The 71442-nt window shown below is 49.4% G+C and overlaps 2 long non-coding RNA genes across 5 annotated transcripts; one reads left to right on the plus strand and one right to left on the minus strand.

Moving 5' to 3' along the window:
• Positions 1-4034: 4034 nt before the first annotated feature.
• Positions 4035-29804, minus strand: LOC101719741 (uncharacterized). Of its 4 annotated transcripts, none has more exons than XR_001183945.3 (5): positions 29668-29804; positions 29185-29354; positions 28702-28843; positions 12011-12066; positions 4035-5761 (listed from the first exon to the last, which is right to left on the minus strand). It is a non-coding gene; the product is annotated as an uncharacterized LOC101719741 (long non-coding RNA). The 4 variants fall into 4 exon arrangements; XR_002397336.2 differs by having other exon boundaries at positions 4036-5761; positions 29265-29354; XR_015448958.1 differs by lacking the exon at positions 12011-12066.
• Positions 29805-69145: 39341 nt separating this feature from the next.
• LOC101719501 (uncharacterized) lies at positions 69146-71062 on the plus strand. Its single transcript, XR_205565.4, has 4 exons — positions 69146-70487; positions 70568-70698; positions 70773-70883; positions 70959-71062. It is a non-coding gene; the product is annotated as an uncharacterized LOC101719501 (long non-coding RNA).
• The last annotated feature ends 380 nt before the right edge of the window (positions 71063-71442 follow it).

Raw genomic sequence — 71442 nt, forward strand, 5'->3', positions numbered from 1 at the left:
CCACCAGAACTTTCTCATCTCCCAAACTGTAACTCTGTTCCAATTAAATATTGACTCCTATTCTCTCCAGCCCCCTGGTGCCACCATCCTACTTTCCAACTCTATGGACCTGACCACTCCAGGGACTCCTATGAGTAGAAATGTTGCAAGATTTGTTTTTAAGTGACTAGATCATTTACTGAGCATGGTATCCACCCATATTGTAAGAACTCTTCCTTTTTATGGCTGAGTAATATTCCATTGAATGGATAGACTACATTTGAGTTACCCATTCATCACTTGGTGGACGTGTAGATTCTTCTTACTTGGGGGCTATAGCAGCCAGCATACTGTGGATATCCAGGATGACTGTCAATGCGCTTACAAGTGTCTGTTCCTCTTAGACATATACCTGGGAGTGGAACAGCTGGGTCAAATGGTCACTCCAGGTTTTTTGGTAATTTGGTTTTATTGCCAGTACTGGGGATCAAACCCAGGGCCTCACACATGCTAAGTACTCTACCCCTGAGCCACATTTCCTGGACGAACCCTGATTGCCATCACCCCAGCTGGCCTAAGATTAGAGTCCCAGGGCACCATGCCCCTGACTGTCATCTGTGGCTGGGCACAGGAGTGTAGGGATCACAATCTGACCACCCTGGGATAGGCAGAGGCTCTGTGATCCTCCAGACCTCCCCAGGGCTGGGGCCTGAAGCTCCAGGGCTCCTCTTGGGAAAGCAAATGGCCCAGCACTGGATGCCCCCAAGAGACTCACAGAGCCTGACAGTCTGCGGTGTCATGACTGTTACCACAGCTGGTACAGAGTGCCAGTCACTACGGCCCAGTGCTGCCCTCACCATGGGGATAGGGCTGGCTGTCCACCCCTTCCTTCTGGCTTCCTGGGGCCACTTCTCTGTGACCAGGTCTGCTGAGGTTGCCTCCCAGAAGACCCTGCTGCCCTCGTATGTTTCCTGGGTGTTGAGCCAGCTCAGATGGTTGTACACAGTTCTGGTGTTCTGATGGTGGAGACACTGGAGGGCACACTGATCCCAGGCCCAGGACCACAGGTCACTTCCCACTGTGGGTGGTGCAAATAAAAAGGTAACCTAGGACCGCGGCCATCTGAGCTCTCTGGGAGCCAAGGATCCTCTCCTGGCTTCCTCTGCTGCCCGTCCTGGGTAGCCAGCTTAGACTCCTGTGAGCAGATTAGCTAAAGACATACTGACACCTCATGGAAAAATACTTAGAAAGAAAATCCAAACTTTCTGAGGCATTTCTGCTTTGGGAGAGAAACTTACCACCAGTACATGTGGGACCTGGAGTCTTTGCTTTCTGGGAGGTGCCTGCAAGGGAGGGGTTGCCAATGGCCTAGAAGTCAAAGGGTACTCAGCAGTCAATCAACAAATGGTGCTCAGGGAAGCCCTTTTGGGGGGTGAGGGTAGGATGGGGCCAACAAAGGCACAGCTGTGGGCTGCCGCTGAATCAGGACAACTTATAGAGGACTGAGGACATTGCTGACCCCAGTGCTGTGGACAGTATTTCTTCCGGTCCCAGGTACCCCCTGAAGGCACCACCAGGCATCCTCAACTGATGTCTGCTTGACCCACGCCAGCCACAGGGAGCTCACGACTTCTGCCCTTCCAACACAGTCCTGTGCAGGGGGCTCTGCTTGTCCACAGAGCTGCTTCAGTATGCTGTGGCTGTGCCTACTCTGCCTCAGCCCCTCCCACCTAAAGATGAGAGCCCAAAGCCCAGGTCTGTTTCACTGATAACTGGCCACCCCTAAGTGCCTGGGCTGCTGAACCCCTCATCAGTACAACAGGTGAGTGGAGACTCAGGGTGGCCCCTCCAGCTAATCCCACCCTCCCTGCACCCTAGGGAATAGCAGGGTCCCTGAGAGAGGGTCCTACAGTTGACCCAGACCAGAGCCCCTGTCTTTTCCTGCTCCTTCCTGTCTCTCCCTTGAGCCGATGGTGGGGACAACTGGGTACACAGAGGGAAGGGCCTGTTGCTTTGTCCCTCCCCGAAGTCCCTTTTCTCGGTGCATTGCATGCAGGAGCCAGGTCTGGTGGTTGCTCATGAATGTCACAGAGGACACCAAGCCACAGGCAGAATGGCCAGGGGCCATTTTGAAGTTTCCAAGACCAGCTTCTCCATCTGACCTGCCCCTCATCAGAGGACTCAGCCCCCAGCCGGATCTGCCCAGCACCCTCTCTACCCAGCCTCAGGGGACATCAGGTGGACACCTGCCCTGCTGCATGGGTATAGGGCCATTTAGATGGACAGTCCCAACACAAGCCAGAGCCACATGTGAGGTACAAGCATGGGGGCCCAAGAGGCTGCCCAACCTGGAGGCTGGCTGGGGCCCACAATCAAGGAAGCAGCTCCCAAAGGAAACACACACAACACACAAATACACAACTACCACAGGCGCTTCCCAGAGCTGGTTTTAGACAATATTTGCTCTGAACCCAACCCTGAGGCTGCAGCTGGCTTCCCCCTGCTGTCACTCATGCATCAGGTGGGTGGGACGCATGCTGTGTGCCCCTTCCTTCCCCCACTGAGCAGAGTTCTGCTCTGGACCTTCATGTGTAGACCCCACAGTGGATGAGACCCTGTGCCCAGAGCCCTGCATGGCAGGAAGGGACAGGGCCCACACGACCCCAGAGCTGGGGTTACCTAATGCCTAAAAGTTGCTGGCTCTATTCTAGAAGACTCCATCCCCTCTCAGCACCTGTTGTCCCTCCCTATGAGCACCCTGAGGAAGGGAGCCAGGTTGGGGTGCAGAGTTCTCTTGCCCCACACAGATCTGAACAGGAGCACATTGGTCATGGTGGCTGATTCACTTTGTCCTGCCTAAGCTCTACAGCCTCAGTCCCTGAGCATTCTGAACTCAGCAGCTGCATCAGGCCTGAGGCACAGGGGACTCGATCTTCTCAAGGGTTGGGGAACCTAGAGAATTTGGCCAGCTTGGTAACCTGATCTTTCTGGCCTCCCCTCTTCTGCACCTCACCGTGAGCTCCTACACCCTGGCAGGGCCTGGTCCAGGCAACACTCACAGAAGGCAGGGAGCCATAGCACTGAGCCTGTGTGCCCAGGAAGCAGCATCTCCTACCACAGCTAGGCCTGCCAACCTGTCCAGATGCTTGGGTGTCCAGGCCCATGACTCCTGCACATGCAGCTGTGGGACTCAGTGGACCAGAGGGATTGCAGGCTCAGGCCCTCATGGGGCTCCAGGGCCCAAAGGTCTCACCCCAGTCCATTCATTCATTCATTCATTCACTGAGTAACCCTCTAACTCTATCCTGTCTGGGGGCAAGGAAGGAACAGTGACCCCTGGGACCCAGCCACAGGCTCAAGCCTCCTCAGGACAGGCCCACACAGAGAGAAGGCAAGTCTGTGGCTAAAAGTAAATTGCAGTGAATCAAAGGGACAGTTAGGGCCATACCAAGCAGCCTGGCCTGGACCTGGAAGAGGTGAATGGGCCGTGGCTTCTGTAAGCTCCACCCTCAGGCTTGGTCTCTGCTGACCAACGTGTATCCTGGCCCAGCCACTGCCTACATCTGGCCTCTCCTAGAGACAGCAGTCCCCATCAGAGCACAGAGGTGCTTGGTGTGTCCAGGTCCTGTTGTGGTCTGGGCAGGTGTTGGTCAAGTGTGGGTGTCTGGGCTGACCTCTAGCTCTAAGGCTGCCAAGCTCTCAGGAAGCCCCTCCCCCCAGCGTCAGTTTCCTCACTTGCCTTGGGGACAGTGCCACCACCTGTCTTCTGTCGAGGCTTCCCAGAAGCTTTGAAGGTGAGAACAGGGCCCTGGAAAGCCGAGTGTATGAGTGCAGATGCGAGTCTGAGTTTGAGTGAGTGTTTTAGTGAGGGCATGAGTGTTTAATGCGTACGTGAGTGTTTGATTGTGTGTTAGTGACTATGTATGTTTGTATTTGTGCAAGTGTGGGTATATTTATTGTAGGGAACAGGGGAAGGGGATGTTACCAGAACCTCTGCAGTGAGTCCTGGTCTCTTGCAAGCCACGGCAGCACACGGCGAATTACAGGAAGGATAGAAAAATGAGACTGAGAAGAAGCTGAGCTTTGGGTCTGATCAGGGCTGCTCTTGGCAGCAAAGACAAAAGCCCCCAGCTTACCGCACCTTTTATTCAGTACCTCGTAACAAATGACTTGCAGAGACTTCAGTAGTTCACATTGGGATAAACAAGGTGTAACGGAAGGCTTGCAGAGAGTTCAGTATATCTCGGGTAAACAAGATGTTAACAGTCCAAGAACAACGAGGAACTGAGCAGATGTTTGTTCTCCCAGGATGTTTCTTGTCCTGGAGAATCACAGCATCACTGGATCACTGAAGTCTCAGTTGTGACCGGAGGCCAAACTGGAGTTATTCTGTAGCTTGGCTGTAGGCAAGAGAACTAGGCTAACCAAATGATTTTTCCCTAGAATTATGTAGCATTGCTCCCAACAGTATATGTGTAGTGTGTGTGTTTGAGTGAGTGTGGGGGGTTGTGGGACACTAACCTATTCAATCTCAGTGCCTTTCTTGCTCACCTTCAGGGCTTGTGCCCTGCTCCCCACTTTCCTGGGGCACCATGGCTCAGCCTCCTCTCCTGAACTGCAGACTCCCCTTCACATTTGCTCAGCAAGTCCCTAAGTGAGCCCATAGTCTGCAGACCTTGTTACACTGGCCTCCTCCTAGCTCCCACCCAGGGGTTTGTTAGGGTGACTGGAGTTGGGGGTTCCTTCCAGGGGTGGTGAAGTATTCCCTCAGGGTCCCAGAGATTGGGCCCATCAGACAAATTATAAAGGATCAGACTGCTTCCAAGTAACTGCTCTGCATTCCAGAACAAAGTTCAAAAGAGATTTAATTTATAGAATAAAAGATGTCTGATACCCGTGAGGTAAAATTCATAATTTCTAGCAACCAATCAAAGATTTCAAAGAAGCAGGAAAATGAGATTTAATGAGGAAAATCAATTTAAATTGGTAGAGACTGAAACCTTTGCTAAAATTATCATACAATGACATTAAAACAACTTTATAATTCTGTTTCATGCCTACCAAAGGTCAGATACAGCAACAAAAGAAGTGGCAAAACTCCAGGTTCTATAGACATTAAAAGGATAATATAATATATAATAATAAAAGGTAAATATTATGAACAACTTTATGGTGTGTAATTTAACAATTTAACTGAAATGAATACATATTAACAATGAGCAAACAGAAGTTAAAATAAAAACATTTACAATGGCACCCAAACCATGAAAAACTGGGAAAAAATCTGACAGAAGATATAAAAGATGTATTTACTGAAAATCATAAAAATTACAGAAAGGAATTAAAGAAGACAAATCAATGTAGAGTTATACTTTTTTCATGATTTAGAAGATTTGGTGATGTTTAGATGTCAATTTTCCTCAAATTTATCTATGCATTCAATGTAATTCTAATCTAAATTGCAAGGATGTTTATTGTAGAAACCAACAGGTTGACCCTAACATTCATACAGAAATGCTAAAGACCTGAAAAAGCCAAATAACTCTGAAAAAGAATTAAAAATCAGGGGCCAGGGATTTAGCTCAGTGGTACCGCGCCTGCCTCAAAAGTGCAAGATCCTGAGTTCGATCCCCGTTACCAAAAAAAAAAAAAAAGAATTAAAAATCAGAAGACTAAAACTACTTGATATGGATACATAGATCAATGGAACAGAATAGTGAGTCTAGAAATAAATTTAAATATAAATGTACAACTTATTTTTGGCGATGGTAGAGAGGCAATGCTGTAAAAAAAAAAAAGAAAGATACTTTTCAACAAGTAGTGCTGGGGTGATTAGAGGCCATATACAAAAAACTAATCCTCATGCCATATCTTATACCATATTAAAAAAAGTAATCCTTCATCTTCTCATATTAATGCCATTCCCTTCTTTCCTTTCTCCTACCCCTCCCACTTCCCCTTCCCCTTTGCCCCTTTTCTTCCTATTTCACATTATCTATTATACCTTTTAGGCCTTATTTACACTTTCAGTTTCTCACACTAGAGAAACTATTTGGTATTTACACATGTGTGCCCTATTTATTTCACTTAAGAGTATAGCCTCAATGTGCATCCATTTAGCTATAAATGTCTCTAGTTTCTCATTCTTTATGGCTGAGTAGTGCTCCATTTTATTTTTAAAAAACACATTTTTCTTTATCCAGTCTCCAGTTGATGGACAATTGGGCTGCTTTCAAGCTTTGGAGGGGTTGAAGGGGGCCAGGGGAATGGGGAAAAAATAAGAACCAAGAGAAATTATGTAAAGGTGCACATTTCCAATGATGAATGTCATTAAATTGTATACCTAAAATGTACCAATAAAATTAATTTTAAAAAAGTAATCCTCAGCCCATACCTCACAGCATACACAAAAACATAATCCTTGAGCTGTACTTCACACTATATGTAAAAAGAAATCCTCATGTGATAACTCACACCCCATACAAAAAATAATCCTCAAGCTATACTTCACACCATGTACAAAAAATAACTCAAAATGGATCACAGAACTAAATGTGAAATCTAAAATCTGTAAAATTTCTGGGAGAAAACATTAGGAGAGAATTTTTGTGACTTTGGGTTAGGCAAATATTTCATAGATACAGTACCCAATGTATTTCAGAAGGAATAGGAAGATGTCTAGTTAAGCCTGTCAGGTATGACGGGGTCAAAGAGATAACACAGAAAGGGAAGTGAATTCTACTGTATTTTAAAATTGCTTGTTGGAGTCCTACAGAAAGTATGTTAATACCAAACCATCGTCAAAAGAAAGGAAAGCCCTAATGGCCATGTATTTAATAATGTAGTCTACTCTAGATATTAGGGGGAAGTTACAAAATCTTGAGATAAGACCCTAAATCCCACTGTTGACCTTGGCAGAGGAGGCTTTCAAAATCTATAATAACCAGGGCCAGGCAGAAGAGACAAAGAAGGACAAGAAGTTAGAGAAAAAGACACAGCTTTTGGCTACTTTAATTCAATCACTGGCTCAGTGTAACTCCCAAGGTCTTCAACATTTCACTCAGCAAAGATTGGACAGAAAACAATGTGCGTATAGTCAAAAAGAGGGTCATTGGAAAGGAGGATGTCCCAACCATCTTAGAAAGGATTGAAGCCCAGAATCAGAGGTACTGTCTTGAAAGGGAAAGTTGACACCTGGACAGAGGAAGTCCAAGTGTCTTCCAGGCTTCACTACAATCAGAAGACATCACCATTACCCTGGAGGAGGCTTGGGTAACCATTCACATGGCAAAAGAAAAATATAAATTTTCATTTGAACACTAGGACATTTGTTAAGAAAATTCTCCTGAGAGTTGGCTTGTTTGTTTAGCTTACGCAATACACAGGTCATCAAGTTTTGTAGCCCTTACTTTGAGCCCCTGTTACCTAAATTCTAGCATGCATATCAGTTGAAGGGGCATATGGAAGCACTTCAAGGCCTTTCTGGGAATGGTTGGCTTCAGCTGCATCTGGGTGACTGGGTTTGTCTGAAATACGGAAGTCTTATTGTTACCCTTTGAAATTCTGTGCATGTAGAGTAATAATAAAAGTCCTTAGTCACAGACTAAGAAATGCTCTCTGACTGGTACCCTATTTCTCCAAGTCTAGGAGCAGTGGTTACAACTGCCCCTCTGGTAGGCAAATGTACTACATTGTCCCATTGACTCCTCAGTAGGATCAAGCTGTCTTAAAAGCAAAAGGACATCAGTGGACCAGAGGCCAACTGCTGCAAAATCAAGTATTTCTGTTAGAAGGTATGAACAGTTCCGGATTGCTTTCCTGGGTTGAAGATTCCATATAGAGGAAAATTGGGCTTTGTTTTGAGGAGAAAACTATAGGATGGCATGAAACACTTTTACTTGTTGAAGGAAGTGTGATTTTGTCTAGACTCCACTTTTGTGGGAAGCATTTCAGGGCATTGACTTAGGGAAGGAAATGAGTGGGACGAAAAGAAAGATGAATATGAAGGGAGAACATTTTTGGATAAGAGAGAATTTTGAATGGTTAGATTTTGCCAGAAGGTTAAAGTGAGTTGCAGAAGTTTTGCAGGGGGGTGAGTATGAAAGGGAATTTTTATGTGTAGCGAAGTTGGTTATAGTTTGCACTTAAAAGAGAAGCCAAGCAGTGAAGCCTAGAAGGTTTTTGGCTAAGGTAGTGGATCAGCCTACAGAGCAGCATTCCATAATGCTCTGATTGAGAGAATAAGGCTCAGATTCAGGGGTATCAGAGTGTTCCTATAACCCAGTTTGTCAGATATTCTAAAATTTTATTTCTAAATTTCATCTCTTGATAGAGTTATGGATCATCTCTCCTTGCCATCGTTATGTCAACTAACTGACACAGTATCATTTTTATTTAAATTGCATGACACCTTTGTGCTCATTGAGTAGGCCCAGGGATGGTCTATAGGCTGCTAGGTTGGAATAACTTTTCTGCTATTGGTAAACTCTCTCAAGGGCACAAGGGAAGCCAACCATGTTGATCCACTCCTAAAGGGAGCCTGTGTTAGACGAATCTATAATCTCTCTCCATTCACATTGGACATTTGTCACTTGTCTATGGACTTATGAAGGCTTTCTGCAGCCTGGCTATATTTCATTCCGGTCTTTGGATAGTTACTATATGTTCGTGTTGGGGGCGGCTCTGGACACTTAGCCCTGAGGCAGTAGTGTTGGATCTGTGAGGTGTGTTCTCCTCCAGGGTGTACAATCATCTCCTGTGTTTAGTTTTCTACCATACTCTTGGTGAGATGTCAGCAAAGAGGGCAGCACTTTGGAAGAGAATGGTGCTACTTCTGGGGGACCTTTGGTATCTCACTGCAGGAAGTGCTGAACTCTGGAGGATGCACATGCAAAGTAGGAATGGGCGGCAGGGCTGATCCTCAGTTGTCCAAAGGCCAAGATTGTTTGCAGTTTCACAGAGCTCAACTTCTGTCTTTAAGCAAAGTAGTACTTGCTTCCAGACACACACTGGGTGTGAATGCATGCTGTGGGCAAGCAGAGCTTCCTCTCAGACCCAGTGAGAATTGCCAACTCCTCAATTGGTGGGTGGAAGTTATTACTCTGTTTTGCGTAACATCCTTATATGTGTATAGATCTGAGCCTCTGGCACTCTCTTGCCATCTGTGCCATCTTTTACTTCCAACCTTGACGGCTACTTTTCATTTGGATGAGATAAGTATGACAGGACAAGTTGACTTCTCATTTTGTCAAGAAAGGTAATTGGTTGATATAAGGCTTATGGGTTGACACTCCCACTTTAAGCCCAAGGGCTTAATGTTTGGTAATTAATTGGCACAAATGCAAGACAGTTTTTTGATAGCAGAAGTGCCAGAAATTCTATCTCTCAGCCAAGAGTGAACTCTCAAGTGGGACAATAGGGAAAACTGCCAGACCTTCTCTGACTCATCAGGCCCAGTACTGGTGTGGGTGGAAGCCAAATTTCCTTTACCACAAGGTGCTGGGAGTGACTTAAGTGTTTTCTCATGCAAGAAGACTTTGGCAAACTAGTTGGCCTACCACAGGGAGACTAGACTATGCCCGAGTGAGAAGGCAATGGCTGCAAGCTGAGATGTGGGATCTTCCCAGAAGGGATCTGGCTGGGCTTTCTTCTCTGAAAAAGGAAAGAAGATCCTGGTGATGTGACTGATGAGTTATGCTTTCACATCACTGTCATCCTCAAGCATTGGTGGGATTAAGGGGGCCCATGATTATGGGCTCAGTTCCTTTTATCTTGCAACGACAGAAAGTGTAGCCCTGGTCATCTGGCTCCTGCCATGTTGTCAGGTAAGAGGTGCATATCAAGTGCCAACAGGGTTCAATCCCAACATCTTTGTCATTCTCTGCACAAATTTTACAGAGCTAAAAAATGGAGCCTATTTCACAATATAATTCATATAGTTCCTGTGTTTTTTAAAATGTGATCATGTATTGTAGGTTCACATAGTGCAGAATTATAACTTGTCCCATCAGAATAAGGATAAGATCCTCCCCTGCTGCCATTGATCAGGACTTGAAATTAAAGTTGCTGCTCTCAGTGAGAGATGGCACCTAGCAACAAATATTATACACTGCTCTATATGTCCAACTATTAATCTGCTGGTCATAGTTATTCACTTGTGAACTCCAGGTTGTCTCCAAAGGCCATTTCAACTCTGACTCCTAAAGTCCTACAGGTCTAGAGGAGGGAGTCATATACTTTTTCCTATGCTGCCTAGAGGAGGACCAGCCATAGCCCATATCCCCACAGTTACCAAGAATAGGCATTCAGTTTTTCCAGCTGCTTCTGGGGCATCTACCACTGTCTATTGAAAGATAGAAATAGAAAGACAATCTATAGCCTGAGAGAAAATATTGGCAAATATAGCAAGGAGCTAATAGAACTCCTATGGGGAGTTCTACAACTACAAGGAACTCCTACAACTTAACCAAAAGAAAGCTCCATTTAAAAATAGGTAAAGGACTTAAATACACATTTCCCCAGAAAAGATACACAGATGGCAAACAAGCATATGAAAAGGTTCTCAACACCAGTTGTCATTAGGGAAATGCACATCAGCACTGCAAGGAAATACCACTTCACATCCATGAGGATGGCTCCTACCATAAAAACACAAAGTAACAAAGATGTAGAGAGACCAAAACCATTGTGCACTATTAAGGGAATGTGTAATAGTGCAGATGTTGTGGAAAACAGTATAACATTCCCTTAAAAATTAAAGATAGAGTTACCATATGACCTAGAAGAATTGAAAGCAAGATCTCAAACCGGTATTTGCACACCTGTGTCCATAATAGCACCATTCACATCAGCCAAAAAGTAGAAGGAAACAAATGTCCATGGAGAAATGAATGGATGAATAAACCATGGTTCATCCAGATGATGGAACATTACTCCATCATAAAAATGAAGAACTCTGACATATGCCCCAGCATGGATGGACCTTGAAGACTTTATACTCAGTGAAATAATCCAAGAACAAAAGACAATTCTTACATGATTTCACTCATATGAGGTACCTAGAGTTGTCAGGTCCATAGAGACATACATAAAGTAGGACAGAGGTTCCAGAGGGTGGGGGTGGAATGGGGAGTTGGTGTCTAATGAGGATGGAGTTTCAGTCTGAAAGGATGAAAGAGTCCTGGAGCTGGGTGGTGTGGTGATTTTTTCACAACTGTATGAATGTTTTTAATGCCGCTGATTTGTGTGCTTAAAATGGTTAGTATGATAGACCTTGTCATGGAAATTTTACCGCAATTAAACAAAAACATAGTCAGGAGCAATCCAGACATGTAGTCCAGCATACTGATCCAGTTGTCCCTTAGCTGAATATGATGGCCTCATGCTAAGCAGGCAGGTAAGTAAGAGGCAGTTAGCATGCTAGAATCCTCAAGACATGCTCAGAATCCTGCAAGGATTCAGGCACTTGACTTGAGAAAAGTTTTAGGGGCCCAGTAGTGAGGGATATATTTGGATATGCAAATAAAAAAGCAATGGCTGCATCTCACTCCCCCTCCAAGAAAGAAAATGACAAAGAGCTTGGTGGGCCCTGATATAGAAATAGGCCCCTAACAGAAGACAAGTAAGGATTCCTTCAGACAGCCCGGTGTGGCTTCCATCTGGGCCTGTTGGGTTCCAATGCCCGTGGGACCAGTAAGCAAGAAGAGACAGTGTCTTGTTGGAACAACTGACCCTGGTCATCAGGCGGAGGCAGGGATGCTGCTTTCTAATGTGACCTGGGAGGGACATGTTCAGAATACAGGCGACCTTTTTAGTCCCCCTTGGTACTGACCACCTAGGTATAACCATGAACTGAAAAGTTCAGGAGCCTTAGCATGCTGTGGGGCCCAAGCCACGCAGGTGAGGAATAAGGGCATGTGGGATGGTGCTGGAAGAGGCAGTTGTTGCTCCCAGCCCAAGTTGTACTCTAGTGATGAGGGCTGTGGTTTGTCCCTCAAGCCCCGTCTTGTGCCCTGCTGAGGTGAAGCTGTACCTGAGCTGGTTCCAGCCAAGGACTGAGTCAGGTGGTGCCACAAGGATCCATCATGTCTGCGAAAGAAATATTTCTCTAGTACACAGCCCTTGCTCCTGTGGCTTTGCTTTTGTGGGTATGGAGGTGTGAGGGCTACCTCTTCCAAGCGTGCTTCTATTTTCTCTCATGGATGTTACTCTCCAGTTAACCTTGCACTTGCCTGACTCCACCTCAGCGTCACCTTCTAAAAACCCAGCTTACAACAACAGCTCAAGTTTTGGCTTTTGAAACCCTCCACCCAACTGAGAAATGAGAATTCCTAGTGAGACTTCATTCATCAAATACTGACTAAATAAAAATGAGATGTGGAAAGAAGCCATGCAGATATCTGGGGAAAGAGAGTCCCAGGGATGTTGGGAATGATAGTGCAAAGGCCCTGAGGTAGGAAGTGGTTTAAAAAGGAGACAATGGCCATGATCCTAAGTATGGTTGATCATTCAAGTAAAAGGGGGGCCTGAACTGTGTGGCACCTTGAATATTGTAGCCTGGGGGGGTTGCTTCTGAGCTTGATATAAGCGGTTACTCTGATGTGGAAGTGATGGGCCTTGCTGGAGTGTGTTCAAAGGAGGGTGAGCAGAGGGAAGTCCAGACAGTGAATGAGGACAGTCACTTGGGGCTGTCCATTGGTTTGCTTGTTTGAGGATGGCAGAAATTCCAGCTTTTGGAAGGATTTCAAATGAGAAAATGTTGCACAGCTTGGACTTATTCTCTAATGGATGGATGCCCTTTGGAGGAGCATGGAGATTTTATCCCCAGCATTGAAAGGCAAAATTATCATGGCTAACATATTGGTGGTAAAGGTACGTGTGGGAGAGAGGTGTGCACTGGGACAATAGGAAAGCCAGATTTTTAGTGGAAAAGTAGGGTAGAAAAGAGACATTGGAATACAAAGAGAAATGAAAAAAAACAGTATCCAGTAGAGAAGGGTGCAAGGGTGCATAATGGAGTATAAGTATGAAATATGGGATATGCGTATGAAGAATGGAGTATGGAGACTTGAATATAGAATATGGAGTACGGAGAACAGATTGTGAAGTATGAATAATGAAGGATAGAATATAGAACATGAAGAATGGAATATAGAGTACAGAATATGGAGAATGGAGTTTGAGGAAAGGAGTATGGTATATGAAAAATAAATAATGGAGAATGGAATATAGAATAATGGGAGCAGTATGGAGCATTGGCATAAACATAGTATGGAAGGTGAAAAATACAGTAGACCAAGTGGGCCATGGAATATATAGACTGGAGTATAGAGTAAGGAGAATGAAGTATGGTATATAGAGTATGGAGATAAAGTATGGAGCACAGAGTGTATTTGTATAATGGATAATTAAAATTGAAGTGGAGGATGAGGTATGGGAAGAATATATATAATATAGGCCAGGGATTTAGCTCAGTGGTTCCAGCTCCTGCCTCACAAGCACAAGGTCCCAAGTTCAATCCCCAGTACCCCCCCCAAAAAGAACATATATATGAAGAATGGAGTATAAAGAATAAAATATACAACATGGGGTAAAAGGAGAATGTAGAATTAAATATTTTAGTATATGTGCTGCCGAGCACAGTGTAGAATTAAATATAGAACAGGGGGAAAGGGGTGAGAAATTGAATATTGTCTGAAGTATGGATTATGAAAAATAAAGTATGGGGTATGGAGAGAGAGGATGAAGTTTGGAGAAAAGAGCATAGAATATGGGCAAGAAAGTGTAGAGTACAGAGGATAGATGACAGAGAATAGTACATAAAATATGTAGATTAGAGTATGGATATAATGAATAGAGAATACAGTGTAGAGAACAGAATGTAGAGAATGGTATATGGACTATGAAGAGAATGGACAATGGTATATGAACTATGAAGAATGCAATATGGAGAATTTAGGATTATGGCAGAATATGGAGAATGGCATATGAAGTATAGAGAGTAAGTATGAAGTATGGAAAATGAAGAATAGTTCATGAAGAATAGAAATTAGAATATGGACAATAGAGCACAGTGCATGCAAAGTCAAGCTAGAGATTGGAGTATGGAGAATGCAGTATAGAATATGGACACAAGGATATTGAGAATGGCAAGTGGAAAATTGAAAAAGGAATATAGAATAAGGAGAATAGTGTGTGGAGCAGAGATAATAAGGGATAGAGAAAGAAGTGTGGAGAATGGAGTATGGGATATAAAGTACAGAAAATGAAGTACAGCTTATAAAGACTGGGGTACTGTAGTCACAACTATTCAAAAGGGTGAGGCAGGAGGATTTTGAGTTCAAGGCTAGCCTCAGCAATATGGTGAGGCCTTGTTTTTTTAAAAATAGGGTATAGAATATGGAGTTAAATGAAGACTTGTGAAGAAAATGGAATATAGGAAATATGTAGAACAGAGTATAAAAAATGGACTCAAATATGGAAAATGGAGATTAACTACATTTAATAGAGTATAGAATAAATAGAAGCTAGTAGAATGTAATATGAAGAAATAAATATGAAGAATGTAGAATGGGCTGTAAAGAATGGGGAGTGACTAATGCAATACAGAACATGAAGAATGGAGCGAAGAACGGAAGAAGAAAATGGAGCATGGTGTATGGAGTATGGACAATACAACATATCAGATGAAGTAAGAAGAATGGAGAATGAAGTGTGTAGAGGGGAGAATGGATAATATAGTACACAACATGGACAAACAAGTATGGAATATATAGTTGAATGAAAAATGGAGAAAGATGGAATATGAAAATAAAGTATGCAAATGGAGAATAGAGTATGGAGAACAGAGAAGGGAACATAGAAAATGAAATATGGAATATGTAAATTGAAGAATAGAGTATAGTGAAAGGAGAATGTGGAATATGAATGGAGTGTGGGGAATGTTGTATGGTGAATGGTTATGAAGAATGAAGTTGAGTATGGGTTGTAGTATGAGTTGTAGTATGAAATGAGTATGGGTTGAGTATGTTGTTATATCGAGACTGGACAACAGATATGGAGAATGGACAATGGCATGGAGAATGGACTATGGTATAAGAAGAATGGACAATGGAGTGTGGAGAATTAAAAATGGAACATGCAAGCTGCCATTCCACCACTCCCAGGGCAGAGGAGGTGAGCCGCGGGCACCAGCAGTACCCCACACACACCCCCGTTGAAATGAGAAGACACATAAACAAGCCTCAAAAACAGACTTCCAGATCACCTACAGCAACCCCAAAGAGCAACAAGACAGAACAATCTGATACTCAACCACCTGGACTCCCTGAACTGGCAACAAAAGAGGATCTGGAAAAAATGAAATCAGAAATAATTTCTCAGGTAACACCAGAGATTGTGCCCATAGTGCAAGACCTGATTAATAAAGTTAGAGAGGACACAGGTAAAAATAAATAGAGGAGCTGAGGAACATGATGGAATCCCAACATAGGGAAAAAATGGAATCCATAAAATAGATACAAACAGATTTCCAGGAGATTAAGAACTCCATTGAAAGTCTACACAGCAGAATGAACCAATGTGAGGACAGAATTTCAGATATAGAAGATAAGATTGCAATTAGTGACCAGGAAAAGAAAAATTGCTTTAAAATTGTAAGGGAACACGAGAAATCGATCCAGTAGCTGCTAGACGATGCAAAGAATAACGTAAGACTGATTGGAGTCAATGAAGAAAGAGGAGATAGTGCAGATGACATAAAAAAACTGGTCACAGAAGTGATGGCAGAAAACTTCCCAAGCAGGGGAAAAGAACTTGACATACACATAAGTGAGGCATATAGGACTCCAACTAGCCTTGATCAAAAAAGTCTACACATAGGCATATAATTGTTAGGATTCCAGAAACCCAACAGAAGAACAAAGCAGTGAGAGAAAAGAAACAAATCACATACAAAGGAAAGCCCATCAGCATCACAGCAGACTTCTCAACACAAACCCTCAAGGCAAGAAGAGCTTGGAGTGACATATTTCAAGCTCTAAAGGAAAATAGCCTCCAACCCAGACTGATGTGCCCTGCAAAACTATCTTTCAAAATTGATGGAGAAATAAGATGCTTTCATGATAAAGAGCACTTAGGAACTTCATGAATACCAAACAAGCACTCCAAAAAATTTTAGACAATATCCTAGGAAAAGACAATGAGGATCACAACCCCAGGAAGCCCAGCAGAATGAATTCATTGGGCGTAACAAATTAAACGCAATGGGGGAGAATCCAACAAAAAGAAAAAGTCATGACAAGGCTTTTAAAACTTTTAACTTCATCTCCCTAATGAGTGTATAACTCAATCTTGTTATTGTACTGATTAGTATTTTTCTGATTCTAGAGTTGCACACCTTTTCTTGTGCTGTACTGGCTATTTATCATCTTCTTGTGTCTACTTTTTAATTGGGTTGTCTATTAATGAGCTGAAAGAGTTCTTTATATATTCTGGTCATAGGTTATATGCATTGTAAATATGGTCTGTTCAAGGACTACTTTTCATTTTAATGATGTCATCTAAAGTTCTAAATTTTTATGGAATCTCATCTATCAAATTTTTTCATTTATACATCATGTTTTTTGTATCCTAAGAAGTTCTTGCCTACTCTAAATTCATAAACATTTTCCCTTATAATTTCTTCTTAAAGTTTTATAGTTTTAGTCTTTCATATTTAGGTTCATAGATCCTTTCAAGTTATTTTTATGTGTGGAAATAAAGGGTTGAGGTTAATTTTTTATATATGGAAAAAAATGGAACATGCAAATGGAAAATGAAATTTGGGAAGTAGATTATGGAGAAAGGAAAATGGAGAATGTAGTGTACAATATTGACAAAGAGTATGAAGTTTAGAGTATGGAGAATGGTATATGAATAATGAACAAAGGATGTTGGAAATGAATAAAAGGATACAGTTTGGAGTATGGAGTATGCAGAATGAAGAATGGTAATGAGAATGGAGTAAGAAGATTAGCTCTGTAAACTATAGTATAGAAAATGGAGTATTGAGAATGGAAAATGGATGTGGACAACACAGTTTGATGAATGGAGAATGCAGTGTAGACTAGGGGCAAAAGCAATCGGGCATGATGGTACACTCTTTTAACCTCAGCTTTTTGGGATCCTGAGGCAGGAGGATTGCAGGTTTGAGGCCAGCCTGGGTAACTCAGTGAGATCTCATCTCAAACAAAATAAAAAGAGTAGAGGATATAACTCAGTGCTAGAGCACCTACCTAACATGTGCCAGGCCCTGAGTTTAATCCCCAGTACTAAAAAATATCTCCCTCTTTTATATAGTGTGGAGTATTTACAATAGAGAATGGAGTATAGAACTGCAGATTGAAATATGCAGTACCGATAATAAAGAATGGGGAAAGAAGTATGGAAAATTGACTATGGAGATAGAAAAATAGAGAATGGTAAATGGTATATAAAGTATGAAATATAGAGTACAGGGAATGGAGAATAGTGTCTAGACAATTGAGTATATGTTACAGAGATTAGGTATGGAAAATCAAGTTGGAGAAGGGGGAAGAAGCAAGAATACAGATAATAGAATATGGAATATTTAAGAATATAGGATAAAAATATAATGTTGAACATGAAAAACAGAGAATGAAGTATGGGTAACAGAATATAAAGCATGGAGACTGTAGGATGGAGACTATGACATGACAAATAGAGTATGGAGAATGGAGTGTAGAAAATGGATAATAAGGAATGGAGTGTGGAGGAAGGATGGAGCATTTTATATAGAATATGAAGCATGGAGAAGGAAGAAAGAATAATGAAATTGGTGAATGGATAACAGAATATGAAGTCTAGAATCTGAGTCTGGAGAATTGAATATGGTGAAGAGAGTAAGGAGAATAGAGAATGGAGTGGGGAGAATGGAGTACAGAATATGGAGAAAGGACTGTGGAATATGGAACATAAATAATGGGTTATATAGGGCAGGGGATTTAGCTCAGTGGTTCTGCTGCCTGCCTCTCAAGCGCAAGGACCCGAGTTCAATCCCCAGTACAAAAAAAAAAAAAAAAGGAAGAATGGGTTATATAATATGTACATAGGAATATGGAAAATAAAGACTGGAATACAGTGAATGATTAAAGAAAATTGAAAATGGCACATGAAGAATGAAGTATGGAGATCAGAGGACAATGAAGAATAGAGTATAGAAAAAGGAGATTGGAGAACAGAGAATGGAAAATAGAGAATGGAGGATAGACATGGAATATAGAGAACTGACTATAGAGAATGAAGATAGAATGTAGACAATGGAGTGTAGAATATAAAGAACAGCAAAGGAAATAAGAAAAATGGCCTATGGAGAACAAAGTGTGGAGAGTAGAGTATAGAATACAGAGAATGGAGTGTAGAATATAGAGAAGTGAGAATGAAGAATAGAGATTGGAGAATGGAAAACATAGAATGAAGAATGAAAATGGAGTATGGAGAATAATTAGGTAGAATGGAGATTGGAATATAGACAATGGAATGCAGAATATAGAGCATGCAGAACGTACAAAAGAGTACAGAGATTGAATAATGAAGTAGAGAATGAAGTTTAAATAATAGAGTGGATAATGGAATATAGAGAATAGAGTTTTGAGTATAGTGTTTGGAGACTCTACCATGGGGTATTATAATGGAAAATTGAGTAACATAGAGAGTGTAGAGTCTAAAGAATAAAAAATAGAATATAAAGAATGGAATATGGAGGGCCGGGGATTTAGCTCAGTGGTTCCACAGCCTGCCTCGCAAGCGCAAGGTCCTGAGTTCAATCCCCAATACCACAAATAAAAAAATAATAAAGAATGGGATATGGAAAACAGAGAATAACAACAGAGCATAGAGTATGAAGTATGGAGTATGGAAAACAAAATAACAATGGAGTATGGGAAAAGAGAATGGTTATGTAGAATGTACAATGTAGAATGAAGCATGGAGAATAAAGATATGAAATGATCTGTAGACTAGGGAAAATGGAGGATAGAGAATAAAAAGTGGAGAATAGAAAATGAAGAATATAGTGTAAAATATGGACAATGGTGCACGTAGTATGAAGAAAGGTGACTAAAAATGTACAAAGAGGTATGAAGTGTGGAGAACAGCAAATAAAAACAAAGTATAGAAAATGAAGAACAGGGTATGTATTATGAACAATAATTAATGGAGAACAAAATATGGAAATAGGAAAATGAAGAATGGTATATGAATAAGAATAAGAATATGAGAAATGGTATACAGATTGTGACAATAGCAATGGATTATGGTGTGTGTGTGTCTGTGTCTGTCTGCATCTGTGTGTGAGGGCCTTTATACTGAGCTACATCCCCAGTCATTTTTTAATTTTTAATTTTTATTTTTGAGACAGGGTCATGCTAAGTTGCTAAGTTTCCTGAGTTGGGCTTGAACTTATGATCTTTCTGCCTCAGTATCCAAGAGTACTGTGATTACAGGCATGTGCCACCGTGCCTGACTGAAATGTGGGGTTTGAAAAAGGAGAATGAAGGGCCAGAGATTTAGCTCAGTGGTGCCACCTGCCTCACAAGCACAATGTCCCGAGTTTGATCCCCAGTACCAAAAAAAAGGAGAATGAAAATTAAATATCAAGAATAGGATATAAAATATGGAAAACAGCATGCATATGGAGCATATAATATGGAACATGGACAGTGAAGTTTGGAATGGTGTATGGAATATACAGAGTAGAGGCAGAAAATGCAGTAGAAAGAATGTATATTGGAGTATAAGATATGGAGTATGAATAAGGAAGTAAGAAGAATGAAGAATGGATTGTGGAGAATGAAATATGAATGATCTATAAAGGTGTATGGAGTGTAGCTTATGAACCAAAAAAGTGTGGAGTGTGAAGAGCAGAGAATGAAAAATGTAGTCTGCATAGAATGCCAAAGACAATAGAGAATAGAAAATGAAGTATAGAATATCAAGAATGAAGTACAATATATGTCAAACTGTAGAATACATAATGATGAATAAAGCATGGATAAAGGAGTACAGATTGTTGAGTATGGTGAAAGGAGATTGATGAGTGAATAATAGAATATGGAGAATGTTGTGTAGAATGAAGTATGGGTTATGAAGTAAGGAGTTGAGTACAGAGAAACAATAGTGGAGTGTGGAGAATGGAATATAGAGACAATAGAATGAAGTGTGGAGGATGTAAATGACTTATGGAAAATAAAGAATGGGATGAACAATGTATGCCATGTGTGATATGTAGCCTATAGAAAGGAGGAGGATGGAGGAAAGGGAGGAAGGGGAGAGGAAGGGAAATAAAAATAATTAAGCTGTGTTATGTACATGCACCAACTCCCTAAAATGAACATAATCGCTATGTACTGCAAACATGTACAAATAAAATTATTTTTAAAATTAAAGAGAGAAAGGAGGATGGAGTAGGGACAAGGCAGTATAGAGTACAGAGTAAGGCATATAGGACTTGGAGGATGGAAAATGTAATATAGAGAATGAGAATGGAGTATGAAGAATGGTTATATAGAGTGTGGGAAATGGAAAGTTAAGAAGACAGTATGGTCTGGGGATTTAGCTCAGTGGTTCTGGGGCTTGCCTTGCAAGCACAAGGTCCTGAGTTCAATAATCGGAACCAAAAAAAACAAAACAAGAAGAAGATAGTATGGAGTTCAATGAATGGAGTGTGGAGAACAGCATATGGAGGATCAAGGATGGAAAATGAAATGTGGATCTGGAGACTGTAGTAGTATTATAGAGAATAGAGAATGGAGAATTTGTGATACACAGAATGGAGTATAAAATATAAAGAGTGGTGTGTGGCATATGTAGTACTGTGGAACAGAGAATGATGAACTGAGTATGGATAATGAAGTTTCTCTTTTATGGGCAACGTAAGTGAAGTAGGTGAAAGGATAATTAAGAACATAGAAAAAATGGAGAATGTTGTGGAGAATAAAGTACTATATATAAAGTCAGATGCATGGAAAACAGAGTGTGGAAAAGCAACAATGGAGAATAATGTACAAAGAGTGGAGAATAGAAAATAGAGACAAGAGAATGGAAGATAGAAATGGTGTATAGAGAATAAACGAAGTAGTAAAGAGAATAAAGAATGACATACAGAAGCCAGATGTAGTGATGCATGCCTCAGGAGGCTGAGACAGGAGAATTGTGAATTTGAGACCAGGCTGGATTACACAGCAAGTTTGAGGAGAGCCTTGCTTACATAGTGAGACCCTGTCTTTAAAAATGCAAATAAAAGTAATATAGGGAATAAAGTATATATATGATGAATGAATTATGGTGAATCAAGAATAGCATATGAGGGCTGGGGATTTAGCTCAGTGGTTTCACCGCCTGCTGCACAAGTGCAAGGACCCAAGTTCTATCCCCGGTACCAAAAAAAAAAAAAAAAGAAAGAAAGAATAGCATATGAGGGGGTCGGGGATTTAGCTCAGTGGTTTCGCCACCTGCTGTGCAAGCACAAGGACCCAAGTTCAATCCCCAGTACCGAAAAAAAAAAAAGGAATAGCATATGAGGAACAGAATATAAGGATGGAGTGAACAATGGAGTATAGTATATGGAGTATCAAGTATACAGAAGGGAGTTTGGAGTAGGGATAATGCAAAGTGGAGTACATAGTAAGGTGTATGGAATACGGAAAATGAAAAGGTTAACAAAGAGAATGAGAATGGAATTTGGAGAGTAATATACAGAATGATGAATGGAGCATGGGAATGGAAAATTGAAAGTATAGAGTATGGTGAACAGAGTGTGAAGAACAGAGTATGGAGAAGGGTGAATGGAGAATGAAATAGAGAGTATAATTTATGGAGTATGGTATTTGGAGAAAAACAAAATATGCATATGCAAAGTGGAGCATGGAGGATGGACAATGGACAGTAGAATATAGAGGTTAGAATACGGAGTGTGGAAATAAAGAATGGAGAAAAGAGTGTGGATAATAGAGAATCAAATGTGGAGAAGAGACTATGCAGATAGGACAGTGGAGAATGACATAAGAAGTATAGTGTAGGGCCGGGGATTTAGCTCAGTGGTTTCACCACTGGCTGTGCAAGCGCAAGGACCTGAGTTCGATCCCTGGTACAAAAAAAAGAAGTATAGTGTAAAAATAATGGAGTATAAATAATGGAGATAGAGAGCATGGAACTGGGGAATAGAGAGTGGAGAAAGGAAATGCAATATGGAGAAGAGTGTATAGAATATGGATAACAGACTGTGGAAGATGGAGATTGTAGTATGGAGCAAAGAGCATGAGTGGAGAATATAGAGAAGAGAAATAGACAATAGAAAATAGAGTAGAAGGCAGTGTACCAGTACAAAATATGGAGGAAGGAGAATGAAGAATGGAATACAGAGAATGTATACTGGGTATTTAGTAGAGTTAATGGAAAACGAATTATAGTGAAAGGAGTGAGGAGAATGGAGAATAAAAACAAAAAATGGACTGTGGGAAATGAGTATGGTATAGAGAATTCACTATATAGTATCTAGAATAGATACAGAGTATGAAGAATATAGAATGGAGAATGGAGTATAGTTCACAGAAATGAAACATAGAGTATAGGGAAAGGATACTAAACTAGAAAATGAATATAATGTATGGAGTGTAGAGAATGAAGTACAGAATATGGATAGTTGAGCATGGAGAATAGTGTATGGAGAATGGGAAGTGTGGAAAGGAGAAAGAAGTGTAGAGTGGTATGTGGAATATTGTATACGGAGAGTGAAATAATGAGTATAAAACATAGAGAATAGACAATGGTGTGTGGAAAATGGAAAAGAGTCTGAAGAATAAGAAATAGATTGCAGAGACTGGAGGTGTAGATCAGCGGTAGAGTGCTTGTCTGACACATGCAAGGCCCTGGGTTCAACTTTTAGCAATGTGAAGAAAAGGAAAAAAGAATGGAGTAGAGGATGGGATATTGAGAATGGAGCGTAGCTATGTGAATGGAGTGTGGAGAATGAAAATTGAGTGTAGAATAGAGTATGGTGCACAAAGTGTAGAAAATAGAAAATGGAGATAGATAATTCAATATGGAGTACAAAAATGTAGATTCAGAATAAAATGTGAGCTATGTCAAATTGGAAATGCTTATGTAGACTGTAATATGGAGTATGGGGAATAGAGAAGGGAGAAGGGAGAATGAAAAATGGACCGTAGAATATGAAGAATGAAGAATAACATAGAGAATGGAGTATGGAAATGTCATACAAAATATGGAGAATAAAATTCAGAAGGAAAGAATGAAGAATGTAGTTTGGAGAATATAGTGTATAGGTTATGGACAAAGGAGTATAAAATGGAAAAAATGATATAATGATATTAAAGAATGATATATAGAAAATGGAGCACAGACAGTAGATGATGGAGTACTGAGCATGGAAAATGGAGCAAGAGTGCAGAAATGGAGTACAGTAAATGGAGTATGGAGTTAGGAAAATAATATGTGAAGTATAGGATACGTAGAATGAAGTATGGAGAATAGATCACTGCGTGAATATTATGAAGGATGGAGAATGGAGTACGATTTGAGTAAGAAGAATGGAAAATAGAGTTAGGATATTGAAAATAAAGCATAGGATATGGTAAATGATGTATGTAATATATAGTATGGTATGGTATGTGAAGTATGGAGGATGGAAATGGAATATGGAATATAGACAATGAAGTATGAGAAAGGAATACTGGAAATGGGATATAAAGAGTAGTGCACAGAGAATGGAGAATGGCACCTAGAGAATGTTTTACAAATATGGCAAATGTAAAATATAGTATGGAGGAGGATAAATGCATAATGAAATATAGAATATGGAGTGTGGGTTATACAGTATGGAATTTTGAGTCTTTAGAATGAGGAGAGAACAGGGTATCAAGTATAGAGTATGGAGAATATAGAATGGAATTTGATAAACAGAGTAAGAAGAATAGAGAATAATAAATGAAGAATGGAGTGTGAAATGAAGTGTATGACATATGGGAAATTGTTTATGGAATAGGGAGTGGAACGGAGTATGGAAAATGATGTATGTAATATGAAAATGTTTATGTAGAATGAAGTAAGGAATTGGAGTGTGGCGTATAGAAAGTGTAGAGAATGGAGTATGTAGAATGAGTAATGAAGTATGAGATATAGAATATGGTGAGTGTAGTAAGAAGAATAAAATTAAAGAATGGATCATGGTGTAAGGAGCCTATGGAATGGAGAATAGAGTGTAGAGTACAAAATGTGGAGAAGGAGTGGAGAATATGAGAATGGAGTAAGAACAATAGAGAGTAAAGAATGGAGAATTAATTGAAGTATGGAGAGTGTAGTATCTTGTGTATAATACAGATTATGGAATATGGATTATGGAATGGAAAATGGTTAATGAGAATAAAAACCAGGTAGCAGAGAATGGAGTATAAAGGAAAAAGAATGCAGCATGAAGTGTAGGGTCTGAGAAATGTAATACAGAGAAAACAGTATGAAGTAAGTAGAATGGAGAATGGAGCATAGAATATGGAAATGGGGTATGAAGTACTAAGGATACGGGGTAATGAATAGTTCTATGGTTATGAAGTTGGAAAATAGAGAATATGGAACAGAATATAAACAATGGACTATGGAGTATGAAGAATTGTTAGGGAAAATAGACATTGCAGAATCGATTATAGACTATAGATATAGACAGTGGTATGGAGTGTGGAAAATGGAGAATAATGTATGGTGTATGAAGAATGGTGTATGGAGTGTGGATTATGGAGCATGGCTTAAGAAGTGGAAATGGCACTGGGTGTGGTAGCACACACTTGTAATTCCATCACTTGGGAGGCTGAGGCAGGAGGATTGCCACAAATTCAAGACCAGCTTGGGCTACATAGTGAGTTCGAGGCCAGACTGAACTACACAGTAAGACCCTGTCTCAAAAATTAAACAAAAAAAGTGAAAATGGCAAGCAGGATGTGGTGGTACACACCTGTAATCCCAGCACTCAAAAGGCTAAGGCAGGAGGATTGTTGTGACTTTTAGGTCAGCTTGGGCTACATAGTGAGTTCAGGACTAGCCTAAACTCCATAATGAGACCCATTTCAAAGGAAAAAAATGGAAATAGCAAGCCAGGCATGATGGGTTACACATATAATCCCAGCACTTGGGAGGCTGAAGCAGAGGATTACTGCCAGTTTGAGGCCATTCTGGGCTACATGGTGAGTTCAAGGCCAGCCTGAACTACATAGCAAGACCTTGTCTCAAAAAAAAAAAAATGCCCAAAGATGGGCTGGGGATTTAGCTCAGTGGTTCTGCCACCTGCCTCAAAAGCGCAAGGGCCAGAGTTTGATTCCCGGTACAAAAAAAAAAAATGCCCAAAGAAATGAAAATGGCATCTAGAGTGTAGGATAGAGAATATAGAGACTAGGCTACTCAATATTCCATATGGGTTATGGGAAATAGAATCTGGACAACGGTGAATGAGGTTGGGGTATGCAGAACAAAGAAGCTATAATGTAGTATGGATATTGAAGCATGAAGAACAGAGAATAGAGTACAGAATCTGGAGAAAGTTGACTAGAGTATGGAGATGGATCATGTTGCATGGTGAATGAAGAATATAATATAAAACATGGATAATGGAATGTGCAGTATAAAGAATGGACTACACGATGTGAATAAGAGGATGTGGAGAATAGATGATGGAGTACAGAAACTGTGGAAATGGAGAATGGTATGTGGAGAATACTGTATGGAAAATAGAGAAAGTAGAATAGAGGATGAGAATGGAATACAGAATATGGAGAAAGAATTCGAGTATGGAGTGTGGAGGATAGAAAATAGAGACTGGAATAGGAAACATGGGGAATGGCATGCAGAGATTGAGATGAACAATAGAGACGGAGGATAGAAAATAGAGTAGAATACGAACTATGAAGGGGAGAGTATGGAGAATGAAGAATGCATTACAGAATATGGCATAAGAGATTTGGAGATTTGCATACAAAAATAGAGAATCAAAATGGTTATGTAAAATGTAGAATGGAATGTGGAGGATGTTGAATATGACATATGGTTAATGGAGTGTAAAGAATAGAAAGTGAATTAAAATAGAGAATGGAGCATTGAATATGAAGAAGAGAGTATGAAGAATGACAAATGAAGAATGAGGAGTGGATAATAGAATTTTTAAAAACAATGTATGCAAAATGGAAAATGGAGAGTGGAGAGTAGAATATGGAGATTGGAGTATGGTGTATGGATAATTAAGAATGGAGAAAAGAGTATGGAGAATAAAACATGGAAATAGGATAATGGAGGATGGCATATGGAGATAGGATAAGGAGTATGGATTATAGATATTTAGGTATGAAGTATAGAATTTAAAAAATAGGGCCAGGGATTTACCTCAGAGTTTCTGCCACCTGCCTCACAAGCACAAGGTCCCAAGTTTGATCCCTGGTACCAAAAAAAAAAGAATTTAAAAATAGAGAATGTAGATAGGAAATGGAATATAGAAATAGAGTATGGGGAATGGAGTATTAAATTTAGGAGACAGAGTGAAATGTGAAAACCTGAGAATGGAATATGGGTAATGGAGTGTAGTTAATGTAAGTTGGAGAAGGGAGAATCCAGGTTGAAGTATGGAGCTTGGATTTTATAGTGGAGGATGGAGCATGGTGTCTGTAGTATGGAGAATGGAAAACAGAGACTAGTGATTTAAATAAGGATTATAAGAATGGAAAATACAGATGAAAGTGGAGCATATAATATGAAGAATGATATATGAAATAATACATACAGTGTATAGATATGAATATCAAGCATGAAGAATGAAGAGTACAGAATGTGGACAATGGAGTATGGAGAATAGAAAGGAATATCAGTAATAGAGTATGGAAAATAGTGAATGGTATGTGGCATGGATTATGGAATTCAGACAAAGATTTATGGAACATGAGGAATATGTGTGGAGAATGTAGTATGGAGAAATTAGGATAGAGAATGAAATACAGAATATGATGTATCTTTTTTTTTTCCTGGTACTGGGGATGGAACTAAGGACCTTGAGCTTGCAAGGCAGGCACGATGCCACTGAGCTAAATCCCTGGCCCCAGAATATGATGTAACAATAATGGGGTATGACATTTGGAAAATATTCTCTATTTGGAAAATAGAGAATAGAATATATAGAATAGATAATGGAGTGTGAGATATGGAAAATAGGGAATATATAATGGAACAAGATGAATGGAGAGAATACAAGGAAGAATAAAAGTGGACAAAAGACTATGGAGTCTTGGAGTCTGTGATTGGAGAAAAGAGTATAAAGTGTATTCTGAGTATATGGAGCATGAGGGATGGAGTACGGTGTTCAGAATGGAGAATACTGTATGGTGAATAGTATAAGAAGTTTGGAAAGGGCTGAGGATTTAGCTCAGTGGTTTTGTCGCCTGCTACGCAAGCACAAAGACCCAAGTTCAATCCCCGGTACCAAAAAAACCAAACAAACAAATAAACAAAAAAAAGAAGATTGGAAAATAGAGAATGGAGAATGGGATGTAAAGAATGGAACAAGGGGCCGGGGATTTAGCTCAGTGGTTCCGCCACCTGCCTCACAAGCGCAAGGATCCCCGATACAAAAAAAAAAAAACAAAAATGGAATAAGGATGGCAAAGAATAAAGTATGTAAAATGGAGTATGAAGAATGAAATATGGAGAACAGAGTATGGAAAAAGTAGAATGTAGAATGGAAGGTAAAACATGGTGAATAAAGTATAGAGTATTGTAACTGGAGTGTAGAATGGAGCAGGGTATATAACAATGAAGCATGGAAAATGGAAAAAGTAAAGAGAAAGTATTGAGAACGAAGGCTGAAGTATGAAGAATTAAAAAATGAACTGTGGTGAAGAGCATAAGGAAAATGGAGAGTGAAGAATGAAGTATGGATTGCGAAGGGTGGAGAATGGTGTGTAGATAATGAAAAGAGTGGAATATGGAAGATGGGGGAGCATACATAAATGGCACATGGATAAGGGATTGTAGTGTATTGAAAATTGACAATGGATAGTGGTATATAGAGTATGGGTCATGGTGTATAGATTATAGAGCATGGTAAATAGAATATGGAAAAGAAAGAATGGGAATAATGTGTAGAGAATGAAGATAGAGAATGCAGGGAAGAATAGAGTGTATAGATACTGGAGCGTGGAGAATGGAGGACAATGAGCCAGCGAGAGTGGAAAATGGAGCATGGTGAATGCAGAATGAAGAGTGGAGAGGGAGAACAAAAATGGCATATGGATGGAGGCTAGAGAACGAAGAGTGAAGGAGGGAGGATAGAGAATGGAGAATGGAAGGTGAAGGATGGAGAGTGGAGAGTGGAGGATGGAGGTGGAAAGTGAAGGGTGGAAAGTGGAGGGTGGAGGGTGGAGGATAGAGTGGAAGGTGGCAGATGGAGGATGGAGAATGGAGGGTAGAGAATGGAGAATCCAGAGTAGGGAGTGGGCACAGATCCGGCACAGCTGCTCCACTTTCATTCCTGAGGAGGTTTGTTATGGGCCAGGCACTGTGTCAGGGCCTTCCTTTGGGCCATATATTTGGCAGGTGCTCTGGGGACATATGCAGTGCAAGCCGGGCTCACAGGTAATGGTAAGATCTTTGCCAAGTCATGCTGTGGGATTTCCTTACCTCTGGCCTTGGGGTCCATGCTATGTTCCTTGCTTGTATTTCTGAGCATGTCCGGAGTAAGCTGGATGCTCTCACAGGCTTTTTACCTTTGTGGTTGAGCACCTACTGTGTGTCACTCATTCTCCTCCAGATGTGCATGTATCTGAGGGCCATGAGCAAAAGAAGGCCTCAGTTTCCCCATCTGTTCATCAGGAGACAGCTGTGTCTCTAGGGTATTGGGCAACTCAGGAAAGCCCCCAGCAGAAGGGCTGTGCATGTCTGGGAGCTCCTCAGGGGTTGGGATACGAGGGTCCCCAGGCCCAGGTGCACAACTCAGAGCCTTCCCCCCTCTCTAGCAGCCTTTACAGAAAACACAAGGGCATAAAGGGGCTTCTGGGCTGCCCCCCCCCACAGCAGGACCCCGCAGGGAGGCCTGGGAACAATGTGCTGCCCTGGAGTGGCCTCCCAGATGGTCCTCCCAGGACAAGGGGTCCCAGGCCTTACTTATCCACAGCCTCTCCACCTTGAGGTATGGGTGTAAGAGCCTTCTGGCCCGACTCCTGGTCACAGACATCTTCCCCCACCTGGCATCTGCTCCTCCTGGCCTTGCCTTCACCTTGGACCTCCTTGTATCTGCCTTCCAGAGCCTCTGGGTATTTTCCATAAGCCAAATTCTGTTGGAAGAGGATGAAGATTTGCTGATTTAAGAAGAATTTCAAGTGGCTCACATTAGCAAGCAAAGGCGGACCCTCACAGGGGTCACAGGCCTCACAGGCCCCTCCTGCAATGCCTCAAACACCCACAAGACTGAGCCTCTTCATCTGGTTCCAACCTGGGTCATCTCCCCCCCGCAATCTCACCCCAGCCACCATGCTGGCTCAGGCCCGTCCCTGGTCTAGCAAGCCAAGCCCCACAGAAACCCACCTGCCTCTTGTCCCACCCCACCCACCACCACCAGGCCTGGGGTAGCAGACTGGGTTGACTGACGCGAGCAGGTGGCAGCAGTGGCCTCCTCTCCTCAGCAGCCCTGGCAAGGGGCTCAGGCTATCCCTCCAGCTGCCTGAGGCAGCACGTCCCTGGGAGGGGGAGCTGCTGTGAGCCATGGCACCAAGGCAAAGGTGAAGGCCACAGGGAGGGGCATTGCACAAGCCGGGAAGCAAAGGTTAGAGAAAAGCAAATTCGATAAGGCAGCTTTTGATTACAAAAAGGTTCCCTTCCCAGTACCCAGGCCTCGGGGCCAACAGGGAAGCTGGTCAAGTTTGTTCACCTATGTCTGTCCATCAGAGACCCCTCCTGTCCCCCCACCTACACTCGGCCCCTGCCTGATCTTGGTGCCATTCTCCTCCCAACTCCACCAGAGTTCTCTGCCCTAGCCACACTCTGCTCAGGAAAGATGCAGAATGGAAAAGATTAGGTCCCTCCAGGCTTCCTGGCTGCCCTGAGCTGCACTGGAACAATACTCAAGCCATTCCCCTCTCACAGCAAACCACCAGGCTGGGGAGCCCAGGACTTCCTAGTCAAAGTAGACCTTCTCCCTCTACCACAGGATCCTGCCTCAATTCCACCCAGTGCTGGGATCATGAATGGCACCTCCAGCAAGCCAGGAGCTGAGAGCACATGGAGAAACTGAGGCCTGGGAGGGCATCAGGGAACAAAGAGAACTTCACTGTCTCAAAAACATAACCTGGAGGAGGTGGCTCCAGTGATCCAGAGACCTGGGTGTGGGCCCTGACCTGGCCACCACCACTTGCATTCTCTGCCTCAGTTTCTCTCCACTGTGTTGTCCCCATGGGTGGCAGAGGCTGAGAAGCCAGAGTCTATTGCGTCTCTTAGGTCACAACTCTGCCACATCTGCTTCAGGGCAGACCTTTTGAGAAGGCCAGGAAGCTCTTGCCGTGGGCTGGTGGAGAACCTGAGGTCTGGGACTGGTGATGTGGGGTCAAGCCCAAGGCTGACCCTGTCTGATCCCCCAAGTCCCTCCTTGTCCCTGGTCTTGCTCCTACCTTTGCGAGGCAAATTTCCATGGCCCTTCGGAATGTCACCTCAGCCTGGTCAGTGCTGTAGGAAGGTATTAGAGAGTGTCCTGCAATAGGACGCACAAAAGTCAGCAGTGAGTGACAAGCCCAGCAGGGGTGGGGGAGCTGGCACCCCAGGTAGGCCAGACCTCGGGGGCTTCTTTGGTGGAACTGGGGATGGGAGGTAGATGCTTCCACTTTTCAACATAGTTTTTGGCTGGGTTGCCCTTGCTCAGCAATCTTCGGTGGCTCCCCAGTACTGGGAGGGGAGGGTTAAACTTTGTGTCTGCCACAGACCCAAGAGGGCTTCTCCAGCTACCCCTATCAGTTACCCTCAGCCTCTTCTAAAGAGTCCCTAGGTGGGTACCCCTACTGACCCCTACACTGCTCCTACACGCCCCTACCCCATCTACCTCCTAAACATCCCTAGGTCCCCCTACCCAGGACCCTGGACTACACCCTGCCTGTCCCTGCCCCATTTACCCCTCAGTTCTGCCACTGAGTCTTACCAGCACCCCCCACACTGCCCAGCTGCACACACCAACCTTCACCACCCCCACCCCACCCCCACTGCCACCACCACAGCCCCCGGGCCAGGCCTCCAGCTAGCTCTGTGGCCCTCAACAGCAATGGTGTACTCCCGGTCACAGCCTCTCCCAGGCTCCTGGGCAGTGGCCCCTTCTTTCCCAGGCTTTCCCAGGGCCCCTAGCTCCCTTTCACTGCCTGGAACACTGAGCCCCAACTGCAGTGCCCCATCCTCCACACCACCAGGCAGCTTCCCCCAAATGCAGACTGACCAGGGCTTCTTATCTAGGGTGGGCCCAAGATCATCATCTCCGAAGCCTGGCTCTGGGAAGGTGGAGAGAACCCAAGGGCAGACGAAAGTGGTCAGAGGCAAGAGGGACTGCAGAGTTCGGGGTGCTCATCGGCAAGCCTGGCAAGGCAGGCTGACTAGTCTCTGGGAGGATGGGGGAGCCTCACTAAGCTAGCTCAGCCTCCGAGGCTCCAGCAGTTGAGTTCCTCACCACTGGGCTGATAATGTTGTTGTCTCCTGCGCCCCCGTGAGGTTAGTGGGTAGCATGACACCCATTTGGCCACTGAGGTGGGGTTTCTGGGGGATACAGGCAGGAAGTGACCCCAGCCCCCCTCCCTGCTGCCCCCAAAGTTGGGTTCTTCCTTCTCCTCAGGTCCTCCAGCAGCCTGAGAGGAAGGCACATCATTCCAGGTCCAGTTCAGCCTCCCCGGGCCACAGTGAAAGAGCTACTACCCCCACCTCTGCTTCCTTTCCTTGTCTGACCAAGTCTCTATCTTGCCAATAAAGGCTCCCTGACCTTGGGCCCACCCAGATTCCGGCCGGTCCAAAGGGAGCTCTGAATCTGGCCTCACACTGAGCTCTCAGTTCCAGCCTGGGCCCCAGGGCCTCAGGGTCCCATGGCCCTGCCTGCCGCTCTCACCTTTGCTGAAGGTTTTGGGAACACAGGGTGTTACACTGAGCCCATGTCCACTTCAGTATGAGAGCCCCTAAAGCCAGAGCCATGGGAAGGAGGGTCTCCCAGAAGACTAGCCACTGAGGCCCCCTAAGAAACTGCTAGAAAAAGGAGCCCCTAGCCCCCTGTAGCATGGCGGGCCCAGGGACTCCCCTGATCTCCTGACCTCTATAGCAGGGACATCCAGTGTCCTCATCTGCTGGCAGTGCCACCTACCTCACTGGTTGCAGGGCTGTGTGCTCCAGAAAAGCCACAGGCCCCAGGCTCCAAGGGCTTAGGGGATGCTCCCTGCCCACCGATAGGCCAGGCAATCACTCTGAGAAGCCCAAAGCCAGAGCCTTATCAGATAGCAAGGTGCAGTCTGAGGCAGAAAGAGAACCAGGGCTGGGTGGACATGGGGATCCTGGGCAAGTCAGGTTGCTGGTCACAGGTGCCTGCTACCATGAGCTCCCCCTGGCAAGTCAGCATGGGGACACAGGAGCTCCCAATGGGTAGTGGCAGGGACCCTGGGGGCTGTGCCATGCTCCCCGCCGCCCCCCCTTCTGGTTGAAGTTGTCCAATCTTCTTCCCATTATGGAAGAGGAGAGGGCTAAATTGCTTTTACCGAAGCCCTTTCTGTGGAAGATGACTGTAGGTTCAAGTCATGGTGAGCCTCCAGGCTGAGCTGAGGAGGAGTGGGTACACCCCAGAGACCCTTGAGAAGCTGGGGATTGGAAGCCATCTCCTTGTCACTTAGGAGTAGCTCTGTCTCCTTCCCCACCCCCAGGCTAGAGCACCAGATGGGCCCCCATGGACTTATGTCCTCAGATCTGATGGGGCTAGAGCCAGGGCAGAGGCAGGGGCATGCAGCGAGCCCAGCTGGGACAGCAAACAGGCCTTTAGGGTCTCTCCTTTCCCTTGCCTGCCCACTGCAGGGGGCTGGCCGGGGCCAGGGCCAGGGGAGACTTCCTCGATTTATCTCTGCAGCCGGCAGCCAGCCCCACGCCTGGAATCTGGGGTTAGGCTGAGGTTTGCCCACCCTGCTGTGAGCAGCTTGTAGCTGGACAGAGGGCCCAGGCTGAGCTAGCCGGCAGGGCACTGAGGGCGTGCAGGGTGGGGATGGGGGGCTGGGAGAGGATGCTGGAAGTGCCTCACTGGGCCTTAGTGAGTCTGGGGACCCTGCTAAGGCAATGGCCAAGTTCTTCCTGCAGCCAGGCTGAGGGCTAGGGCAGGTGCCTGGCAGTGCCTGCTGCAGAGAGTGACTGAGGGATGCTCAGCCTGGGAGGAGGATGCAGGCAGAAGGCAGAGGCTTAGCAAGGAGCAGCGCCATGAGCAGCCAGGTAGGAAGCAAGAGCCAAAGGGCTTGTAGGAGTTTCCAGGAAGAAGGAAGGGAGGCCTGGGGGCCTGTGAGTCTCACCTACCTTCATGATGGGCAGTGAACAGAGGCAGCTCAGCTCCAGGACTGCACCGAGGAACAAGAGCCCCCAGCACTCAGTGGACAGAGGGAGTCCGGGGTCACAGGTGGCTCGAGTTGCACTGGCCGGGCTGCATCTGTGGTGCCTTTTCTTAACATGACTGGCTTCCTCCCATGGCTACCTAGGGAGAACCAGGCTATGCTGATCAGGCAGGGTCCTTGCTGGTCTTCATGCAGTCTTTAGGGTCCTACAAGGTGTTCCAGCCCTATGCTGCCCATTTATCACTGCCCCACAGAGGCTGCGTGGGCCAGCAGCCTCCTTCCTAAGGAGGCCCAAGTCTCTGTCCAGACTCCTGTCTTTGCAGAACTGGAACCCAACAGAGCTGACTAGACTCCTGTCCTGAAAAGTGAAAGAGAGTTCTGGATCCCAGCAGTGAGGGTCACATGTTAGCACCTGGCCTTGGGCAGAGAATGTGTCACAGGCCCGGGTACCTGGCTTTCTGGAGTTGGTGGCCAAAAAGATATGATAGCTCATCCAATTGACCAGGACTTGCAGGCCAGGCCACAGCCAAGTGGCAACAAGTCATAGATGGTCCCAGGAAGAAGGACCCTGGAAGGCCATCCACGCCAATGCCTTCGCTGGGGATCTGGGTCCCTCCACCACCCCAAGGCCTGGCACTTGAGCTGCAAGTCAGAATGGCTAGTCATACACACAGCACCACCTGCTCCAGCTGAAGGCCAGTGGACCCAGCTTTTGTGCTTTCTGAGGTGAATGGACCTCACCTGCCCTAGCCTTACTGCCCTGGCCACTGAGCCATGCCGAGTGAACCCAGTTATGCCTGAAGCGGCACGATCTGTTTTAGAGACTTGCCTTCCCCGAGGAAACACAGCTGGGTGCTCCGCTCTTCCTGATGTCCCCATTCAGTCAGGACAGTGCATGTGTGGCAAAGTCGGACCCCTGTCTCCACCCTGGGCTGTGAGCAGGGCAGATGTTACTCGGTGATCACCCTTATTGCTCTGCATGACCCTTCCTTGCCTTTGCCCCTGCAAGGCTTTTGGACCTTGATGCCCCATATCTCACATGCCCACTCCAGGGGCCTCCCTGCCCATCTGGCTACCATGGATCTCTGAGCTGCCTCCTCTCAATATATTTACAGTGGAAAGTCCTCTCTCCTCTCTCAGCTCCTTCCCAGAGACCCTGATAGCCCCTAGGAAGTATACCTGCTCCACTGCTACTCCAACAGCCCCACATAGCTCCTGGCCCTACAGGGTCCTCCCTTGGACAGCCCCATAGGGCACAGGACCATGAGAAAGGGGACACTGGGCTTGTCTGCAAAGGCCTCTCCAGATCTGGGGTCAAGATGTCTGTCCCTGAGAAGGTAGCTGCCCAGGGACCTGGGCCCAGTTCCCCGTGATAGGAGAAATGGGAGGGACTAGGCTCAGGGCTGAGTCAGTTGGAAGCAGAAGTATGCTGCAGCTGAACATGGTGCCCAGGTTGTGGAGCCCCTAAATGGCCCCAGGGCCCCAGGTATCCTGGGCAGGGAGTCTGGAGCCAAGTGGGGACTTGGGCAAGCATGGCTGATGCTCACATGGTTGATGTTTACAGGAGGCAGAGAGAAAGGGTGAACCCTTGTCCCCTTCCCAACAGGAGAAGAGCACCTATGTGGAGGGCATAGGCTGCTTAATGGAAGCAGGACTGGTATAGGGCTACAGTGGGGCCATGACAAGAAGCTGATGAAGCCCCGAGGCAGAAGGCATCCGCATTCTGAGCTGTCATCAAGGGCAACAAGACCCTCTCTTCCTCTCTTCTACCCTGTGGAGCCTCCCAGGGGTCGGCACACAGGGATATGGACTCTCTGAGGCCAGCTGGCCCAATACTGCACCTTCCTCCAATTGTCCTAGTCTCATGGACTGCTGGCCTAAGGTCAGGTCTCTGTTCTCATGGTAGACAGGTGGCCTCAGCCATCTCCTTTCCCCTCCCAGGGGTCTGTGCAGCCCTCTGCAGGCCTGGGCCCAGGGCCCTAACCTCCTCCCCTGCAGCTGCCCCTGGGTCTCTATGCTACAAGTGACTTCAAGGCATGGAGCGGGACTCCTGTGGGTGAGCACCACTTGCCTGCATCCCCATGGAGCATCCAAGTCCCCACCAAGGCTCCTTGGTCCCCAGTGCTTCTTCCTAGCTTCCCTCTGGTCTAGACCACAGGGCCCTGGTCTACCCCTTCCCTAGGAATCTTTCAAGAGCCAGTAGTGTGCCAGCTCCATGGAGTTGAGTGTTTGCTAAGCCCCTCACACTGAGGCAGTTTGCTAGCTGCTCTCCAACAGCAGCGCTTCCAAAGGTGGCACTGGGCCCTGCATGGGTACAGCAGAAAGGCTGCAGTAGCTGGTGACCAAGATGCTAAACTGTCCACATGGGAAGGAATGTCCTGGAAACTACAAGTTGGAGAAAGGGGGCAGTAGGCAGGGAGGGATGGAGGCTCTGGGTAGCAAAGAGAGAGGAGAACCCACAGTAGCCCTTAAACTCTACATACCCCTTGCCTGATGGGGTCCCAGGCTAGGGGTACAGGATATAGACTGATAGAGGGGACATGAGCAGGGCTCCTTCTTGGCCTTCTGAGGCCCCTTGAAATGTCCAGGCCCAGCTCTGCACACCCTTTGCCACTGGGTCCACTGCCCTGCCCTCTGTGCAGCCTTACCCAAGCTGCAGGTGCTGAGGGAGCTCCAGGGAGCCATGTCTGAGCCAGGCTGGAGTGGGGGACTCTGCTCAGACCAACTCATGGTTTCCACCAGCCCCACAGGCTGATGAGGCCCTAGTGGGTAAACACGTGGGAGGGGGAGCATAGTGGCTCGGCCTCCCACCCCCCCAGTCTCTTTTTCCTCTTTCCCTAATCCCAGGCTGGGCTGTTCCAACCTTATAACCCACTCAGACTGGGTGGCTCCATGGTAGAGAGGGGAAGGAGCCTCTGCAGAGGTGGAGTTTGGGGTGCCCTGTGCCTAGAACTAGAGTTTGAAGTCCCAGAAAACTCTTTTCTAAGGTCCAAGACTGCTGAGTTTGGTGCAGAGCTGCTGAAGGCTGGTCATGCATGAACCCGCCTGGAAGAGGCCTCTGGGCCTCTCCTTCTAGGCTTCCCTTCCTGCAAAAGATTTTGAGGGATTTCTTAGAAAGAGCAATTAGAGAGAGCCATAGGCCCTGTGAGGTCCAAGAACTCCACGGCAGGCCCAGCCTGCTTCCTTCCAGGCCCTGCAGCGCCAAAGGGTCCCCAGGAGCCAAAGATGCAGGCGGCCAGCCTACCCAAACTGCAGCAGCTGCCCAGGTCCCATGAGCCTCCTTCCTCTTGGTTTGCAAGGGCCCTGCAGGTGGGAAAAATACAAACTAAGAAGCTCCAGTTGACCAACAGACCTGGGCAAAAGGGGGCTTCAGGGCTCACCTGTGCCACCAGCAGCCTGCCTCCCATGGTTTCAGGTGTCCACGTGCCCATGAGACTCAGGTTCTGCCACCCAGTGTTGGTCAGAAGTTGGTCCTCCTTGGGCCAGGGATTTAGCTCAGTGGTTCTGCCGCCTGCCTCGCAAGTGGAAGGACCTGAGTTCGATCCCCAGTAACAAAAACAAAAACAAACAAAAAAAAGAAGTTGGTCCTCCTTGAGATGAGCCTCCAGGGACTGTAGGCTGTAGCTGTGGGAACAAAGGTATGGCAGGGGTGGGGGAGTGGCTTGTGCTAGTGGCAGATACCCACAAAGGACATATCCCAAAGCCAGAGGGATGGAGATGCCTCATTTTAAATGCTCTGGGGGCAGTGCAGATAGCTCCAGCCTCCCCTCTGCTCAGAGAGGCCAGTGGGCTGAGTGGGGAGGCCCTGTGAAGTTGTGGGGGCTGAAGGCCCCTCTGCCCACAGCTTCCCCAGAGCAGATTCTCTGGGTTGGGGATGGGCAGTGGCTATGGGAGGCCTAGCAGCCCCAGTCTGCCCTGTACCTTACGTTTGAGCACCAGGCTGGGAAAGGGACATGTCCCTACATGACACAGCAGGGCCCACAGCAGGTCTGGACAGACTCTTCTTGTACTTCACTTCATGGCCCCCCAGAACCCTCACTCCCTGCAGACTTCGTGGACACTGAGAACTAAGCCAGCAGAGCTTCTTTTTTTAACAGAACATGAACACAGGGGTCTTAACCCTCTGAGTTCAGACCCCTGGGGCCATGGGAACCCAGGCTCCCCAAAGCTGAGCTTTCCCCAGCCTGGCAGGGCCTTCTGGACACCCTTCCTGTCCCCAGTGCCAGCTCTGCATGTACAAACCCCACCCCAACAACCCCCCTAAATCACCACCCTGTCCACCCACAAAGCAGCCCTGTTCAAAGGCCCCTACTGGGCCTCAGGGTCAACAAGACTGAATTCAGAGGACTGAGACCCTGGCAAAGCCTCCTGGCTCCGAGGGAAGCCATTTATCACCCTGAGGCTCTGGCCCACCCGACCACTCTGCCTCTGTGGCCGGCAGGGCCCACAACCCCCACCACCAAGCAGTCCCTGGGCCAGGGCTCCCTTCCCTGTCCACTGCCTGCACTTTCTGCTGGTTCGGGCTTCTTGGCCCCAGAAGGATCCCCAGACCCTTGCCCAAACCAACGACCCCCAAACCACCCAACATACATCCCCAGCTGTACACAAAGTTCCAAGGACAAGATGTCAAAGGCAAGGAGTCTGTACAAACACAGTAGATGGAGCACATGGGAGACAAGTCTTGTGCAGAAGGCCCCTTGTGAGCCCCCGGCCTCCTGTGCATTTCAAATGAGGTCTTATTAAGATAATTTGCAGGAAAACACCTCAGACACTAATCCCATGGGTTCCATTTAGGGCACAGTGGCTACACAGGAGTTGGTTTAGAAGCCGCCAGGCCAGATGCTCAGCCTGGGTACCTTTGGCAGGGCAGCCACTTCCTGGCAGGGGAAGTCTGGACAGCAGGTACCCTGGACCCCCAAGGCTGGAACAAGCTGGGGTTGCCTGTGGCTGTGGCCTCCATGTAGGGTGCTGGACTGGACCCCTCTCTAACAGCCCCCTCGCTACCTGACTAGTCTTGGAGCTCCCAGACTACTGAGAGCAGGTTGGCTGCTGCAGCCATGAAGCTGTGACCACTTCCCCTTTCCTGGCCAAAAGACCCTAGGACCTGCCACGAACTCAGCAATCTGCCCCTCAAAGGGCCACTGTGTTCCTTCCAGCACCCATGATTCTGTATCATTTGCTCCCCACTGGGTGAGACATCTCCCTGCAGTGGGCCTAGTGTAACAGGAAAAGTAGGAGGGGATCACCACAGCATGGAGGGGCCCCTGGAAGGATTTGGAAAATCTAGGAGAGTAAAATCCCAAACGTCAATGTCACCTTGAAGAGGAGAGTGGGGAACTGAGAGTACTGGCAGCCCCAGGACCTTGCTCACCCACCAGTTACACAAACACCCTCTTGGGGGCATAGCCGGCACCAAGATCGTGCAGCCAGGTGTGTGGCCTGTGCTGTCTCTGCACTTGGCCAGTAGCTATGGTGGCAGGACTGAGTCTGGAGTCCACATATAGAGTTCACTCGTGTAAGCCCTGCCTGAGACCCCGGCCTGTCCCTCCTCTGTCAACAGAAATTTGAGGCCTTCCAGAGTGAAGGAGAGATGACAAGAGCAGAAATAATGAGTGGAGGACAGGTTTATTGTCATTGCTCTCTAGGAGCCTGGGAACAGCTGTGTGCATACAGCCTATAGGCATATGTGGTAGAGGCTGATCATCTCACCATCTCTAAAACACTCTGTAGCTCCATCTTATCCTGTGCTGGTGGTCCTGGCAACCCACCAGTTGACAAGTGAGGAGGGATTTCATTTGTCTTCCAAGATCTGGTGAGCTAGGCTCTAAGGCCAGGCCTACATGATGGAGGCTCCAGGGCTAGGCAGGCCAAGGCACACAAGTGGCCACCAGAAGTTCTGGGCACTCTGAGAGCTCACATGGTGATAGGCCCTCCAGCCCTGGGTCAAGAAGGAAGTGCCAGGATAGAATGAAGTTCCCCTGACACTTCTGCCTGCCCCCAGGGTATATGCACTGGAGGAGAGGCCAGCTCCCAGAACAAGGTTAAGGCCTTGATCAGACCAGCAAGAGGTGGGGGGGACTCGAAACTGCCCGAGGGCCGAAAACTTGTGAGCTTGTGAGCAGAAGGAGAGCAGGACAGGCCTGGGCTGACCTCTCTGCTCCCCTCCTCCTGCCCTTTTTGGGGTCTTGGGCGCCTAGCAGGCGCCTATTAGGCAGGGTGTCTACATTCCCTTCCTCATTGGGAAGAGGATAAGAAAACTCATACCAGAGCTGGAAATAGCCCTGTCCTGTAGCCCATGTGCCTGTGCAAATGGCTGCACTGATTGACCTCCCCTGGGGGCACAGGTGGCCCTGTAGTGGACAGGCCCAAACAAGGCCAACCTCCTCCCCACTACTCCCATTTGCTCTGCAGCAGGGACCCAAGAGTGGCACAGAGGTTGACAGTGGTACCTGCAGTGGGCCCAGGCCAAGGGCACGGCAGCTGGGGGTGCCATTTGCCACCATCAAGATCAGTGGAATTGGGAGGGAACAGCTGGGCAGGAAGGGACAATGAGGACATCACCTTCATGAGGACAGAACTGGGTAAGGAAGGAGTCCAGTGCAGAAAGTAATGATGACTAGGGCCCCTGTTTCTCACCCACCAACCCCTCTTGGCCCAAACCATGGAGAATGTGGTGGTCTCCATGGCTGAGCAGTTGGCAGGTCCTGGGGGACAAGCTAAGTACTTGCTGCAACCCACTCAGCCCCACACTGTTTCTAGGCACAGTGCGTGTGGTGAACCCCATGGAGGATCCTTCTCCTCACAGTGCTGCACACTGGGATCCAGGGAAGGTGCAGGCTGCGAGTATTGCCAAAGGGGGGCCCAAGGAGACAGAGGGAGGGCCAAGAGAGCAAGGAAACATGAGCCAACCAGCTGCTCTGTCACTTTACTGTCAGCTCTCAGCTCATGCCCTTCCTGGGGACTCTAGCGCCTAGCTGCCCAGCTGTCTCTGGTGCCCAAACTCCCTACCTCCAGAGACAGCAGTGAGCTCTGAGGCTGGAAATAGCTATGCCCAGAGGAGGCCCTCGGGGATACCCAGGCAGTAGAGGTCTGGCCAACCCTTCCCTGGAGAGGCTGGGAGGGACACCCCAGAATAATCCTTGTGTGGATTGAGCCCCCTCCAGGCCTCCCTGCCATGACCCCCTCAGCTGGGGGTCAGTGGGCCTTGCCTGGTGGAAAGCAAAGCGGGTGGGCTGGGGGACAGAGCCCAGGGAGTAGGGTGGTGAGGAGCAGCTGCCGTGGATGGAAAGAACGCACTGCCAGCGGGTGGCCTGGCAAGCCGAGGCCGGGGCCGTGTTTTGCGCATGATGTTTCTCTCTTGGAGGCCCTTGGACTCTTGCAAGCACTCTCACTTGCTGAAGTTTCTCACTTTCAATTGCTTCCCGCTTCCCATGTTTGCTTTGCCTGGTCCATCCAGCTAGGGGCCAAGGAGCTGGCTCTGTGCGACTTGGCTTCTCCCGAAAGACGCTTCCTGGAACACTTGGCAGTGTGTGCCCTAGGCCTGGGCTCCTGAGCAAGCGCCTCTGTCTCCAGGCCCCACTCCCACAGGGTGGCCACTTGAGGGCCCTCAACTGTGGTGCTGAGCGCAGCAGGGGTGGGATATACACCTGCTCAGCTGCCCGCCTGCTCAGAGCCCTGGTCAGGGAGTCCAGGAAAAACAGAAACAAAGGTACACCATGGCAAAGTGACCTCCATGTCCCAGTCCTGCTGGAATCTGCGGCTCAAGGGGAGGGCACTCCCCCAGCAAGCATGCCCCTAGAACCAGGGTGTCCTCTCTTCTCGAGCCCTGCTCAAGAACTCTCCCCTAGGACATAGGCGCCCACCTTCAGCACACCTAGCCACCGGGAACAGTCCCCCACTGGCCGCCCTTCCCAGCCTGAGCCTGCCCCAGACCAGAGTTCAGCCCCCTCCCCATTCTCTCCCCACTGCTGCCTCTCCCCCCACACTGTCCCCCAGGGGAGCACATCATGGGCACTAGGCAGGGACTGAGGATCCAGGAAGACCCTCACCACCCACACATACGGAGCAAACCTGGGGCCTCAGCTGGGTGGCCTAATAAAGAGAGGTCGACACCACAGGTGGTTACTGTTTGTGCCTAGTAGGGGGACCTGACAGCTGGGTGCTGGGATCAGACACAGGAGCATCAGCCCATCTTCTCAGCCTGGCCACCCTGTCAGAGAGGGCAGGTCACTGTCATCTAGGGTTTTTCCTCGGTGGCATTCTCCTGGGGACAAGAAGGTGGTCTGAGAAGCCATGAGTCAAGGCATTGGAGTGGGAAGGAAAGAGGGTAAAGAGGTTTTCCTGGGGTCTCTCAGATGTCCCCCTATGTGATGTGGTCATCTACACCCCTGGAGTTTGCAAGAGCTAGATGATATGGTAGAGGTTGAAAAGACAGGATTGGGGCTGCCCTCAGATATCACTGGCCACCTAGGCCCAGGAGGCCAGGCAGGTGTGAATGAAGAAGTCTGAGGTGCTGGGAAAAGAAGCTAACTAGGAGCCCGGCATTGTCTGCCCTGCTCAGGGCCTGCTGGCACTCAGCACTTGTCCATCTGGAGGTCAAAGGTTTCTGCTCACACAACCTTCCTATTGCCCTCCTGAGCCTGCCCTGGGTCCCCAGAGTGGACAGGATGCTCACCCACTCCTCATGGCAAAGTGTTGTCTGCATAGAGTGGGGCTGATGGGTACCACTGCCAGACAGTCAGCCCTATGTCCCCACTGCACAGAAGCAGGCAGGGTGCCAAGGCTTAGCCCTCACCAGGGACCACCAGCCTCAGACCTGTGCCTGCTGCCCCAAGAGGGGAAGGCCAGGGAGATGAGGGTCCTGGGGTCCCTGATACTAATGGAAATGCCAGGACCATGGGCACCTTGTGAAGTATGGACCAGGTTGAAGGAGGGAGGGCACAGGAAGGGGTCTATGGCCTAGATGCAGGAAACCCTGAGGAGGAAGTAGGTGGCAGAGAATGGTAGCCCCAGGCCTTGAGAGCTGGCCTGCAGTTGTGGGAAGGAGTCTGAGCTGAGCATCTTGCAAGGATGTCCCTGCCAGCCTAGCTACAGGCCATCAGCCAACAGGTCCTCTCCACTAGGCTGCCTATCTATCTCCCTACCTATGGACAGGGAATGTGAAGGCCTAGCACACAGCTTCACAGGCTGCCCTCACCTGGGGAGAAGTTTTAGGGTACAGCTCCAGTACATGACCCCAACCGGAGGTCACAGGCCCAGCTGCCCAGTGCCTCAGGAGACAGTCTGGGGCTCTGAACCTAGGAGAGGTCCCTGTCTGGAAGGTACATAAGGAAAGATGGAGCCTGGAAATGTTTTTTCCTTTGAAAAAAGAAAATATGTTTTAAAGAGGAAAAGATCGATGATGCTCTTCTTTCTTTCCCACACTTGGTTTGGGGCCAAAAAAGTAGTTTGAGAAGAAATTCTCCTATCCTCCATTAAATGTAAATAAATATGATCTCCTTGTACAAATCACACGAGGACTTTCAGATGGCAACACTCAGGAATCCTCCTACCTTGGGCAGGTGAGAAAGAAACGCCTCGACCTTCCAGGCAAACAGCTAGGCATGTGTTGGGGGTGGGTAGGCACACACTTCTTTAAGGCCCAAGTGTCAGGAGGTGTCTGAGACAAGGCTGAAGGAAGTAGCACATCCAGGGGGCCAAGGCCCCAAGGAGCCCAGGGGAAGGATGGCAATGGGGAACAGGACCAAGGAGAGGGGAATCAGCCTGCCTCAGGTCCTATGTCTTCCCTGCCCTTTCTGGGAGACCCTCAGCACCCAAAAGTCTGCACCTAGAAGATGTACTGGAGACACTCAGAGTCCCTCTACAGCCCCAGACCAACTGGGTGCCCCAGCTGTGTCTTGGGCTTAGCCCTGGCCCTCGGCGAGCTCCCGACAGGGTGCTTTGGTTCTGCACAAGCAGGCAAGGGCCTCTACCACCCAGATCTTGGCAGTATCCCAGACTCTAGCAGCAGAGGGGCCCAAGAGACCTAGGTTGCTCTTCCTGAGCTTAGAAGGTGGCAGGTGGGCACAGATGTCACAGGAGGGTGCCCACCGAGGGCCTGTTCTGCCACCAGGGCTCTCTGTCATTTTCCCCAGAGGGCCAGGAACCCCAGCATGGACATGAACCCCACCTACAGGACGAAGGCTGACTGCTCCCCCCAGGCAGCTGCCCTTGAGCAGTGGACAGGAATCAAAGTCCAGGGTTCACTGTCTCCTCAGTCCCTCTCTATTTATGTCTACACACACCCCTGAGAGCTACTTGGATATACAGGGGTCCTAGCACAGGCAGAGAGAGCCCCTCACTTGATGCTCCCACCTGGAGAGCTGAGCAGTGGGCACACAGCCTCCCTGGTCCCACAGAATTAGTGGGAGAGGTACACTAAGGCCAGACACCAGCTCCCAGGTGAACTCCTTCTGGAGCTGACACCCAAGGGTCCCCTCTACCTGCTGTCCCAACCTGGGCAGGAGTGATAACGTGCACGACTCTAGGCCCCATGCTATGCTGGAAGGTATGGTCCCTGAGTGGGCCTTTCACATAGCGGAATGGCAGCATCTGTGCAAAGCCCAGGATACTCCCAGCTTCAGTGGTTGCTGGAAGGGGAGAAGGCAGATGGAGAGGGGCAGTAGGAGGCAATGCTGTAGGAGCCATGGATGGCTCCTTGGAGGTAAGGACACGGTACTGGCCCAGATGCCAGAGCAGGCAGGCCCACCAACCTCGTGGGCTTGGCCAACACTCCATTTGCCTCTAGGACCCCTAGGCACCCCCACTACTGCATGGACTGCCCACCATATGGCTAATCTGGACACTGGCTGTCCTGTGGGTGTGAACCAGGTTTACCTGGTAGGGTGGCCAGATTCACCAGGAAAAACAAAGAACTCTTGGAAAATTTGAATTTCAGATGAAGAACCCCTAATTACTCAGCATAAGTATGTGCCCAGTGGTGATCTACAATTGCATGACAGAGCTCCCATTAAACTTTGGTGTTTTTCTGTGATTCAGCAGTAACTGAGCATCTTGCCTTTTACCTGGTGACTAGACATGGAGGAAAACCAGCACCTGTTTGGACCACTTCTTGGCTATACCCCTGAAGGGGCTGCTCTGATCTATTTATATCAACTTCAAATTGACCTAACCACACTTCAGAGACTCAGGAGCTGGGGTCCTGCTGGAAACAGAAGATCTGGACCATCCATCCCATCACTGGAAGAAGCTCTGTTGGGCACTGGTTTGAGTAGAAACTTCTTTCTGGTACCCAGATGGCCCTGGCTGGCCAGTGGGTAGTGTTTCTCACAAATCCAGCTCTTGACCAGGAGCTCCCTGTTCTGGAGCCTGATGTCCAAGCCCACCCTGCCATCCACAGTACCTCATAAACCATCGGGCTCTCTCAGGGACACATGTGATAAAAGCCCCTAGCCCCGTGAAGCCTGGTACTGGCTAGTTTCCCTTGGCCCTGGTCTTGTCCTGCTTGTCATACCAGTTTGGATGGATGGCTACAGCTAGGCCTATGTTGTCCCACAACCTCTAGGGCCAGGGTGTTCTTGCCCCTTGCCCTCTTCCAGGGCCCATTCCATAGAGAGGCAGCTCTCCCAGGCTGGCTGCTGAGCCCTGCCAGCCTCAGGATCACAGACCTGAAAGCTTCATCCTAGCCAGGCAGGGCTCAAAATAGGGCAGTCTGATGCAGAGGGGGGTCACCAGGGATTTCTGGGACAGCTAGCCACCACCTGTGAGTCCCTGCCTGGCACTGCTCCCTCAGGTTCTCTTTCAACATGCATGTCAGGGGAGGAAAGCTCCTGAGGGTCAGCTTGCACCTCCTACTGGGAACTGGTCCCCTTCAGCAATGACCTTGCAGAGCTGTGAGTGAGGGTCTGCAGTGTGGGGCCCTGGGCTGCTGCCCTCTCCCATCATAAGGACTGGACACTAAGAGTGCTGCAGTGTGCAGGGGCTGCCTACTATGTGCAGAGCCCAGAGCCAGGGCAGCTGGAGGCGGGGCTGCTGTAATAGCCCAGGTGTCAGGTGATGAAAGCTGGGTGTAGGGGCAGCAGCAGGAAGGGGAGTAAGGAGCCCAAGCCGAACTGGGACGGCGGCCAGTGTGGGTGTTGCCTGCCCCTCCTCCCAGCACCCCACTCAGAGTCACCTCCCCTGAGGGGTGCCACTGCTCTCCACTGCCTCTGTCCTGGATGCACAAAGTGACCGTAGAAGTATGGCACCATGCCGGATGTTAAGTGGGAAGCAAAAGGCCAGCTGATCCCAGATAACTCTGGACCCCACTTGTGCCCATCTCCTTAATGCCAGGTGAGGCAAAGGCAGGCAGGAGCCAGAGTCACTCTCCTCCAGGCTGAGTGAGCAGACAAGGGTGGGCCGGGGCGAGGTGGGTGGCTAGACCACAGCCCCTTAGTGCCCCCACTGGCCCTGCAGCCCTTTAGAAGGACACAGAAGCCAACTAGTGACTGCTGTGAGACAGGCAGAGTCAGGGCTCCTGTGGCCACATGACCAACCCTGCCACAGCCATGTCTAAGGTCCTGGTCCTGCTCTACAGCTAGGAGGACATTGGAAGTGTGAATTCCCAGGAAGTCCCTTCCTACATTTGAACTCTTTCAATCAGGCTGCTTTTCTCTGCGCTCGCTCTCTCTCTCTCTCTCTCCCCCCCTTCTTCTTCTCTCTCTCTCTCTCTCCCCCTTCTTCTTCTCTCTCTCTCTCTCTCTCTCTCTCTCTCTCTCTCTCTCTCTCTCTCTCTCTCTCTCCCCCTTCTTCTTCTTCTCTCTCTCTCTCTCTCAAGGCTAGGGACTCTCTCTCGTGGGGTCTCCCTATGTAGTTCAGGCTGGCTTTGAACTCACTACGCAACACAGGCTGGCCTCAAATTCTCAGCAGTCCTCCTGCTTCAGCCTCTCCAATGCTGGGAATACGGGTGTGTATCACCATGCCCAGCAGGATGCTTTTCTTGTTCTTCCAGGGGAGCCTGACAAGGGGAGAGCATCTGGAGGACAGGTGGCCTGGTAGGAAGGAGATGAGGCTCAGGGATCCGGATAGAGGAAGAAGTGAGCAAGAGAGCCAGGGCCGATCTTGCCTCTTGCGAGCTTTACCTGTGGGGAGACAGGAGAGCCATGCACTCCCTCAGGGACTCCCATATGCTGGAACAGGCTCCCAATACCCGTTCTCTCCCTCCTCTCTGCATCCATCTGGTGAGGCTATGGCAGCTTGACAATAGCCGTTATAGCAATCTTTACACCACAATAATTGGCAAACACTACAAGCAGGCATTTTCCTCCCTGAGAGCCTGTTGTTTGGCATCCCCATGGGATGGGACCCTGCTCTGGGGCCACATGCAAAGCAGCGGATTTCCCATTTCTACAGAATAGCTCTGGATCAGAGCTGCTCTGTGAAAGGTGATGTTTCTGAAAGACAGAAACTGTCAATTCTTCCCAAGAATTTTATTAAGAGGAAAAGATTCCATTCTGTTCAAACAAGAACAGGAGATTGGAAATGCTGGAGGCCTCCTGCCCCTTTCTCAACACGCCAGGAGGCAAACACTGCGTAAAAGTCCACATGGGTGTGCAGCCCCAGGCAGGTCACTTTTACCTGTCACTCTCACCAAGCACAGCCGGCGCCTGTTGGCTTCGCAAGGTGGGATTAGTCAACAGTACATTCCACCAAGCATTCTCCAAACAGAAGAATCTTAATAGGAAATTAACCTTAAAAGGTGACAGATGTCTTCCCAGGCCACCTCTGCGAGATGGAGCATGTCGGGGAGAAGGGAAAATAGGAGTTAATCTCCAAAGCCTTCCTGTGGGACTTTGGGGAGGAGATAGCCATAGCTCATGACCCAGCTGGGGCCCCCCACCTCCTATGAGCCTGAGAGCCCCCATGCTGGCTTGGCGTTTTGTAGCAGTGGCACTGGGCCATCACTGCATGCACCGTCAGGACAGAGTGAGGATGGGCCAAGGGGTAAAGCAATGGCCTTTCTTTGGCTCTTGCAAGCCAGACACCTGATAGTCAGATGGGGAAACTGAGTCCCTAGGCTTAAGGGTACACCATGTAGAGGAAAACAAGGAAAAACCACAGTGCCCCCACCCCAACGCATGCTTACTCTCAGGAAGTTGGCATCAGAGGCCACTGGAGTCCTGAACTCAGAGCCACATGCTGGAAGGATGTCTGTCCATCGGGTGAGGGCCTAGGAAAGGGAGGGCAGGGCAAGGTGGCCATAAAGAGAAGTCTCCTCGTCTCTTCTCCAGGCTCTCTTGGGGAGGGTTGTGCTCATGCTGGGGGTAAACTGAGCCTGTTCCTCCATCCCTGGGTAGGCCAGATGCTGTGAATGTCTGGGACAGGGTCCGCCTCTTCTGGAGCATGCCTGGCCAAGGGGCACTGCTACAAATGTCATTATTACCAGGAGCCATTTACAGCGTGCACTTTGTACATGCATGGGGTTTACAATCCCTTTTATTAGTCATAAAAAGGGACAGGTGGAGAAATGACAGCGTGTTGGGGCCAGAGCCCAGCTGCTTCCCTGATTGGAGAGAAAGGTGCTGGGTGATACAATCACTTTTTGAGGCCACTCCAGGCAGACTCAATCCTGGGACCCAGGGGTGACACAAACCTCATGACAGGGCAGGACCCCTCAGGCCCCTGTGACTTGTGCCTGGATAGAGGGGAATCAGAGAGGCCTTGGAAAGCTCATGTGATTAGGCTTACTGAGAAACCGTAAAGGAGGTACTGAGGTCCAGGCCTATGAGTTTGAGCTGCTCCCCCTGAGGGGTCCCCACTTTTGAGACCCTTCCAAGTCTGTGGGAAGTCCATGCTGCCTGGGCTTATCATCTCTTGGATGTCTTCCCCCATGTTGCTGAAATTTACCTCTCTCTGTACCCTCTGCCCCATGCACACTGAGAAGCCCAGCCCAGCTGCCATGGTGGGGCACTCTATGGCCCCAGTAATGCACTCAGACCCAACCTTCTCCAACTCTGTCCTTAACCCTCAGCCTTTGCAGTGGCCTCAAGCTCTAAGTTGGGAGGCCAGGTTCCTGTGCCCCCTCCTTGTCCCACAGTGAGTGCATCTGTCCCTGGCCAAACCCTGGACCCATCAGATGAGGGGTATAGGGATGCAATCAGGGACTGGTGGCAGTTCAAAATGCCCAGGGTAGTCCAGGTAGAAGCCTCAGTGCTTCTGGCAGGGGATCTTTGTGCTCATTTGAGGCTGCCCAGGCCCAGGTGTCCCCTTCACTGTCACTCTTCCCCCTCAGCACCCTAACTTCTATGCACAGGGGAGGCCATGAGGACCCTCTGAGCGGGCGAGGGGGCTTCACCCTAGTAGCTACCCGAGGCCCTGATGTCCCTGTGATAGCTGTTGTCTCCTAGGGGGGACTTGGTGACAGGAGCAGGCCAGGTCAGCCTGACTCTGGGGCCTATGATCAAGGAGATCCCAGGAGTCACTGAGTGGGCTCAGAGGAAGAGCTGGCCTGAGGTCCCTGAGGTGCTGCAGCCTGAGCCAAGCACCCTCACCCTCAGAAAGCAACCCCGGAGCCCACCCAGCTCTCAAGGCTGCCTCTCTGGTCGTCACAGGTCCCCAGCCTGCTGTCCTACAGGAAGGACCAAGCTGGAAGTGGGGTTCATCCGCCTATGCCAGAGCCCAGCCAGCTAGCCCATTGCCAGCCTCCTGCCACCAGCAGGCTCATGGCTCACTGGAAAGGTTTGGTAGATGCTTGGGTTCTCTTCAGGTTTCCTGGGGTGAGGGACTGCCCCTTAGACTGAGACATCCCCCTCCCCACAGGAGAGCCTTTGGCAGGGGTGGGAGGGGTAGAGCTTCAGAGGCCCTCAGCAGGCAGCCACCCCCCACACCAGAGATTCTTGGAGGCCGAGGTGCTTTCTGGCCCACCACCATGGAGAGTTGGGCCTAATCAATAAGGCCGCATGATAAATAAATCACTCACAAACTCTGTGCTAGTTGTGCATCCTGTAATAATATATTGATGATAATACCCTCAGAAACCTGGCAGAGGCTAGACTTGGGTGTGGGCATAGGGAAGAGGCCATGCTGCTATCCCCAGGTCTGCCAGTCCCTGCCCTCAGCCTCTGCCCACACATCAGGCCCCATGGCTGCCCAGGATCATGGCCCAGCCCTATTTTTCTGCTCAGGGCAGCCTGGGGAGCTCAGACCCAGGCCCACCCAGTCCAGGCTAGAATCCACTGTGACCTGGCCCCACCAAGGCCAGCACACATGCTCACATGGATTGGAGGTAGCCTGGGGAACTCTGGAACATTCTGGCTTGAGTAGGACTGGAGGAGACAGACAGCCAGGACAGACTAGGGAGAAAAAGAGAGGCAAGAATGAGGACACATTAGGGATAATGTAGGCCCCACCTCTTATTTCTCAAGGAGCTCTCCCCCTCTAGTCTATTCCTAAACTGGCTCACCCCTGAGGAGCCACTCAACTGCCCAGCCACCAGGCCCACCAAGTAGGCAGGAGGAAACCGTGTCCATGTGAATCCCGGGGCCCAGACCCATGCAGAGTCAAAGGGTGACTATCTGCCTCATCACACAGGCTGGTTCTCTGCCTACTGAGGGACCCACACCCAACTGGATCTTGGGGAAGGCACAACAGGGCCCTCTGGGGGAGACTGAAGATGAAAATGGGAATATATTTCTCAGCAAGGGTGGCCCCAAAGTGCTAGACAGTCTGTCCTCCCTCAGTGTGGGCTGAGGAGGCCTCTCACGGGTAAGGCCCCTGCCCTGGGATGCCCAGGGCTGAGAAGAAGCCCTGAATTTGGAGATGGCAGAGAGAGGAGCCAGGCACCCGGTCCATGACCCTGCATGCCCAGCAGGGCTGGCACCAGCACTGACCCTTAGGGGTCTCCAAGAACAGGTAGGACTGAAGCTGAGGTAAAGAAAGACAGAGTCCCCTCCTGACCTGAATCTTCCCCGTGGAAGGGCTCAGCCTTCCAAAGGTACAAAGAGGAGGTGGGTAGAGGATGGCTGAATGGGAAGATGTGGGCAAGAGGAATAGGCAAGCTGAGCTCCAGGCCAGTGAGGGTGCCCACCCTTGGCTTGGCAGCAACTCCCCAAAGGGCCAATTCTAGAGAGTCAAACTCCCACCAAGCCCAGTCCCATTCCCCAGCTTTGGGGAGTGATGCTGAGACATCAAAGACTCTGAGTTCAAAGATGTCAGAGGGCAAGGGTCGCAGGCCCCTGTTGCCCCCTATTTAACCTCAGCCCTAGAAGGGAAGAGTGAACCAAAGAGGGAGAGCCTGGCCCTCTGGCTCTGAACCTTCCTCCTTGCCTTCTGTGGAGTGGGGATGGGGAGGGCCCCAGCATGGCCTCTACAAGGCCCTTGCCTCCTTTTTTTGCAAAAGCAATAGAAAACAAGCACTCCCTGCCCCCTCCAGCCCCCTGCTCCCCACTGCCCACCCCCAAAATAAACCCAAGCACTCAGCCAGCCAGCCCAGCTCAGCAGGAAGACCCGAGTGGATGTTTGTAACTCTGAGTACAATGTGAAAAATAAATTCCTTGTTTTATGACAGGAGGAGAAGGAGGGGTCAGTTGAAGAGGAGAAAGAAAGGGAAAAAGAGAGAGATTTATTATTTTCTCTTCTCATTTTTTTAAGGTCTTTTTCCCAGTCACCAAATTCCCTGTTCCCAGCTTTAGCCCCACTGCCCAGCCCTGGGCCCAGGGCAGAAAAGAGATGGAGGAGGAAGGGGGTGGGGAGGATAACAGGCAGCAACAAGGGGTGAAATTTAAGCTGGCTGTTGGCCCAACCACCAACTTAAAACAATAAACCCAGAGGAAGTCTCATCAGAAAGAAACTGGGGAGGGGATGTCAAGGGAGCAGAACTGAGAGGCCCAGGTCACTCTTGAAGACCCAGATCTCCCCCAGGGAAGGGGCCACTCTGTTCCAGGAGGCACTGCAGATGGGGGTTTGGGGCTTCAGCAAGGCCAGGCATGGAGCAGAATGAGCAGCCTGGGGTCCTCCAGCCAGGCAGAGCCAGTCTCTTGGGGTGCTCCAGATGGCCCAGACATCGACTGGATTGGTCAAGAGGCCTCATGGCCTGAGATCCCTCCTTTGGTATAACAAGTACCACTGAGGCCTGATGGGAGAGAGAGAGGGAGAGAAGGGGCCCCTTAAAAAAGCAGTTGCTACCAGTGGCCCTCATATGGTGGGACACTACCCAGCACCCAGGCCACCCTCCACAGGCACACCATAGCCTCCACCATAGCCTATTCCTCAGGCTCACCCAGCTAGTTCCTGCTTGAAGAGATGGGGTGGTTGGGGAGGCTCTGGGCCCAGGGCACAGACCACTCCCTGCCTAGAGAGCCTAGGTTTACTATAGCCAAGGGACCCTGGTAACAGAGCCCCTAGGAACCTCAGTAATCCACTCAAGCCAGCAAGCACACTGTGTGTGTCCCTATGGTATTTCCAGACCTCAAGCACCTCTGTTGTTGGCTGGGTCGGCCCCCTTGTGTGCCTGCATGGAAACTGAGCCCAGAGGGAAGGGACTCCTCCCAGAGCCATGAGAAGCTGGCCACAGTTGGCAGGGTGGCCTCTGGGCAGATAGTTGTATAACCCCAAGGTCAGAGCTGATCCCAGCCCTGGGCTAATGTGGCTCAACAACTGCCCCTTCTGGGAGGTCCAGGGGAGAGCTAAGAGGTGCCCAAATCTCACCTGCCAGTACGTGAGTCCCGGCTCTGCACCCCACGGCTGCTAACCTAGTGGGGGCTGAGGAATGGAAGGGTAGGACGCCTTTCCCCATGGAAGGACTCAGCCTTCCAGAAGGTCTGGAGTGGCCACAGCCTCCATGCTTGGGCCTCAGGGTCTACATCTGCACATCCAAGGGCCTGAGCCTCTGAGGACCTCATCCAGCCATGTCCAGAAGGGCCCAAGGCAGCCAATGCCAAGAACTCAGAGGGCAGGCCTGGGCCTTGTGTCGCATCAGAGCCGGGAGGGCTGTGAGAGGCCGAGGGACACACTCTGTCACCTCTATGCAGGGGTCAGTAAGGGTCCTTCAGAGGCAGTTGCACCTGCAGAGGACCGTCTTATGAAGAGGGGTATTTTTCATCTGGAGAGAAGGATGGGTGGTGATGTGCTGAGAAAGTAGGACAGGCAAGAGGTGGTGTGAACCTGAGGCAGAGCAGGACCATCAATATTTTAGTCAGCTCGGGATGGTGTCACAAAGCACCACAGACCGCTTCAACAGCAGAAATCCATTCCCTTCCATCCTGGAGACCGGAAGGCCAAGACCCAGGTGCCGTGGGCCTGGTCCCTCCTGAGGCCTCTCTCCTTGGCTCACAGATGGTGTCTTCTCCCTGTGTCCTCATGTGCTCCCCTATGTGTCTGTGTTCTGCTCTCTTCTTATAAGCCCATCAGTCATGTGGAGTGGGACCTTATTTTAATCTGATGACTTCTACAAAGACCAGCATCTCAAACTATGGACACATTCTAAAGTCCTGGGGTTTCGGGCTCCAATGTATGAGGTTTTTTTCGGAGGTGGGGGCAGCACAAGTCAGCCCGTAATTATCACCATTCCAAGAAGTGTCACTGTAAGGGGTAGGGTTACAGCAGGGACCCAGGAAGGAAAAGGGACATTTGTAGAACATCAGGAGCTTGGGAGTGCCAGGTGGAGAAAAGGGCGGGAGATCACAGCCATAGGGAAGAAGTGATGGGCTCAGATGTGATGGCTATGGGGCGTGCAGCTCCTAGGCAAGGGTTCCATCCTCTCAAGGCCCCGGGGGCAAAACTCAGATCTGGGGACTCGGGGAGGCAGGGCCACAGTGTGAAGGCAGGCGGTCAGCTCCTCAGCCAGAGGAAGGAGGCAGATGGAGTCTGGGCTGAACAGTTGGAAGCCACAATGTGGGAAATGGGCCTCTCCTGGGCCGGATGTGAGAGAGGACCCAGGAGAGGGGGTGAGGGGACCCCTGAGCTGGGCTGCACATGCAGAGAATGGCCCATCTACCCGCATCCCACTGGCCTGCAGGGATCCAGACCCCTGATTCAGTCATACCACTGGCCAAGTAGGGACCTGCTTGGGAAAGGCTGCCTGCAAGGTCAAAAAACATACCCAGGTGACTCCCAGGCACCAAGATCTCGGCCTCCTTTCACAGTCCCCACATGAGACACGGATGAGGGAAGTGAGTTAACACAGAAGTTTCCTCCAAAAGAGCTCATCAGTGGAGCCCAGATGGAAAAATCCGCCTCCATGGAGCCCTTTGGAATTAGAAATGATTTCTTTCTGGAAATATGTAGTGTGAGGGGTGAGACAGAGGACAGGCCTGGATGTTCCTCAAGACAGACACTGTCAGGCCCGGGATTTAGCTCAGTGGTTCCGACGCTTGCCTCAAAAAGCACAAGGACCTGAGTTCGATCCCCGGTACCAAAAAATAATAATAATAATAAAGTAATTTAAAAAAAGACAGACACTGTCGGCTCTGCACACCATAGGCCCCTCCTCCCAGGACCCCTCTCAGCCTCTTTCTTCACCTCCTCTTTGTCCCCTCCTCGTGGCTGCCCCAGCTGGTGGCAGAACCCCTGCTAGGGTCAAATCCAAGGCCCATGGTAGAGATGGGGCCTCCAGGGAGCTCACTCCATCTCAGACCACAGGACCACTAGGACAGTCGCCTCCTCATGGGTCTTCCTCCCCAGCCTTGCCAATGGGCCAGAGAGGATTCTCTGTGGTTAGTCTTGGCATCCTCCTTCCCATTTGCTCAGCGGCCCTCTCTGTCCAGCTGTCACCCAGTGCAGCCCTGTTCCTCTCTTCACCCCCAAGACGACAGGATGCCATCACCAGGGAATCTCTATAAGCCACCACTGGAGAGAGAGTTAGTGTGAGGAAGAGCACTTCTCCAGCCCAGCCTCTTCCAGCATCTTGTGTGTCTGTGATCTGAAGCCCCTAGAAATCCCATCCTTCCCCACCAAAGAGAGAGAGAAGAGCGAGGATCCTTCTGGAGACTCAGGACAACTGGAAGTAGCAGGCCACTTCTTGTCCCAATTCATGGACCAGGTTCTACATACAGAGAGGGTGGAGAATATGTCCACAAAGACCAGTCCTCGCTGGCCACCTCAGACTACCAACCGCCCCCCACCTCTTTGGCCCCTTTCTTGCCACCCAAGTCTTCAGGTCTTCTTCAGCTAGTAGGCTGACCCCATTCAGGCTGGTAAAGCTCTCGGCCCACAGCTGTGGGGGACCACCTTTGAGATCTAGGGAGCAGAGAGGCCCAAAGGAGATAGTCTGTCCTTAGAGGGCTTCTGCTCTGGGTAGAGGAGAGGTCTGGTGCTCTGGAAAGGTCAGGGGCCAAGTGCAGCCCAAACCCAGGCCTTGGGAAGGGGAGAAGGAGGCTCACATGGTAAGTAAGAGACAATGAGCACAACCAGGGCTCTAGGGCAACCTGCAGCCCCAAGTTGGCCCACACAGAAGGCAGAGAGGACCATCAGGGTTAGGATGGAGGGACCCCTTGGCATAGCTGCAGGAAGGGAAACAGGACAGTGTCCACTTCTTCTGAGTCCAAGCAATCTTGGGGATGATGAGGGACAGGAAAGGAGGAGAGGGGCTGCATGGCCCTGGGGTGCCGGTGGGCCTTTCTTGGGCTATTCCAACTCCAGCCCCCAGTGTGCAGCTCAGCCTTCAGGAATGTCCTGTCCATGCAGGAGCTGCCAAGGAGAATGGACAGGGCCAGGAGCGGGGGCCCAGGCAGGTGGCTGGCGGCTCTGACACTTTCCTGGCCGCAGTCTGCGTCCCCCATGGACGCTGCTGAGGAGGTTTGGGGGCTTAAGCATCTGGGCGTAGGGGAGAGTTTCCAAGCCTCTAGTCCATCTGCTCAAGCTCCCACTTGGAGGGCCTGTCTTGTTGAGATGTCTGAAATATTTGTTTTCCAAAGGATTAACTTCCAGATGATTCCAGAAGGGCCAGAAAAAATCTGTATGGCTGCAGGAAGGAGGCCCTTATTCCCTCTTAAATCCAAACCAGGAGGGGGCTCTCCACCTAGAAAGACTAGGTGACCTCCTTTTTCCTGCTCTAAGCACCAGTCTGTCCACTCTCTCCATAATACATTCATTCAACAAACATGCTCTGAGCCACTGCTGTGAACCTGATCCTATCAGGAGCTTCCACTCCACCTCATCAAGCAGCTTTCCTGGCCCAGTAGGGATCAAGGGGCCTCTTTCCAGGGACTCATTGTGACAACATGACCTGGCCTACATTGCTTTTGCTCCTAGAGTCCTGGTGCTTGACGGCCATTGCCCTCTTTGTTCTCAGGGGTCCAATAGAAAATAGAGCAACTTGCCCCTTTCCTGCCTGGGAAATTCTCCATCCATCCTTGGTCCTGTGCAACTGGTGTTGACTCCCTATGGTTTAGGATGGAGGTCACTCTTGTAGGCCAGACAGCCTGGACCTGCTCAGTGGGATGGGAGAGCCCTGTAGACAGCTTGGCTTGGCTTTAGGGGAAGGGTCCTCGTACATATGGGAGAATGAGCAGGTAGGGCATCTTGCAGGAGGTGGGACAAGCTTGTATTTTGGTATCTTGCAGATGTCAGCATGGGCCAGACAGGGCAGGAAGGTGGGAAGATGTGGCGGAAAGACCTACAGCCAAGTAACAAGCTACAAGGCTGAAGCCCTGGGGACTCCCATGTCCCATCTTGGAAGCAAAGAGTAGCACCCAGAGGCCATCCTGACACACTCCCTGCAACCAATGAGAATCCATGCTTGGTGGCCAAGTGAGAATTCTGGCTCATGCAAATGGTGACATCCTCACCCAGAAGTGACAATGGACATGTCTCCTGTGGCAGGGGTTTCAGAGCAGGCTGGTCAGTGATGAGGCTGCAGGAAGGGATGGGGAAGGGCAAGGATCAGCATTCAAAAAAGTAGTCGGTGGTCAGCAGAAGCCAGAGAAGGGCCACAGGGCAGAAGAGAGAGGTCAGAGGCCAGAGCCCAGAAGCCATGTGTGTATGGCCTAGGTGGTAAGTGGAGACACCATATGTGATGAGAAGGCAAGAACCCACCCATCACCCTTCCAGAGCCTCTGGGGATGGGCTGAGCCCCAAGAAGAGGTCTGAGCATGGTGGGCTGAAGCCATGTGCCAGCTGGTGCAGTGTTAGGCAGAGCTGCCCTTAGGAGCCCTATAGGAGCACTATATGGCTGGATGCTCTGCCCTGCCTTTTCCCAACTCTGAACCCACAAGCTGCAAGTGGGTGAGAGCTTACAGAGGCCACAAGCACCAGAACTCTAGGCAGATGCCCAATCACACTTGGAGGTGGGCTTCCCTGGGTGACCTGACCCTGTACTACCAACAGTCAAAGAGTTCCCAGAGGGCTCCTGCTTCTCTCAGGCATTTCCACACAGCCTGGAAAACCCTTAGAGTGTGGGAAATTTCTCCTTTCTGAGTCCCAGAAGAGCAGAGCCCAGGATGGGGCTAGGAATCCTCCAGGAAGCAGAGTTGGCAAGTCATCATCTTAGAAGCCACCTGTCACTTAACAGCAAGCTATAGGGGACTGTGCTATGGACCCATCTCTTTCTCAGTCCACCTCCAACTCACTATGGGGGTCTCCATCCTCTTTGACTTCAGTCAGAATTAGAGGAACAAGATCAGCTGAGACCAGGAGTTTAGCTCAGTGGCACTGCACCTGCCTTGCAAGTGCAAGGTCCTGAGTTTGATCCCCAGTACCGCAAAAAAATTCAGGACTCCATAAGCCTCATGACTGACCACTGAGGTGCCACACACCATGAGTCACATGCCAATTTTCCCCAGGAGAGGTTTTGGGGAATTACCTGCCTTCCATTTTTCCTACAGGTGAGGCCCAGTCCTCCATCCATTCCCTTGGACCCCAGGTAAGGAGTTGAGACAGAGCAGCTTGCCTGGTGTCCCTGCCACCAGGGGAAGACTCTGGAGCAGAAGCTGCTGGGACAGGGAGAAGGAGGTGGCATCAATTATTGATTGTGGCCTGACCAATCATTCTAAAACCAAGCACCTTAAAATTACTTAACCTTCTCCCATGATCTCAGGAACTAGGGCAGGGCTTGGTTGGTCCATGTGTGACCAGCCTCAGCTGAGTCACATGGATGCATTTTGTTGTCAGCTGGGCTCTATTGGACAGTCTAAGTAGTCCTGACTCTCCTGGCTAGCTTGAGCTTCCTCACAGCATGGTGGTCTCATGGAAGTGAGACACCTTACATGATGGCTAAGCCAACTCCTGGGAGCAAAATCCATAAGATGTCTTAAAGCTTAGGCTTTGCATTCACAGAATGACTGTCCACTCTGTTTTAGTGACATAAGCATCCTCAGACTCCAGGACAGCTGAGGAATGGACCCCACTGGGTATAGACAACAGAAAAGCTTCCTTACAGAAGGCGTGTTGGGAGGGGGCATGGCAGCTTCCCTGTCAGCAGGGCAGTGCCCTGCAGTGGGGTGGGAGGGATGCCTGCTTGGATGCAAGGACAATCTCAGGTCATCAATTTGCACCCTGGTCAGAGAAATGGACCCAGGTCAAAGCTGTGGGTAAAACCACTGGCCCTGTCTCTCCAGTGCTTCTCCTCTCTGGACTGGCCATCTTGCTTGGTGTCCACCTTGTAATATCCATGAGACAAAGTGCATCCATCAGGATTCAACTAGAGAAGCAGGGCCACATGACAGTCACAGAAGCCACAAACGAGGGACTTGTTGCCCTGGAGTAATAGAGCCATGGTGTTCAGCTATCTATAGAATGTTGCTACACAGGCTTTGCGACTGTGCCTAAGCCCAGCCAGGTAGGTGGTCATGAGGAACATGGACAAGGGATTGGAGAAGGTGCGACCAGCTGGACATCTTGAGGACACCTGTGAACCTAAGTGGACACTGAAGCTGATGTATGTCTCTTGCTACTTTGGACTGGGTTGAATAATGACCTTCCATTCATATCTTATCATAGGAGAGTCCCTCCTTATCACAGAAGAAACTTAGGGCACAGAAACAAGGCACACAGGAGAGGCAGCCATAGGAATACAAAAGTAGAGACTGGGGTGATGTGGCAACAGCCAAGGAAGGCCTGGAGTACCCAGAGGTTGAAAGAACCCTCCCCTGAAACCACCTGGGGTAGCATATCCTTGCCTACTCCTTGATCGCAGACTCAGGGTCTCCACAGCTGTGTGACAATAAATTCCTGTTGCTTAAGGACCCCTTTTGTGATATCTTGTGGGGACAACCCCAGGAAACCAGCACACACCTGACTGCGGGTTGCAGGGCCACCCAGGCAAATTGGCACCTCTCAGCAGGTGGCTGTATATGCAAGGGCCCAGGACTCTGAGAAGCCTGAGTTTGAGGCAGTGTATGGGCTGCAGCAGTGTGCGGAGGTCTGTGAAGGGCTGCTTCTCACTACCATCAGATACCAGCCCTATCAATTAGCTAGATGTTGTAAAAAAACATGAAAGACTGTCCAGCCTAAAATGTGGAATCAGTGTTCTCACAGTTCTGGTAGCTACAAATCTGAGCTCAAGCATCCACAAAATTGATTTCTTATGAAATCTTTCTTTGGTTTATAAATGGCATCTTCAACCTATTTCCAGGTTGGAGCACCCATTGTGCTCCAGGTGACAGCACTGTGCCCACATACAGGCTGCATGATATCACTTTGCTCAAGATGGCCTGGAGGTTAGTACTTGGATGGGAACATTGTGTCCAGATGGGGTTGGAACCAGCTGGGAGGGCTCCTGTGGAAGTTGGACCAGGTGTGGATGATACCTGGAGGACAGTCTCCACCAACTAGAGACGAATACCTCAATGCAGTCAGTCCTCAGCTGGAGATGTATACTACAGTGGGTGGTCAGTCCTCAACTAAGGAATAATACCTTAGTAGGTAGTTAGTCCCCTACTGCAGATTACAATCCCAGTGGATGGTCAGTCCCCAGTGAGAGATTAATAGCCCAGTAGGTGGTTGGTCCCCAACTACAGATTACAACCCCAGTGAGTGGTCAGTCCCTGACTAGAGAGTAATACCAGGGGTGGGGCAGGGTCAGTCCTCTCTTGGATACCTGTGCCCAGCTATTATAACTGGCCTTGTTCTGCAGCTGACAGTTGCAGGGAGAGGCAGGTAAGACTGAGGTATCTTCTCTCTGAGTGTCCTTGGAGGTGGAGAAGAATAAGAGTGGGGATATGGAGGCTTGGGAGATGGGTCCTCAGAAGGAGTACACTGAAGGAAGGGAAGGTGGAGGAAGGGGTTCTGAGTTAGATGAGAATGTGATGTGTAACCTGAGATGCTGGGTCTGGGTCTTCAGTTTCAATCTCTGAGCCTTACACCCCAGCTAAGAGCCACAAGTGAGGAGTGGACCCATGTAGCCAGAAAAGGTGGATTCACATGACCAGAGGAGGTGGGCCCTCATGGCCAGAGAAGAGTGGACTTGCGTGACCAGAGAAAAAGGACCTGCATGGAGGTGGACCTGTATGACCAGAGGAGGTGGATCTGAATGAGCACAGAAGAAGGACCCATCTGGCCAGAGGAGGACTAGCATGGCCAGAGAAAAAGGACTACTGTGGCCAGAGGAGGTGAACCCACTTGGCCAGGAAAGGTGGGTTCACATGATCAGAGGAGGAGGATCTATGTGGTCAGAGGAGGAGGACTAGTGTAGCTAGGGGAGGTGAACCCACATGGCCAGAAGAGATGGATTTTCATGACTGGAGGAGGTGAACTTGAATGACCAGTGGAGGTGGACTTGCATGACCAGAAGATGTGGACCAGTATGCCCAGAAGAGAAGAACTAGTGTGGCCAGGGGAGGTACATCCACATGGCCAGAGGAGGACCCACAGGATCAAAAGAGGTGGACTTACATGACCAGAGGAGGAGGTCCTGAGTGGCCACAGGAAGAGGATCTATATGGCCAGGGAGGTAGACTCGCACAGCCAGATGAGATGAACCTGTATGACCAGAGGAAAAGGACCTATGTGACCAAAGAAAGAGGACTGATATGGCCAGAGGAAGTAGACTTGCATGACCAGAGAAGGAGGATCCATGTGACCAAAGAGGTCTAGTATGGCCCGGGGAGATCAGCCCACATGACCAGTGGAGGTAGACTTGCATGACCATGTAGGTGGACCACCATGACCATGGAGGTGGCCTTGCATGACCAGAGGAGATAGATCTGTGTGACCAGAGGATGAGGACTAGCAAAGCTAGGGGATCCACATGGTCAGAGGTGGTGGACCCACATGACCTGAAGAGGTAGACTCACATGACCAGAAGAAGTAGACTTGCATGACTGGAGAAAGTGGACTTGCAAGACCAGAGGAGGTGGACTGACATGAGCAGAGGAGGTGGACTTGTATGACCAAAGGAGGAGGATCCATGTGACCAAGAGTAAGAGGACTAATATGGCTAGGGGAGATCAGCCCACATGACCAGAGGAGGTGAGCCTGCATAACCATGGAGGTAGACTTGCATGAACATGGAGGTGGACCTGTATGTTCAGAGGATAAGGACTAGCATGGCCAGGGGAAGTGGATTCTCATGACCAGAGGAGGAGTACTGGCATGGCCTAAGGAGGGGGACTAGCATGGCCAGAGGATATGAACCCACATGGACTGAGAAGGTGGATCCACAGGGCCAGTGGAGGTGGACCCATATGGCTAGAGGAGCACACCCACATGGCCAGAGGGGTAGATCCCCTTGGCCAAGGGAGCACAGCAGGAAGAGAAGGCAACCAGGCTTTGCCACCCACTGCCCACCACCCACATGGCTTTCCCAGCCCATGTCATTGAATTCCGTGTGTGTGGATTGCAGCACTGGCCATCCACTGTTACCGTGGCCAGTATAGACCAGACTTGACCCCAAGGATCCCCAAAGCCCACTGTGCAGAGCCTCTGAAGTTCTTTCATTGACAAGACCACTCAGCTGGTGCGGAGCTGAGTCTCTGCACTCACCTTCAATTCTGTCCTCTAGACATGCAAATGTGCCATTAGAAGCATAGCCAAGGGCAAAACCATCCAAGCTTCCCCAGGAACTCAAAGCACCAAAGAAATACCTGACTCTACAAGGAGGATGGATGACAGAAATGTGACCCTACAGCCATTCTGTGCCTGGAACAGCAACTCTTAATGGGGGAGCCCTAGGTCTACCTAAACCCAGGAAGAGAACCATTGTCTATAATCTCCAAATTGCAAGGACAAGGCAAAGGTGACAAGCAAGGGGGAATTTCAGAGTCCTGTGGGGAAGTATGAGGGAGACAGCAAGACGCTTGAGCCCAGGCTGCAGAGGGACACTTCTCATGGCACCTCCATCTGGCACAGGGATCTTGCGTGGCTGCCATAGCCAGTGCCAAAGCATGTCTGGAGTGTTTCTCCTAGCCTTGGCCACTGACCTCAGCAGATTCATCTACTCCCAGGATGGTGCAGAATCAGTTTATGGATAGGTAGACAGGAGTTGCCTTGAGAGGGCAGCTCACTCAGAGGGCAGCCAAGTGCCTCTGGTTGACATGGGTTCGCCCCTGGCAGCAACATCCCAGGTCATCCATAGTGTCATAGCAGTTCACAAGGGTCAGCAGACGAAGAGGACACTTATCTATTTCTAGAGTCAACTCCTTCAGTCTTAGACCCCCAAAACCAGGGTGCACTCATTCTCAGGATGGTGTGGAATTGGCTGTGGGTCAAGAAACAGGAGTTGCCTTAAGTTAGCAGTGCATTCTCACAAATCACAGCCCCAAGGTGGCCAGTGGCCATGGATGGGGTTTGCTGTCTGCAACATTCCAGGTCACCCGTGGTACCACAGCAGTTTGTGAGGGTCACCAGGAGAATAGGACACTTGTGTGAGCTTGTAGGTATCTGGTTGGTGCCATTATCGGCAGCTCCATGCTTGCTTCTGGCACCACGGCATGGAACTCAAATCACTTCTACCAGATATGGTGATCACGGTATGTGCCACTAATATCAGAGAACCAACCCCATCAAAGATGGACTCCAAAATGCTGAGCTTTTGGTTGAAGCTTTAACTTCCCTGGAAAGATTAGAGCTCCTCTGCCCTAAGGCCCCAGCATTAACATCCACATCTGATCTGGGTTTTGAAATGCTAATTGGGTACTTTGGATGCAAAAGACCTGGGAGTGCTGCCAGGGTCTACAGGCTGAAGATCCTTCAGTTCTTCAAAAGGAGTGCCCCAAACACCACAAAGCCTGGTAAGTCAGTGAATGGTGAAGATTGGCAAGGTTAGTGTGCTTATGCTCAGGGTCCAATTCCCTTCCCTGAGCTTGGAGATCATCATAACTGCCTGGCAAGTGCACGTGGCGTGCATGTGCATAATGTGTGGGTGCCACAAGTCCGTGGCTAGAGGCCAGAGCCAGGACCACACTATATGGTGAGCCAATATCACCCAGGCCGCTTGTGTATTTCTGGAGTCATCCCCTTTGGTCTTGCACCCCAAAACGAGGTGCACATCTCACTCCTGGGGTGGTGCTGAAGTCACTGAGGGATGGCAGCTAAGGTTCACCAATGGCAACATTCTGGTTATCTGTTTTGTTTTTTATGTTTTTGGTACCAGGGATCAAACTTGGAACTTTGTGCTCGTGAGGCAGGCAGTGGAACCACTGAGCTAAATCCCCAGCCCTATTCTGGTTATCTGATGGTGCTGCGGTAGTTTATCAGAGTCATCAGGGGATGGGATGTTTGTGTATTTCTGAAGTTGTCCTCTTCAGTCTTGAGTCCCAAGACTAGTGAGGGCTTCTCACCCTGCCAGTGGCACAGAATTGGTTGTGGGTGAAAGATAATAGTCACCGTGAAATGGCAGTCCAGTCTTACACATCACAGCCCAAGGTGACTGGTGCCGAAGCCGCAGTTTGCCCGCAGTAATGTACTGAGTTATCGGTGATCCCACGGTTTGCCTGCGGTGATGTACGGTTAATGATGATGTCACGATTTGCCACGGTAATGTACCGAGTTAACAATGATGCCGCGGCAGCATGCTGGTTCACCAGACTCATCAGGTGGTAGAATGCACATTTCTAGAGATGTCCCTTTCAGTCTTGAGCCCCGAAACTAGTGAGGGCTTCTCGCCCTGACAATGGCGCAGAATTGGCTGTCGGTGAAAGACAGAAGTTACCGCGAGATGGCAGTCCAGCCTTACACATCACAGCCCAAGGTGACTGGTGCCGAAGCCGCGGTTTGCCCGCGGTAATGTACTGAGTTACCAATGATGCCACCTATTTGCCAGTGGTAATGTACTGAATTATTCATGGTGTCACACTTTGCCTGCGGTGATGTACTGGGTTACCGATGATGCCGCGGTTTGCCCTCAGTAATGCACAAGTTACCAGTGATGCCGCGGTTTGCCCACGATAATGTATGGGATAATGACCATGTCACAATTTGTCCGCGGTCATGTACCAGGTTACCGATGATGTTGCAGTTTGCCCACTATAATGTACCAGGTTACCAATGGTGCCGCGGCAGCACGCTAGTTCACGACTCATCAGGGGATAAGATGTTTGCATTTCTAGAGGTGTGCCTTTCAGTCTGGAACCCCAAAGCTGATTGGTTGTGGGTGAAGGAAAGAAGTCACCGCGAGGCGGCAGTCCAGTCTTACACATCACAGCCCAAGGTGACTGGTGCCAAAGCTGCGGTTTATCCGCAGTAATGTACCAAGTTACCAATGATGCCATGGTTTGCTTGTGGTAATGTAACAGGTAACTGATGTCACGATTTCCCTGCAGTCATGTACCAAGTTACCAATGATGCCGTGGTTTGCCCATGGTAATCTACTGGGTTACCAATGATGCCATGGCAGCATGCTGGTTCGCCAGACTCATCGGGTGACAGGATGTTTGTGCATTTCTATAGGTGTCCCTTTCAGTCTTGAACCTCAAAACTAGGGAGGGCTTCTCACCCTGCCAGTGGCACAGAATTGGTTGTGGGTGAAAGATAATAGTCACCGTGAAATGGCAGTCCAGTCTTACACATCACAGCCCAAGGTGACTGGTGCCGAAGCTGCGGTTTGCCCGCAGTAATGTACTGAGTTACCAATGATGCCACAGTTTGCCTGCAGTGATGTACAGTTAATGATGATGTCACGATTTGCCACGGTAATGTACTGAGTTAACAATGATGCCACGGCAGCATGCTGGTTCATCAAACTCATCAGGGTAGAATGTGCATTTCTAAAGATGTCCCTTTCAGTCTTGAGCCCCGAAACTAGTGAGGGCTTCTCGCCCTGACAATGGCGCAGAATTGGTTGTCAGTGAAAGACAGAAGTTACCGCGAGATGGCAGTCCCGTCTTACACATCACAGCCCAAGGTGACTGGTGCCGAAGCCGCGGTTTGCCCGCGGTAATGTACTGAGTTACCAATGATGCCACCTATTTGCCAGTGGTAATGTACTGAGTTATTCATGGTGTCACACTTTGCCTGCGGTGTTGTACTGGGTTACCGATGATGCCGCGGTTTGCCCTCAGTAATGCACAAGTTACCAGTGATGCCGCGGTTTGCCCACAATAATGTACGGGTTAATAATCATGTAACAGTTTGTCCACAGTCATATACCAGGTTACCGATGATGTCGCGGCAGTACGCTAGTTCACGACTCATCAGGGGATAAGATGTTTGCATTTCTAGAGGTGTGCCTTTCAGTCTGGAACCCCAAAGCTGATTGGTTGTGGGTGAAGGAAAGAAGTCACCGCGAGGTGGCAGTCCAGTCTTACACATCACAGCCCGAGGTGACTGGCGCCAAAGCCGCGGTTTGTCCACGGTAATGTACCGAGTTACCAATGATGCCATGGTTTGCTTGTGGTAATGTAACAGGTTACTGATGTCATGATTTGCCCACAGTCATGTACCAGGTTACCAATGATGCCATAGTTTCCCCACAGTAATCTACCGGGTTACCAATGATGCCATGGCAGCATGCTGGTTCACCAGACTCATCGGGTGACAGGATGTTTGTGCATTTCTATAGGTGTCCCTTTCAGTCTTGAACCCCAAAACTAGTGAGGGCTTCTCACCCTGCCAGTGGCACAGAATTGGTTGTGGGTGAAAGATAATAGTCACCGCGAGACGGCAGTCCAGTCTTACACATCACAGCCCGAGGTGACTGGTGCCGAAGCCGCAGTTTGCCCGCAGTAATGTACTGAGTTACCAACGATGCCACGGTTTGCCTGTGGTGATGTACAGTTAATGATGATGTCACGATTTGCCGCAGTAATGTACCGAGTTAACAATGATGCCGCGGCAGCATGCTGGTTCACCAGACTCATCAGGTGGTAGAATGCACATTTCTAGAGATGTCCCTTTCAGTCTTGAGCCCCGAAACTAGTGAGGGCTTCTCGCCCTGACAATGGCGCAGAATTGGCTGTCGCTGAAAGACAGACATCACCGCAAGATGGCAGTCCCATCTTACACATCACAGCCCAAGGTGACTGGTGCCGAAGCCGCAGTTTGCCCGCGGTAATGTACTGAGTTATCGGTGATCCCACGGTTTGCCTGCGGTGATGTACGGTTAATGATGATGTCACGATTTGCCGCGGTAATGTACCGAGTTAACAGTGATTCCGCGGCAGCATGCTGGTTCACCAGACTCATCAGGTGGTAGAATGCGCATTTCTAGAGATGTCCCTTTCAGTCTTGAGCCCCGAAACTAGTGAGGGCTTCTCGCCCTGACAATGGTGCGGAATTGGCTGTCGGTGAAAGACAGAAGTTACCGCGAGATGGCAGTCCAGCCTTACACATCACAGCCCAAGGTGACTGGTGCCGAAGCCGCGGTTTGCCCGCGGTAATGTACTGAGTTACCAATGATGCCACCTATTTGCCAGTGGTAATGTACTGAGTTATTCATGGTGTCACACTTTGCCTGCGGTGTTGTACTGGGTTACCGATGATGCCGCGGTTTGCCCTCAGTAATGCACAAGTTACCAGTGATGCCGCGGTTTGCCCACAATAATGTATGGGTTAATGACCATGTCACAATTTGCCCGCGGTCATGTACCAGGTTACCGATGATGTTGCAGTTTGCCCACTATAATGTACCAGGTTACCAATGGTGCCGCGGCAGCACTTTAGTTCACGACTCATCAGGGGATAAGATGTTTGCATTTCTAGAGGTGTGCCTTTCAGTCTGGAACCCCGAAGCTGATTGGTTGTGGGTGAAAGAAAGAAGTTACCGCGAGATGACAGTCCAGTCTTACACATCACAGCCCAAGGTGACTGGCGCCAAAGCCGCGGTTTGTCCACGGTAATGTACCGAGTTACCAATGGTGTCACGGTTTGCCATGGTAATGTTGGTTACCAATGGGGCCGGGGATTTAGCTCAGTGGTTTCACTGCCTGCTGCACAAGTGCAAGGACCCGAGTTCGATCCCCAGTACCAAAAAAAAAAAAAAAAAATGATGATGCCGCGGTTTTCCCGTGGTAATGTACTGAGTTACCAATGGTGTCACGGTTTGCCGTGGTAATGTACTGGGTTACCAATGATGCCGCGGTTTGCCCACGGTAATGTACCAGGTTGTCAACGATGCCATGGCCGCATGCTGGTTCACCAGACTTGTCAGGGGATAGGATGTTTATGCATTTCTAGAGTTATCCCCTTCATTCTTGAGCCCCAAAACTAGTGAAGGCTTCTCACTCTACCAGTGGCAGAGAATTGGTTGTGGGTGAAAGACAGAAGTTACCGCGAGATGGCAGTCCAGTCTCATACATTGTAGCCCGCGGTGATCGGTGCTGTAGCAGGGTGGTTCACCCACCGCAATGTACCGGGTCACCCATGGTGCCGCCGTGGTTTACAAGTGTCATTAGTGAATAGGATGCTTATTGAGTCACCACAGGCAGCCCACCCTGGTTATGGCCCTAGCCAGGCTGTTGAAGTTGAGGGAAATTAGAGTGGATAATGGGAGACTGTAGAGAGTTCCCTTGCCTTGGATAATAGGGGTTTTGGCTTCAGGGGAAGATCCCTTCCAGGAGAGAACAGCCTGCACTGCCGTGTCTAACACAGGAGTGTCTCTGGAGACTTTCTCTTCTGTTTTAGGTGCTGACTCCCGCGAGCCTGCCTATTGGTAACGTAGTCATTTGAAAATGTGGATTCTAAATAGCCGCAAGGCGGCAGGGCAGACTCACACATCCCAGTACAGATGGGACCAAGACTGGGGTCCCGTCTTGGTTAGATTATGGCAGATGTGGGGGAGACTACCTCCATCGTAGCTTGGGGTCCACCAATGGCGATGTCTGGGGGGTTTCACACAGTAAAAATGGGGGTCACCCATGACAACATCTGGGTAGTGCTTGGCCCACAACCAGCACTTTGTGGTGAGAGCTTTGGAGCCAAGGATCTTCCTAAGTCACTGTACCCCCTCCACACACTTGAGACCCTCCCACATGAACAGGGCTGGTAGCTCTGGGTTCTTTGGCCATAGGGCCCAGACATACCCATCTTAGACTACTTCCTTCATAGCTCCAACACTCTTACTGGACAAGCTCTGTGAACCACAGGGCTGCAACACCTCTTCTACAGAGGACAAGAGGGGCAGGAGGGCCAGGGTGGTGGTAGTTTTCTTCCCATCACTGAGTTTTGGTGCCTGGAGTGGACAGGGAGGTGGGGCAGAGCTGTGAAGCTACCTGTGGCTCATCACCAGAGAGTGCTGGCAAACCACAGAACAAGCAGCATGGCTATCCAGACTGCTGGGAGGGGTGTGGGAGGGGGTCTTGGGGTGTCCCAGTGCACTGTCTCATGGAAGCTGCTGTGGTCAGAACAAGTTCCATCAACCAGACAGGGCTTGGCTGGAAGGCAGCTACCAGCTGCAGCAGCCTAGCTCACTACCCTGGCACCCTGGCACGACACTGGCACAGCACTCAGTCCACATGCAGACAGAGCTGTGCTGAGCTCTGACCCCTCCCTGTTCTCACCAACAGTTGCTCTTAGAACTTCTTTCCGCCGTGAACTCCTGAGTACCCTGGAGGGAATGTGAGGTCTTGGCCAGTGGTGGCAGAAAGTGGCTGTGCCTTCCTCTAAAACACAAGGGACCCTCAGCCACAGCAGAGTAAGCTCCCAGAGCCTCACAGCTATGACAGTTTGTTGCCGAGGGACCCCCCCGCCCCCCAGCCATTGGAGAGTGTGCCTGGGAACTTCCCATTTACAGCAAAGTGCATGCCCAAGGACAACAGACCATGGGGAAAGTGTGTCCCCAGAGACATCCAGCCCTAGCAGGGCAGCTCCTGGGGACTTCCAGCCACAGCGAAGTGTGTACCGGGCACAGCGTGGAAGGATGCAGGGCACACAACGCTTCAAGAGGGAAGCCAATGGTCTTAGAGGACAGATGTTCTCAACCCAGAGGGGCACATTTAGGGACAATGCCAGGAGCTGTCTAAGGGATGCCAAAGGAGGGGTGTGGGGATGCCGTCTTTGGAGAATTCCGGGATGGGTGCGGGGTGAGAGGAACGTGCGCCTGATCAGTCCAGGGCGGAGGTGGGCCCTGCGGGGGCCCCGGCATGGCCCAATCTGATTGGCTGGCAGGGCAGGGGAGGAAATTCTGGGCGGGGCCACTCCAGTTAGAAAAAGCCCGGGCTAGGGGCCCAGGAGCAGGGTGAGGGAGGGGGTGGGAAGGGTGGGGGGGACGGGAACGGGGGAAACTGGGGAAGATGGGGGTGCTGGAGGAGAGGTGTAGGGGTCGAGGAGCACCTCGGCCATTTGGAGTCTGGCGAGGGTGGTGAAGGTAGAGGGGCTAGCTCGGGCAGGTCGGTCGGGCCTGGGAGCCAGGAGGAGTGTGGAGAAGGCTCCCAGGCATCGTAAAGGCAGGGTGACATCAGCGTGGGACTGCCAGCCCGAGTTAGGGTTGGAGAGGAAGAAGGAGCCAGACATTCATCCCGGTCAATTTTGGTTACAGGACGTGGTGGCTGGTCGGACAAGGGGGAGCTGCTGGTCAGGGTTCGAGCCCCAGGCCTGGGTGGAGGAGTAGCTGGCAGCAGTGGGCAGGTGAGGGCTGTGTCTGCTGGGCAGGTGAGTCCGCTTCACCTCTCTGGACCTCGCTTCACAGGCTTCTAGAAGAAGGAGGTTTAGGGAGCGAGGGCCAGTGAGGAGAAGTGGCAGGCCTCCTGCAAAGCAGCAAGACGAAGGCAGGACAGTTAGCAAAGGTGACATCTTCTCGGGGGGAGCCGAGATGGAGCAAAGCTGGGGGGCCATAGGCCTTTCCTGGGGGAAAGAGCAAGTCTAGAAGGCAGAGTGGAAAAAATGCAGGGATGCCAGCAAGGGCCAAGATTGCTGACTCCAAGGAGGTGACCTTGGAGACAGTGGAGGCCACAGGGATCCAACACGTGTGGGAGCATTCTAGGCCCAGGTCAGACATCAGAGTGGGGTCACAGGACACAGAGGGGTCCCCAGCCACCACCACATCCCTCCCACTGCAGTTCACTTAGGAGCAAGTATAGGAGCCGCTCCGGCAGGGCCTTTCAAGGCCTGCGCCAGAGCCTCGAGGGCTGGAGAGCGGGAAAGAAGGGCAGTGCAGCAGGACATCATCGGGGAGGAGCGGTGGGCGCAGGTGGTGGGCTCCAGAGAGGTTTCACAGCAAGGAGGCTGTGGTGGGCCCGGCCTGTGGATACACAGTTCCTACGCAGCACTGCGGCCCAGGGCCTGGCGCGGAGAGGGCCCACAGTGATCTTGTTGACACTGTATGCCTTAACCGCTCAGCCCCTGGGTCTGGCATGACAGACAGAACAGCACCAGGGGAGCCAAGGGCACCAGGCAAGGCCAGACTAGGCGAGGCAGGTGGGGCAGAGTGAGTGAGCACTCAAGAGGGAGGTTGGGCACAGGCAGGGTGAGGCTCAACAGCCAGTTGGTGAGCCAGCAAGGCACTGGCCTCCAGAGCCCATGGCCACAGTGGGCCTTGTGAGTGATGACGGAGCAGTGATTGGTGCCTCTGCACTCGGACTGGAGATGAGGGTGAGTGTCCAACCTGCCAGCCACCCCCGTCCTCACCCACCCCTGCCCACCTAACCAGTACCTCTCTGTTGTCCCTGCAGCCAGATCTCCAGAGGGGTGGACATGCCCACCGGCCCGAAGGCCAGGATGCAGGTGTGCCAGCTGTGTGGAGAGGAAGTGATATGGTCCGGTGTGATGGTGAGGCCAGAGGGACTGCTGTCTGACCTTCCTGGTGAGTGTGCTCTGCCCAATGCCCATCCCAACCACCTGGCCACTCTCCCACTCACCCTGCTCTGTCCTCTGCAGAACATTCTGGGCTGGCTATGAGGAGAAACTTCCACAAGGTCCGTTCCTTTGCTTTTCCAAAGGAGCTACCACTGCTGCTCTCTGGACCCCCTAGAACCCTCAAGATGAAAGGTGAGGGAAGGGAAAGCCAGTAGGGAAATGGGGGCAGGGGGCAGGAGCCAGGACTCACTCTCTTCCCACCTGCAGAAATGGTGCTACCCAGCTCATGCCTGGGACTTGGAATCAGGGACTTCTTCAAGTCCATCTAGCTCTGGATCAAGAATATGCTGCATCCAGAAACCACTACTCTACATGACTCAGGAATCGGCTCTGGAAGGTGAGGCTGGCCACTTTTGGAAGATTTATCCCACCTTACCCTGCCTCCCCAGCCCCTGCCCATGTGTCACTGAACTCTCTGCAGGTAGAGTTGAAGGAACAGGCCTCAGGAACACCGTGGAAGAGCAGACCCGCAGCAACCCCCACCCCAGCAGCTCCATCTTCATGACCAGCCCCTGCCGCAATCGGGAGACCACCAGCCCACATGCCATCCCGGAGCTGAGCCTCCTCCCCGGGATGGCCCCATTACTGTCATCATCGCCTCCCTCCTCTCTTCTTTTTCAGCCTTTTCTCTTCGGTTTTCATTTCTCATCTTTCTTCTTTCCATTTCTTGAGAGATTCAAAGCATCCATGA

This window comes from Heterocephalus glaber, unplaced genomic scaffold, assembly GCF_053883595.1.
Source record: "Heterocephalus glaber isolate CG9 unplaced genomic scaffold, H.glaber_assembly_v1.0 deba00000594, whole genome shotgun sequence".
Lineage (NCBI taxonomy): Eukaryota > Metazoa > Chordata > Mammalia > Rodentia > Bathyergidae > Heterocephalus > Heterocephalus glaber.